The sequence below is a fragment of the Lolium rigidum genome, chromosome 3 (assembly GCF_022539505.1).
Source record: "Lolium rigidum isolate FL_2022 chromosome 3, APGP_CSIRO_Lrig_0.1, whole genome shotgun sequence".
NCBI classification, from domain to species: Eukaryota; Viridiplantae; Streptophyta; class Magnoliopsida; order Poales; family Poaceae; genus Lolium; species Lolium rigidum.
In genome coordinates this window covers 118,946,822-119,018,910 of record NC_061510.1, presented here as the reverse complement: position 1 = coordinate 119,018,910, position 72,089 = coordinate 118,946,822, and the positions used below count along the sequence as shown (strand labels likewise).

The 72,089-nt window shown below is 45.3% G+C and overlaps 2 protein-coding genes across 2 annotated transcripts; both read right to left on the bottom strand.

The window, feature by feature from the left end:
* Nucleotides 1-32,479: 32,479 nt before the first annotated feature.
* LOC124695416 lies at nucleotides 32,480-34,376 on the bottom strand. Its single transcript, XM_047228270.1, has 4 exons — nucleotides 34,135-34,376; nucleotides 33,739-34,012; nucleotides 33,416-33,626; nucleotides 32,480-32,487 (listed from the first exon to the last, which is right to left on the bottom strand). Exons 1-4 carry the CDS (start codon nucleotides 34,338-34,340, stop codon nucleotides 32,480-32,482), a joined length of 699 nt encoding a protein of 232 aa, XP_047084226.1. The 5' UTR covers nucleotides 34,341-34,376.
* A 15,573-nt stretch (nucleotides 34,377-49,949) lies between these two features.
* Nucleotides 49,950-53,276, bottom strand: LOC124698092. Its single transcript, XM_047230614.1, has 7 exons — nucleotides 53,191-53,276; nucleotides 52,973-53,053; nucleotides 50,759-50,815; nucleotides 50,574-50,621; nucleotides 50,414-50,470; nucleotides 50,269-50,330; nucleotides 49,950-50,183 (listed from the first exon to the last, which is right to left on the bottom strand). The coding sequence occupies exons 2-6, from the start codon at nucleotides 53,018-53,020 to the stop codon at nucleotides 50,277-50,279; spliced, it is 264 nt and encodes an 87-aa protein (XP_047086570.1). The 5' UTR covers nucleotides 53,021-53,053; nucleotides 53,191-53,276; the 3' UTR covers nucleotides 49,950-50,183; nucleotides 50,269-50,276.
* Between the last annotated feature and the right edge of the window lie 18,813 nt (nucleotides 53,277-72,089).

The following is a 72,089-nucleotide window of genomic DNA, read 5'->3' as shown; positions in this document are numbered from 1 at the left end:
GTCATCAATGAAAACGACGACAAACTTGTCCAGGAAGTTCATGAAGATCTTATTCATGAGATTCATGAAGTAAGCAGGGGCATTGGTCAGTCCAAACGACATGACGTTGTACTCATACAACCCATATCTGGTGGTGAATTCTGTCTTTGGGATATCTGTTGCACGGATCTTCAGTTGGTGGTAACCTGTCCTAAGATCAATCTTAGAGAACACAGTGGCACCCGTCAACTGGTCGAACAAGTCTTCTATCTTAGGCAGGGGATATTTGTTCTTGATGGTGACATCATTCAGCTTGCGGTAATTCGTACATAAACGGCTGGCACCGTCTTTCTTATCCACAAACAGAACCAGGGATCTCCAAGGCGACGCACTTGGTCGGATCAAACCCTTGGCTAAGAGTTCATCCAACTGTTTCTTGAGTTCCACTAGTTCTGCGGGGTTCATGCTGTAAGCTCTCTGGGCGATGGGTCCTGTTCTAGGGATTAACTCAATGATAAACTCGATATCCCGATCTGGGGGCATACCGGGTAGATCATCAGGAAACACATCAGGGAATCTACAGACGACCCTGATTTGATCCAAGGTAGGTTTGGCTACACCCTGGTTGCAGGTAAATTTTCTGGGCAGTCTTTCTGAGATATGTTCTACCAATATCCCGGTGCTACTTGTCATGGTGATGGCCTTCTTGGCACAATCAATCAGTCCATGATGCTTGGACATCCAGTCCATTCCCAGTACTACTTCCAAACCCTTTGTTCCCAGAACAATCAAATTTGCATAAAACTCTATTTCATGAATTCTGATGGGTACCTCTTTGCAAATTTTTCTAGCTTTAGTTGTTGATCCAGGTATTTGAACTATCATGACATGCTTCAAACTGATGGGTTGAATCTTACTAGTGCATGCAAAATCTTCGGTGACAAATGAATGCGATGCTCCAGAATCAAACAACACTCTTGCCAGTACTGAATTAACAGAGAACATACCCAGCACGACATCTGGCGCTTCCTGGGCTTCTTCCGCACTCATGTGAAAGAGGCGGCCACTGCGGTTGTTGGGGTTGTTGGGGGCGAACTTCTTGCCGTTGGTGACACGGCGTTGCTGCTGAGCAGGTGCAGCTGCGTTGGCGGCGAGCTTGGCGAGTCTCTTGGGGCACTCATTGGAATAGTGTCCCACTACACCACACTCGTAGCAGTTGATGGTGGACTTGTCCTTGGTGGCGACAGGAACAGCATTGCTCCCAGTCCTCGGAGCAGTGTTGGGGTTGGTGTGGTTGGCGGGGGCTCTCATCGGAGCGCGGTTGAAATTGTTGTTGTGGTGGACATAGTTGTTGTTGTGGTTGGGGTGGCCTCCTGGCCTGGGGTTTCCTCCACTCCGGTTCTCATAACCGGGGCGCGACATCTGGGTCGGTGGCTTGTTGTTTCTGGGGTTGAATCCTCCGCTTGAGCTAGGGCGGAACTTGGGGTTATTGCTGGGCCCACTCTGATTCATCATTCTGCGCTTGCGGTTCTCATTGGCCTGGTTCAGCTTGCCCTCCATCTGGATGGCAGAGTCCACAAGGGCTTCAAGGTCAGCAAAAGGGATGTTGATCAACACAGTCCGCATCTCGTCATGCAGTCAGTTCAGGAACCTTGCTGGCGTGTACTTGACGTGGGAGTTAGAAATCTCTGTGGTGTAGCTTTTCTTCAGTTCCCCGGCAACGGCGCCAGAAAACAGGCTTGATGCGCGTAAATGTACACGTCCGTTGGGAACCCCAAGAGGAAGATATGATGCGCACAGTGGCAAGTTTTCCCTCGTAAAGAAACCAAGGTTTATCGAACCGAGGAGGAGCCAAGAAGCACGTTGAAGGTTGATGGCGGCGGGATGTAGTGCGGCGCAACACCAGGGATTCCGGCGCCAACGTGGAACCCGCACAACACAACCAAAGTACTTTGCCCCAACGAAACAGCTGAGGTTGTCAATCTCACCGGCTTGCTGTAACAAAGGATTAACCGTATTGTGTGGAAGATGATTGTTTGCAAGAAAACGAGTAAAGAACAATTGCAGTAGATTGTATGCGATGTAAAGAATAGGACAGGGGTCCACAGTTCACTAGAGGTGTCTCTCCCATAAGATTAAAGCATGTTGGGTGAACAAATTACTGTCGGGCAATTGACAAATAGAAAAGGGCATAACAATGCATATACATGATATGATAAATATAGTGAGATTTAATTGGGCATTACGACAAACTACATAGACCGCCATCCAACTGCATCTATGCCTAAAAAGTCCACCTTCGAGGTTATCATCCGAACCCCATTCGGTATTAAGTTGCAAAGCAACAGACAATTGCATTAAGTATGGTGCGTAATGTAATCAACAACTACATCCTTAGACATAGAATCAATGTTTTATCCCTAGTGGCAACAGCACAACACAACCTTAGAACTTTCTGTCACTGTCCCAGGTGTCAATGAAGGCATGAACCCACTATCGAGTATAAATACTCCCTCTTAGAGTTAGGAGTAAAAACTTGGCCAGAGCCTCTACTAATAACGGAGAGCATGCAAGATCATAAACAACACATAAGTAATAGATTGATAATGACCATAACATAGTATTCTCTATCCATCGGATCCCGACAAACACAACATATAGTATTACAGATAGATGATCTTGATCATGTTAGGCAGCTCACAAGATCCAACAATGAAGCACAATTAGGAGAAGACGACCATCTAGCTACTGCTATGGACCCATAGTCCAGGGGTGAACTACTCACTCATCACTCCGGAGGCGATCATGGCGATGAAGAGTCCCCGGGAGATGAATCCCCTCTCCGGCAGGGTGCCGGAGGCGATCTCCCGAATCCCCCGAGATGGGATTCGCGACGGCGGCGTCTCTGGAAGGTTTTCCGTATCGTGGCTCTCGGTACTGGGGGTTTCACGACGGAGGCTTTAAGTAGGCGGAAGGGCAACGCGGGGGGCCACACGAGGGCCCCACACGCTAGGTCGGCGCGGCCAGGGCCTGGGCCGCGCCGCCCTAGTGTGGCGGCGCCTCGTGGCCCCACTTCCTTCCCTCTTCGGTCTTCTGGAAGCTTCGTGCAAAAATAGGACCCTGGGCGTTGATTTCGTCCAATTCCGAGAATATTTCCTTACTAGGATTTCTGAAACCAAAAACAGCAGAAAACAGCAACTGGCTCTTCGTCATCTTGTTAATAGGTTAGTTCCAGAAAATGCGTAAATACAACATATAATGTGCATAAAACATGTAGATATCATCAATAATGCACGGCCGGGAGGTGCCATCTGAACATTGAGATAGAGCATGAAGTTCAAGATTTAAAACCTGAGTTCTTGACATGTTAAGCTAAACATACTTTTATTTTATTCATGATGCACACATTACAAAGTAATACACCGGAGGGTTTGAAGAACCCTTTCCCAAACTACGATACAACGTGCGGGGATACAACTCACACCTACACAAGTGACTAGTGCATCTACTCCTCCTCATCTTCATTAACATCGATGGGAATGATCCCATCCTCTCCGGACTCCAGAAACTCGTAGTCCTCCTCCTCAGTGAACTCGTCCTCCTCGAAGTCGTCGTCACTCAGGAAGATCTCGCCTCCCTGGATGTCCTCTCCGTTATCCTCCATCTCCTGCAGCTGGTCCTCTTGGGACCGGACAGTGGCCTCCAAGGTGCGTATCTTCGCGCGAAGACGTGTGATGGTGGCGTCCTTCTTGGCGCGTTGCAGTCGGAGTGACCTGCGGTCCTTGGCGAGTAGCCTGATGGCATCGGCATGGTGAGCCAAAGCCATCTGAGCACGATGGGCGTGGACACGCGTATGCTCCAGATCCTTCCGGGTCTCGTGAAGCATAAAGTCCAGATGCTCCACATGATGCTTGAGCACCGGGTGCGAAGAGAGTGCCATGGGCTCTCCCATGGTGTCATGCCTCGCGAAGTGGGCGAAGCGGGTACCCTGGAGTGCGGCGATGTTCTGTCCGCACACACGAGCAAGTCCCTCCAGAAGGGCATGAGCCAGTCCATCCACCCAGTTGCTTGCCTTGAAGGAGAAAAGGATCCTCTCCGACACGGGAGGATCCATACTTCCCTTCAAGTCTGCGGTGATCATCCACTGCGGTTCCCCTCCGGGCTGGTGGTGGATCCGGACTCCGTGAAACTGGGGAGGTGGGCGTTCAAGCTTCTCGGACACCAAGTACAAGTCGCGCTCGAACACCAAACTTCCTCCATTTCCCAGCTCGTAGGACTCCGTCTGGGCGTAATGCTCCATGATACGTCTCCAACGTATCGATAATTTCTTATGTTCCATGCTACTTTATTGATGATATCTACATGTTTTATGCACATTATATGTCGTATTTACGCATTTTCTGGAACTAACCTATTAACAAGATGCCGAAGTGCCAGTTCCTGTTTTCGCTGTTTTTGGTTTCAGTAAATCCTAGTAACGAAATATTCTCGGAATTGGACGAAATCAACGCCCGGGTTCCTATTTTGCCCGGAAGCATCCGGAACACCCGAGAGCCGCGCAGGGGGCCCCGTGGGCCCGGATGACATGGTGGCGCGGCCAGGGCTGGGCCCGCGCCACCCTATGGTCTCATCGCCTCGTTGACCCTCCTGCGCCGCCTCTTCGCCTATATAAAGCCCCTGCATCGAAAACCCTTACAGAGGAAGCCACGATACGAGAAAAGTTCCAGAGCCGCCGTCATCGCGAAGCCAAGATCTGGGGGACAGGAGTCTCTGTTCCGGCACCCTGCCGGAGCGGGGAAGTGCCCCCGGAAGGCTTCTCCATCGACACCGCTGCCATCTCCACCGCCATCTTCATCACCGCTCGCTGCTCCCATGAGGAGGAGTAGTTCTCCATCGAGGCTCGGGGGCTGTACCGGTAGCTATGTGGTTCATCTCTCTCCTATGTAGTTCAATACAATAATCTCATGAGCTGCCTTACATGATTGAGATTCATATGATGATGCTTGTAATCTAGATGTCATTATGCTAGTCAAGTGGGTTTTACTTATGTGATCTCCGGAGACTCCTTGTCCCACGTGTGTAAAGGTGACGAGTGTGTGCACCGTGTGGGTCTCTTAGGCTATATTTCACGAAGTACTTATTCACTTGTTGAAGAGCGTAGTGAAGTGCTTATTTATATCTCTTGATGATTGCAATGTGTTTGTATCACAATTTATCTATGTGCTACTCTAGTGATGTGTTATTAAAGTAGTTTTATTCCTCCCGCATGTGTGCAAAGGTGACGATGCGTGCACCGTGTTAGTACTTGGTTTATGCTATGATCATGATCTCTTGTAGATTGCGAAGTTAACTATTGCTATGATAATATTGATGTGATCTATTCCTCCTACATATGCATGAAGGTGACAGTGTGCATGCTATGCTAGTACTTGGTTTAGTCGTTTTGATCTATCTTACACTAAAGGTTACTAAAATATGAGCATTATTGTGGAGCTTGTTAACTCCGGCATTGAGGGTTCGTGTAATCCTACGCAATGTGTTCATCATCCAACAAAAGTGTAGAGTATGCATTTATCTATTCTGTTATGTGATCAATGTTGAGAGTGTCCACTAGTGAAAGTGTAATCCCTAGGCCTTGTTCCTAAATACCGCTGAGTTACTACTGCTTGTTTCTTGTTTTTACCGTGTTACTACTGTCGCAATACTACCACCATCAACTACACGCCAGCAAGCTATTTTACGGCACCGTTGCTACTGCTCATATATATTCATACCACCTGTATTTCACTATCTCTTCGCCGAACTAGTGCACCTATTTGGTGTGTTGGGGACACAAGAGACTTCTTGCTTTGTGGTTGCGGGGTTGCATGAGAGGGATATCTTTGACCTCTTCCTCCCCGAGTTCGATAAACCTTGGGTGATCCACTTAAGGGAAAACTTGCTGCTGTTCTACAAACCTCTCGCACTTGGAGGCCCAACACTGTCTACAGGAAAGGAGGGGGAACGTAGACATCAAGCTATTTTCACGGCGCCGTTGCCGGGAGGAAAGGTAAAAGGTACTCACACTCCGGACCTCGGCTACTAAGCTATTTTCCGGCGCCGTTGTAAGTACTCAAAGCTATTTCCTTTAGACTCTGCAATTGCGACATTTGGTTTCTTGTTTACACTAGTTAGGCATAATGGAAAACAACAAAAATATGAGAGATCTTTATGAACTTTATCTTGAATTAGGACATGATGTGTTTGAAGAAAGAATTAAAAAACCCATGGAACTTTATATGCATGCTAATGGGAATGTTATTACTATGAATGCTTTGAACACCATTGTTGATAATGCTATGGAAAATTCTAAGCTTGGGGAGGCTGGCTTTGATGAGCATGATATTTTTAGTCCCCCAAGCATTGAGGAGAAAATTTACTTTGATGATACTTTGCCTCCCATTTATGATGATTATGATGATAGTAGTCTTTTGTTACCACCTGTTATGGAGGATAAATTTGATTATGATTACAATATACCTCCTATATTTGATAGCTACTTTGTTGAATTTGCTCCCACTACAATTAATAAGAATGACTATGCTTATGTTGGGAGTAGTAATTATTTTATGCATGAGACTCATGATAAGAATGCTTTATGTGATAGTTATATTGTTGAGTTTGCTCATGATGCTACTGAAAGTTATTATGAGAGAGGAAAATATGGTTGTAAAATTTTTTATGTTACTAAAACACCTCTCTATGTGCTGAAATTTTTGAAGCTACACTTGTTTTATCTTCCTATGCTTGTTACTTTGCTCTTCATGAACTTGTTTATTTACAAGATTCTTATGCATAGGAAGCATGTTAGACTTAAATGTGTTTTGAATTTGCCTCTTGATGCTCTCTTTTGCTTCAACTTCTATTTCTTGCGAGTGCATCATTAAAGCTGCTTGAGCCCATCTTAACGGCTATAAAGAAAGAACTTCTTGGGAGATAACCCATGTGTTATTTTGCTACAGTACTTTGTTTTATATTTGTGTTTTGGAAGTTGTTTACTACTGTAGCAACCTCTCCTTATCTTAGTTTTGTGTTTTGTTGTGCCAAGTAAAGTTTCTATGTCAAAGTTGATGTTATATTTGGGATTGCTGCGCGAGAAACAGCATTGCTTGTCTGTCACGAATCTGGGCCTATTTCTCTGTAGAAAATTCGAAAAAATCTGCCAATTTACGAGCGTGATCCTCAGATATGTACGCAACTTTCATTAGTTTTGAGTTTTTCCATTTGAGCAAGTCTGGTGCCATCTTAAAATTCGTCTTTACGGACTGTTCTGTTTTTGACAGATTCTGCCTTTTATTTCGCATTGCCTCTTTTGCTATGTTGGATTTATTTCTTTGATCCATTAATGTCCAGTAGCTTTATGCAATGTCCAGAAGTGTAAAGAATGTTTGTGTCACCTCTGAACATGTGAAGTTTTGATTATGCACTAACCCTCTAATGAGTTTGCTTGAAGTTTGGTGTGAAGGAAGTTTTCAAGGGTCAATAGAAGAGGGTGATATAATGTGATCGAGAAGAGTGAAAGGTCTAAGCTTGGGGATGCCCCGGTGGTTCATCCCTGCATATTTTAAGAAGACTCAAGCATCTAAGCTTGGGGATGCCCAAGGCATCCCCTTCTTCATCGACAACTTATCAGGTTTCTTCTAGTGAAACTATATTTTTATTCCGTCACATCCTATGTATTTTACTTGGAGCGTCTGTGTGCTTTTATTTTAGTTTTTGTTTTGTTATTTTCATTCTCTGAATAAGTTCATCCTTGTGTGGGAGAGAGACACGCTCCGCTGGTTCGTATGAACACATGTGTTCTTAGCTCATAATATTCATGGCGAAGTTTCTTCTTCGTTAAATTGTTATATGGTTGGAATTGGAAAATGCTACATGTAGTAATTCTAAACTGTCTTGGATAATGTGATACTTGGCAATTGTTGTGCTCATGTTTAAGCTCTTGCATCATATGCTTTGCACCCATTAATGAAGAAATACATAGAGCTTGCTAAAATTTGATTTGCATATTTGGTTTCTCTAGAGTCTAGATAATATCTAGTATTGAGTTTTGAACAACAAGGAAGACGGTGTAGAGTCTTATAATGTTTACAATGTGTCTTTTATGTGAGTTTTGCTGCACTTGTTCATCCTTGAGTTTGCTTCAAATAACCTTGCTAGCCTAAACCTTGTATCGAGAGGGATTACTTCTCATGCATCCAAAATCCTTGAGCCAACTACTATGCCATTTGTGTCCACCATACCTACCTACTACATGGTATTTCCCCGCCATTCCAAAGTAAATTGCTTGAGTGCTACCTTTAAAATTCCATCATCCACCTATGCAATATATAGCTCATGGGACAAAATAGCCTTAAAAACCTATCGTAGTATTGAATATGTACTTATGCACTTTATATTTTATTAAGTTGCTTGTTGTGCGATAACCATGCTTCAGGGAACGCCATCAACTATTGTTGAATATCATGTGAGTTGCTATGCATGTCCGTCTTGTACTGAAGGTCTATCATTTTAGTGGTTGGAGCATGCAAAATTGTTAGAGAAGAACATTGGGCCGCTAACTAAAGCCATGAACCATGGTTGAAGTTTCAGTTTTGGACATATATCCTCAATCTCATATGAGAATAATAATCATTGCTACATGCTTATGCATTTAAGAGGAGTCCATTATCTGTTGTCCATGTTGTCCCGGTATGGATGTCTAAGTTGAGAATAATCAAAAGCGAGAAATCCGAAATGCGAGCATTCTCCTTAGACCTTTGTACGAGGCGGCATGGAGGTACCCCTTTGTGACACTTGGTTGAAACATGGCATGCGAAGATCCGGTAGTCCAAGTTAAGTAGGACGAGGTGCGGGCACTATTAGTATACTATGCGTGAGGCTTGCAACTTGTAAGATATAATTTTCATAACTCATATGCTTTATTACTACCGTTGACAAAATTGTTTCATGTTTTCAAAATAAAAGCTCTAGCACAAATACAGCAATCGATGCTTTCCTCATTGAAGGACCATTCTTTTACTTTTATTGTTGAGTCAGTTTACCTATCTCCCTCCACCTTAAGAAGCAAACACTTGAGTGAACTGTGCATTGATTCCTACATACTTGCATATTGCACTTGTTATATTACTTTATGTTGACAATATCCATGAGATATACATGTTATAAGTTGAAAGCAACTGCTGAAACTTAATCTTCCTATGTGTTGCTTCAACGCCTTTACTATGAAATTATTGCTTTATGAGTTAACTCTTATGCAAGACTTATTGATGCTTGTCTTGAAGTACTATTCATGAAAAGTCTTTGCTTTATGATTCAGTTGTTTACTCATGTCATTACCATTGTTTTGATCGCTGCATTCATTACATATGTTTACAAATAGTATGATCAAGTTTATGATGGCATGTCACTTAAGAAATTATCTTTGTTATCGTTTTACCTGCTCGGGACGAGCAGAACTAAGCTTGGGGATGCTTGATACGTCTCCAACGTATCGATAATTTCTTATGTTCCATGCTACTTTATTGATGATATCTACATGTTTTATGCACATTATATGTCGTATTTACGCATTTTCTGGAACTAACCTATTAACAAGATGCCGAAGTGCCAGTTCCTGTTTTCTGCTGTTTTTGGTTTCAGAAATCCTAGTAACGAAATATTCTCGGAATTGGACGAAATCAACGCCCAGGTTCCTATTTTGCCCGGAAGCATCCAGAACACCCGAGAGCCGCCAGAGGGGGGCCCTGTGGGCCCCAGATGACATGGTGGCGCGGCCAGGGCTGGGCCCGCGCCACCCTATGGTCTCATCGCCTCGTTGACCCTCCTGCGCCGCCTCTTCGCCTATATAAAGCCCCTGCATCGAAAACCCTTACAGAGGAAGCCACGATACGAGAAAAGTTCCCGAGCCGCCGTCATCGCGAAGCCAAGATCCGGGGGACAGGAGTCTCCGTTCCGGCACCCTGCCGGAGCGGGGAAGTGCCCCGGAAGGCTTCTCCATCGACACCGCTGCCATCTCCACCGCCATCTTCATCACCGCTGCTGCTCCCATGAGGAGGGAGTAGTTCTCCATCGAGGCTCGGGGCTGTACCGGTAGCTATGTGGTTCATCTCTCTCCTATGTAGTTCAATACAATAATCTCATGAGCTGCCTTACATGATTGAGATTCATATGATGATGCTTGTAATCTAGATGTCATTATGCTAGTCAAGTGGGTTTTACTTATGTGATCTCCGGAGACTCCTTGTCCCACGTGTGTAAAGGTGACGAGTGTGTGCACCGTGTGGGTCTCTTAGGCTATATTTCACGAAGTACTTATTCACTCGTTGAAGAGCGTAGTGAAGTGCTTATTTATATCTCTTGATGATTGCAATGTGTTTGTATCACAATTTATCTATGTGCTACTCTAGTGATGTGTTATTAAAGTAGTTTTATTCCTCCTCGCATGTGTGCAAAGGTGACAGTGCGTGCACCGTGTTAGTACTTGGTTTATGCTATGATCATGATCTCTTGTAGATTGCGAAGTTAACTATTGCTATGATAATATTGATGTGATCTATTCCTCCTACATATGCATGAAGGTGACAAGTGTGCATGCTATGCTAGTACTTGGTTTAGTCGTTTTGATCTATCTTACACTAAAGGTTACTAAAATATGAGCATTATTGTGGAGCTTGTTAACTCCGGCATTGAGGGTTCGTGTAATCCTACGCAATGTGTTCATCATCCAACAAAAGTGTAGAGTATGCATTTATCTATTCTGTTATGTGATCAATGTTGAGAGTGTCCACTAGTGAAAGTGTAATCCCTAGGCCTTGTTCCTAAATACTGCTGAGTTACTACTGCTTGTTTACTTGTTTTACTCGTGTTACTACTCGCTGCAATACTACCACCATCAACTACACGCCAGACAAGCTATTTTCTCGGCACCGTTGCTACTTGCTCATATATATTCATACCACCTGTATTTCACTATCTCTTCGCCGAACTAGTGCACCTATTTGGTGTGTTGGGGACACAAGAGACTTCTTGCTTTGTGGTTGCGGGGTTGCATGAGAGGGATATCTTTGACCTCTTCCTCCCTGAGTTCGATAAACCTTGGGTGATCCACTTAAGGGAAAACTTGCTGCTGTTCTACAAACCTCTGCACTTGGAGGCCCAACACTGTCTACAGGAAAGGAGGGGGAACGTAGACATCACTCCATCTGAAGGTGAAATGGATAAGTAAGTTAGAGAGGTGAACAAGTGTGGCAAAATTTTAGATGGATTTATAAGGAGGAGCATGGCTTATCATTTTTTGAAAAGCTCTTATAGAGAAGATCATGAGTAAGTTTTTCACAAATATTGACTTCATTTTTTTTAGCAACTAAAGTTTTTCAGAACGTCCATTCTAAACTAGGGGCTCCTAAGGTCAAACAATGGCTCTGATACAAACTTGTCAACACCCGGATTTTTACGTCCATGTGCCTATTATGTCATACATCGCAATCCCAGGAATAATGTTGTTGCGAGACATAATAGTTGAATATCATAGAGTCATCATTTATTACAACACGGAGAGTCTTACATCCATAGATCACATGATCCAATATTACACAAATAGTTGATCTATAAGATCAACACACATAAATAAGTAGCGGAAGCGTCGTAGTAGGTGGAACTATCTATCCACAGGCCAACGCTTGACCTTAGAAGCATCCTAGTTCTGATAGACGTCCTGCTGTCCGTCATCTTCATAGTGTTGCTCCTCTTCATAGTCTGGCATTGGAATAGCCAGGGACATAGCCATGAGTACTTTAAGTACTCGCAAACTAATACTTATGTAAACATTTTCCAATTTTAATGGTTTGCTAAGCTCTAGGTTTATTTGCGGAAAGCCAAGTTTAGTTCATAAACATTTAGTAAAGATGCTTGAATCGCTAAACTAACTCAAGTGGGAACATTAGTGTCATTCCCACAACATCAGTTGTGTTTTCAAGCCACCATTCAACTTCACCATTCCTTTTTAGGACAAATCCTGACAACGGAACAGTATGGCCTTTCCAATCGTCCGTAACCGTGGACACGGCTATTCGAATAGGTTTAACACTCTGCAGAGGTTGTACTCTTGTGCCACAACTTTTGATTACATCCGTCGGGAATATCCCGAATCATCGTAACTCAGTACGCGGATCATCAACCATAACCTTTCACTTAAATAACCTAGTATAGGCACCTCTCCCCATGAGCTTGGCCTCCCGGTGAAAACCAACGGTCAACCCGGGAACTGCACAGGGCTTGGGTCGTACATTCACCTCATATTCACATCATGTCAATTGTAGCGGAGGCAGCCTCAGCATAACCCCTATGATGCTTGTTTAGAGGGAACCCATACTAAACTACATAAGTGGCTAGTTACGCTCTACCCATAATCAGGTATTGTGGGGGTACTTGTATAATTGGAAGGGTATCGCATCCGAACCCAATCATCAGTTTTCACAAAAATCTCCCAAGTCATTCAAGTCACATTCACCATCAACAATCTTTCAAAGTCATTTCATTTCACCCTATTCCCATCTATAGTATTTAGTTTTAGTTATTTAGCAATAGCAGCTAATCATGAGGGGGTGCTATCTAGCTTTATTTGCTTGGACTAACTTTGATAATCTTGTGCTATTCTATACCAAGTGAATCATAAATCAAAAAGTAAGCTTTGTAATATAAGGCAAAATAAATTGTAAGATAAAAGCATAGGATAGGATTATTTAAGCATAATTAAAATGTAAGGGTGCCTTGCTCATGAAGAGCTTTGCATTAGGGTGGCTTGCAAGAGTGTTAGCTTGCCTTGGTTGGGATAGGAATCAAAGTTTTCCTCCTCCTCTTGAGAGTAGCCTTCCTCCTCTTGATACTCCTCGTTACTAGCGTCTATACACGAATACGAGGTATACAATCACCACACAAGCTTAAGTGCTAAGCTAAACACACCCAAGATGCACACAAGCCTATGCTAGCATCACATCTTATTCACATGGTGATTTACTTTGTGTATGGTAAAATAATTTCCTCTCATTATAATTATTTAATAGTTCCTTAATGTGTTGGAGGAATTAATTTCCTCTCATTGAATCTTATTAAAATTTAATCTCTTCAAATAATAATAAGGTATGTATAGTGGTTGACCAAGGTCAACACTTCATATCTATTATTTGAGAGTGAAAATTAAATGAGGTGATATACCTCATGCATGTTAATTCTAGCATGGTAATGATTTAATATCTCTAAGTAAAAAAAAATAGGAGGTTCATTAGACTAAGGTCATTACCTCTTATTGAATTACTTAGGATCAAGATTTAAATGAGAGAGTAGCTCTCATACTATTTAAATAATCTATTTGTATGCGTGTAATGGACTATAAAAGGGTCCCATAGCCATTATTTAAGCCTAGCTCATGATCATGCAAAACAACCATTCCATATTGTTGCATAATCAATTAGAGCATGTCAAATGTGATTTATGAGAGTTGGAATCAACTCCATATCATTTGTAGATTATTTTTAATAATTATTTGAAGTTAGAAAAGGCCTTGCCTTGTTATTTTTATCATTTAAATTTAATTCCGAATTTGGGCATGAGGCCAGTGGCATTGTGTAGCTAATTTCATTAGCTTTCTGAATATATAAAATTTGCTAAATTTGGTGTAGTAGATTTCAAACTATTCAAATTTAAAGTGGGCAGCAATATTGGATTTGAACTAAATGAATTAATTCATATTTGAATTTTTGGGCCGCGCGGGAAATCGAAACGGGCCGAAACGATTTAAACGAGCACTGCGCGGCCCAGCACGCATCTGGTGCGAGTGGGCTGCCTGACGAGGTGGGGGCCACCTGTTAGCGGCTCTTAGCCACGCGAAATGGTACGCGCGAGGTGATCCGTTGGATCAGATACGCGATCGACGGCTCACGTCTGTCGTCGTCTCCGGCGAGAACCCGACGAACTCACGGCGAGCCTAGGGGGTCGGAGAGCGTACCGAGGTTCCCGCGGGGTGCTGCTGGGTGCTGGTCGACGTTGGCGAGGGTGCTGAAGCTCCTGGTAGCAGTGGCGAGGCCTGGGATGGCGTCAATCGTCGGCGGCGAGCTCCAGGTACTGGCGGCTCCGATCTTGAAATTGGGGCGGCTCCGGCGAGGTGGGGTGAAATTGATGTGTGGAGGAGAGTCAGTGGTGAGAGGGGAGCATGTTGTGTGAAGGAATGGAGCTCAGAGCTCCTCTATTTATAGCGGATGAAGGGGGTGCCGTGGTGCTGAGAAGGGGCAGCCATGGCGAGGCGCTTCTGGCGGTCGAAGGGGCAAGGCGAGGACGGCTAGGTGTAGGCGATGTCCTGGCGATGCTCAAGGTGCAGTGAGTGCAGCGAAAGGGTGACGGGAGAGCTCGGGTGCTTGCAGTGTCTGCCACGGCATGCGCGGCAGGGAGCTGATGATCACGGCGGCGACGGCGTGGGCGTGGGCATTTGAGCATGTCTAGCAGCTAGAGGGTGCTGCGGCGAGGCTCGATGCAGTGGTAGCTGGTGCAGGGGTGCGCGAGGGTGCTCGAGCATTTGACGCTCTGGCGCGTCCAGAGCGCGGTCACCGCGTGTACTGGCGTGCACTGGCACGTTCTGGGCGCGCGCGTTCTGGCCAATGCCGTGCATGGATGGGCTGGGGCTTTGTACTGGCGTCGTCCTTATGTGCTGGGGTAGCTCTGTGACATGGTGAAAGTGAGAGGGGAAGGCCAGTGAGAGGAGTGGCATGGATGGCCGGCATGGTGCACGGCATGGTTTGCTTTGGTCCTTTTTCTCACTTTAAACGAAGGTGCAAGTACTTTGCTTTGATGCAGTGGTTGCAGGGGAGTGTGATCATCACAAAGCAAAAGAGGTTTAGGCTAAAATCCAGTGTGTAATTGAGTGTAACACAATTTGAGGATGCTGCCTGCCAGGTGTTTGATGAAATGGCCGCAAGAGAAAAATATTTGAATTTTGAGTTTCTTTTTGGTGAACTTCATTCTTATATTGAATGTGATACAATGGTGGTGGTGGGGTTCATTTTAGTGATGGTTTGCAAAAAATTCAAAATGTGGTTCATCTTCTCTTTGTTTCAAAGTCTCCACTTGTCCATTCTGTTCTGGTCAACCTGGTCAAAGCTAGCCATGGTGGTCAACATCAAAGTTGTTGAATTTGACCTGGTCTTGGATGAGGTGTCAAGAGTTGACCAAGTTTTGTTTAAGAATATTGAATTGCAGGGGTGCAAAGTAGTGAAGATTTTATAAATGGTTCAAATGACCATTATCATATGTATGTTGAATTTGAATATTTCCTTGATTTGAATTTGGTTTCTTCTATGCCTTTGTGTTTGTTTTTGATATATAAGAGTTTTAGAAGCAAGGGATCAAGCAATGATGGCCTTGTGTGGTGGTTTGCATAATTGAGTAATGTTGTATGTGAGTGAATATTGAGTTCATTGCATTTTCTTTTATTCTTCTCAAATTAGGGTTAGGTGATCTTGTGTTAGGGTTTTAAGCACACTTGATCACTACTAGGCACTCATCATGGCAATTGTACAAAAGAAAATTCACTCTATGCATGAATTCTATACATAGCACTATATGCATAAGAAAAGTTTTTTTTGTTGTTGTGAAATTTGAGTAATTGAAATGTCCCTCTTCTTCCTTTATTATTGTTGGAATTTGGGATGTTACAACTACTGTGGTGTCATCCTACCCCACAACAAAATTGGGTGTCATCCTAACACCGCAAGTTCACCATCAGATGAGGGGTTAGTATATACAACCTCATCATACTTACAAAAAGGGGCCATCAAATGTTTTTCATCCTAGCTACTGCCAGAATTTACATCATCATCATCATCATCACCATCCCCATGCATGCATCCCTGAACCACCCCCTCAAGGGCACCACTACACCTTGCCGTGGTACTTGCCAAGGTAGTTCCTCAGCCAGAGGACGCGATGTGGCTCGATCATGCCGACAAAGCTGGAACCCTGGGCCTTGTGGTCGACGAGGTGGCTGAGGGCGGCCATGAGATCATCCTCGGCGAAGCCAAGCATGTCCATGACCGCATTGTACAGGTCATGGTGCATGTCCGTGGGCTTGTTGTCCCCGATGGCATGTGCGACGTCCTTCACAACAACAGTCATGTTGGTGAAGGCCAACCAGCTCGTCGTCAGCGAAGGCACCTCTCTTCCTCTTGCCGGCGGTCGCCTTCTAAGGCGCGTCGGTGGGCTTGTCAGCATCAAGTTTGACCGTGTCGGACTCCTGGGTTTTAGGATCCTCAGGTGCAGGATTTGCTGCAGCCGAGCCTAGGGGCTCACTGGATCCCATGGCGTACTTGCCGGTGGCGAGGCCGAAGGAGAAGATGGTATGCATCTCGACGTAGTTGGCAATGGGCACATTCAGGAACTCCGCGTCCTTTGGGTGATCCTACGCAAGGGAGAATGATGTTAGTTCAGCTCGTGGCTGATCAAAATAGTTAGTGAGGTGGACTCTGTTAGTGTGGTGCTCACCGCGACGTGACCGCAGTAGTTCTCACCCTCAAGGACGATGCATTTGGTATCCTTGCACCACTGTACACCGCTTAGATCGCGAAGCCTGCTAATGGTGAGCCACCTGTGCCTCCACTTCCTCAGGTGGTTGTACACCTGAGTGGAGCAGACGGACACACCACAGTGGTCAAAAATGCCCTTCGCCACAGCATTGAGATGGACTTCCTTGAATCCTTTGTCAGTTCTCACTCCGCTCTGGATCAAGCCGCACATCTTCTCCAACATTAAGCTGGACATGAACTGAAGCCATTTCATGGTGGCATTCCTTTCCGACCACGTCTTTAAGGCCCTCTCCGCTTCCCTGCGGTTCTTGTTCTTCTTCGTGGTGGCCAACCTAGCCGCAACCTCTGCCGCTACCTGAGCCACCAGGTCAGACACAGGCAGAGGGGTGACCGCCACCTTGGAGTCATAGGAGGGTTGTGAATCGGGAACTTGCGAAGGGATCTGAGAGTCCCCAACGCAGACAAGCGCCTGGCTAAAGTCATCACAAAAGGAGTCCTACACACATCGTAGTACATATAACGTGAATCTACTTGGAAACAAAGACATGTGAATAGCACAAACCATACCAACAATCATCCTAAATCAGACAAGCAGTTCATTGCAACGGTGAATAGCACAAACCCTTGCAAAATCATGGCAGGTGAGCACATTTCGGACAAAGAAGCAACCAGAAATGTCGAACCCTAGCAAGATCATGATAGCTCACCACAATCCGAACTAAACCCTGCTACAAGACCAAACCCTAGACAAGATCTGACTACTCCTAACCTAGATTTAAACATTACCGCAGTACCGAGATAAGGGATGGCTTACAGTCATCGCCGGAGGTGAAGATGTGCTGGACCAGGAAGTAGATGAAGCAACCCAGATGTACTCGCCGCCGCCGCTGCAACCGTCGCCGACCGGAGATGCGTGCGCCTCTTACCTGCTTGCCGACGGGAGGAGGAGATCGAAATTTGGGGGACAGTGGAGGAGGGGGTAGAAATAGGCCATGGGCACGGCGGGAGGTGAAGGAATCCTTCCCACCCCATTTTCACTTTATGCCGATGCGCGCCGCAGCTCGCGCCATCTCCATTCTCGTCTCCGCGCGTGCGCCGAAAATGACATTTTGCAACAGCGGGCGTGGACATTTGCCTGCATCGCTGGAAACTGCCATTCTGTGCGTTCCTCCAGGGCCTAGCCCGACACTGCTTTAAGAACCGATTCCAACAAGAACGCGGCTCGGCCCAGGCAACCAAACGGGCCGAAAACTGCTGGCCCGATACGAGCCAAGGGGCATGCAGCCTACCAAACGGACCCTTAACAATTTAGTTTCCATGTTCTCTGCTAAACGTAGCAAACAAAAAAAAGCACAAGCGTGATGGTATACTGCAACAAAAGGAGCTACCAAACAAAGACTCACAACACGATCCGTAAATAGTAAACCACCGTCACGGTGTATCTGAGTGAGTTCATTGCAGGTAAAACAAAATTCCATGTAAGAGCGCCCAATGTAAACCACCGTCACGGCGGCGTCTCCTCCCATCGGCTGACTTCCTCTGGAGCAGCCGAGCGCCATCGTGGATGAAGTTCTTCGCTTGGCTTCTTATACAGTCCAGTGTCCATACGCATGACGTGCTCCTCCGCAAGACCATTCTCTCCGTCGAAGCCGCTGGCTGCCCTCTCTGCGACGTGCCACTTGAAGCGTGAGCCATATTGATACGGGGTGACTTTTGGACACCTCCGCCTCAAGATAACCAAGCCCTCCTCGTGGCCCAATGACACGAGCTCGAGCCAAAGCCATACTCCAATAGGTCAATTCGCTCCTTTCCACGAATACATTTGATACCTCATTGGATGGCATGCTACTTCATGCGAATACCTTGTGTTTAATGAGGTACATCGAACAAGATACAAGACATGAGGACCAAGCCAATGGAGAAGGAGATGAAGAAGTCCCAGTGCTCCAGCAGGTACTACCGCCCTCCATGGCTGGTACTACCGCCCAGACGCCTCCCAGGACTGAACGAAAAGCCAATGAAGCTCCAGCGCCCTATCCGGAACTACCGCCCTCCTAGGCCGGTATTTCCGCCCAGATGCCGCCCCAGACTGTGAAGATTTGAGCCGAAGAAGCTACTGCCGGAACTTCCGCCCGCAACCGCCGGAACTTCCGCCCGCCGGTACTACCGCCTGATACGTCTCAAACGTATCTATAATTTCTTATGTTCCATGCTACTTTTATGACAATACTTGAATGTTTTATACATACTTTACAGCATTATTATACATTTTCCGGCACTAACCTAGTAACAAGATGCCGAAGCGCCAGTTGCTTGTTTTCTGCTGTTTTTGGTTTCAGAAATCCTACAAAGGAAATATTCTCGGAATTGGACGAAATCAACGCCCAGGGTCCTATTTTTCCACGAAGCTTCCAGAAGACCGAGGGGGAAAGGAAGTGGGGCAACGGGGCGCCGCCACACTAGGGCGGCGCGGCCTAGGGGGGGGCGCGGCCCTAGCGTGTGGGGCCCCCATGACCCCTCCGACTCCGCCCTTCCGCCTACTTAAAGCCTTCGTCATGAAACCCTCTGTACCGAGAGCCACGATACTGAAAACCTTCCAGAGACGCCGCCGCCGCCAATCCCATCTCGGGGGATTCAGGAGATCGCCTCCGGCACCCTGCCGGAGAGGGGAATCATCACCGGAGGGGCTCTACATCATCATGCCCGCCTCCGGATTGATGCGTGAGTAGTTCATCCTTGGACTATGGGTCCATAGCAGTAGCTAGATGGTTGTCTTCTCCGCTTGTGCTATCATTGTTTAGATCTTGTGAGCTGCCTAACATGATCAAGATCATCTATTTGTAATGCTACATGTTGTGTTTGGTGGGATCCGATGATCTGGAATACTATGTCAAGTTGATTATCAATCTATCATATATGTGTTGTTTATGTTCTTGCATGCTCTCCGTTGCTAGTAGAGGCTCTGGCCAAGTTGATACTTGTAACTCCAAGAGGGAGTATTTATGCTCGATAGTGGGTTCATGCCTCCATTTAATGCGGGACGAGTGATGAGAAAGTTCTAAGGTTGTGGATGTGTCTGTTGCTACTAGGGATAAAACATCGATGTTTTGTCTAAGGATATTTGTGTTGATTACATTACGCACCATACTTAATGCAATTATCTCGTTGTTTACAACTTAATATCGGAGGGGGTGCGGATGCTAACCCGAAGGTGGATTATTTAGGCATAGATGCATGCTGGATAGCGGTCTATGTACTTTGTCGTAATGCCCTGATTAAATCTCATAGTAATCATCAGTGATATGTATTGAATCTTTATTTGTCAATTGCCCACCTGTAATTTGTTCACTCAGCATGTTAGTTATCTTATTGGAGAGACACCACTAGTGAACTGTGGACCCCGGTCCATTCTTTTACATCTGAATACAATCTATCGCAATCATTGTTCTTACTCGTTCTTTGCAAACAAACACCATCTTCCACTCGATACGTTTAATCCTTTGTTTTCAGCAAGCCGGTGAGATTGACAACCTCACTGTTACGTTGGGGCAAAGTATCTTGATTGTGTTGTGCAGGTTCCACGTTGGCGCCGGTTTCACTGGTGTTGCGCCGCACTACACTCCTCCACCAACAACCTTCACGTGCTTCTTGGATCCTACTGGTTCGATAACCTTGGTTTCATACTGAGGGAAACTTGCTTCTATACGCATCATACCTTCCACATGGGGTTCCCAACGGACTTGTACTTCGCGCGTATCACCGCCCAAGTTCCGCCCCAGTTCCGGAAATGCACCACGGAGGAACCATGGGTCACAACAAGCGAAGCTGCCAATTTCAGAAGTAGGCCGGTAGTTCGTCGGTACTACCACCTGACCAGAACTACCGCCCCAAGTGGCAGGTACTACCGCCCTGTCGAGTTTCAGCCAGATCTGCATGTTTCAGCTTTGACTTACCCTTTCGACCCTCCTACTATAAATAGCCTTGTTGGCTCAGATCTAGGGTTAGACTTGTTTTTGAGAGTAGACATGAGCTTTGCTCCTCCCTATGGGAACACCCTCCAGATCTGAATCTATGGAGTGTGTCACGAATCTTCTGAGGAATTGGTCTCTTCCATTCTAGGGATTCTAGTGTTTTCGATCTTTTGCATCTTCCAATTCTATCTATTTGGACTCTTTTCCTCTTTGGAACTCTACCAATTGCTTGCCAATATTTTGTGAGGGATTTTACTCCTTGTGGGTCTTTGCCTTGCAATTCTATTGGGTAGGTTTATCGGGCCTACGAAGAACAACCGGTCGTGTGTGTGTTGCGTTTGCATCTCCGATTCCCCCGCTCTCCACCCGTGTTTTTGCATTCCTCATCCCCTCCACCAAATCTGTGAAGATCGGCCATCCCCTCAGGTTCAGCCCTTATCATATGGTATCATGAGCTCCTTTGTTTCCACGGATTTGACCCCCAAAAATTTTCTTCAGAAAATTTCGAAAATCCCAAAAAAATAGCCCCAAATTGGCCTTGGGTGGATCTCATGATTTTTTGAGTTTTTCCTGGTTTTCATCCGGTAGAAACTTTTCTTTGGTGTTGATCTACAACTCCACCACCTTCTCACCGCTTTTTGTGCCAAATTTTCCACGAATTCGAAGATTTTTAGACCGGATTTCCGCCAAAATTGACGAACATCTCACAGATCTAGGCGACCGGTACTACCGCCCCGCAGGACCGGAAGTTCCGCCCGGCCGGTACTACCGCCCCCAGTGACCAGAAGTTCCGCTCGTCCGAAATTTTGACAGCTAACTTCGTTTTTCGTTTTGGTACTTCCTCTTTGTGTTTGGACTTCGGTTTTGTGTGCCATTTCATCTCATCATGCCTCCAATGAAGACCCATGTCACCGTAATGTGGATGATCAAGTGCTTCAACAACAAGCTCAAGACGTGGAGCAAGTACGTGTTCAACTTGAACAAGAGAGGCTACAACAAGTAAATCTTGAAGCTCAATTCCAACAAGAACAACAACGTCTCCGCCATAATCAAGACCTCCTTCGTGCACGTGAACAAGAACGTCTTCGCCATGAACAAGAAGCACGTGAACAACAAGTGCGACTCCGTCAAGCTCAAGTGGCCAATGCTCAAAGGTAACCACAACATGACGCCAAAAAAGAAGTGAATCAAGAACGCCAAATCATCAATATTGATGCTCCTCAAGATAATGGCGCAAGAAGGAACATCATTGACAATAGAAGACACAATACTTTCAATCATCTAGCTCATCAAGCACCGGATGGCCATCAAGGTGAAGCAAGTCACCACAATGATGACGAAGCTCTCAATGGAAGAAACCATGATCTCAATGCAAATCGTCATGGCCATCATGAAGCATCAAGTGAAGCTAGTGTGATACCACACCCTCGACAACCGCATGGAAGGCGTCCTCCTCAAGCACCTCATCAACAAAACCGCCGCAATGAAGATGACAATCATCGTCAACAACCTCGCAACCACAATGAGGACCAAGAGAATGCAAGACCACTAATGTTGTGCAGAGCACGCAGTTGGGAAACCCCGAGAGGAAGGTATGATGAGCACAACATCAAATTTTCCCTCAGTAAGAAACCAAGGTTTAATCGACCAGTAGGAGAAAGAAATCACTTCTGAAAGTGTTGCTAGCTGACTTTGGCAGGGCACACTATCGGTGTCAGCAACAACGTGGAACCTGCACACAACACAAACAAAATACTTTGCCCCAACTTACAGTGAGGTTGTCAATCTCACCGGTTTTGTTGAAAACAAGGGATTAAACGTATAGTGTGGAAAGAGATGTTCGTTTGCAGTGAAATAAAAGAACAATGCTTGCAGTTGCCGTGGGAGTTGGCAATCTAAGGAAACAGAACAGGTATTTGTAGTGTAAAAGAAAGGACCGGGGTCCAAAGTTCACTAGAGGTGTCTCTCCATAAAGATAAATAACATGCTCGGTAACAAATTACAGCTGGGCAATTGACATAATAAAGACCATACATGACAAGATGATTACTATGAGATTTATTTCGGCATTACAACAAGATTCATAGACCGTAATCCAACTGCGTCTATGACTAATAATCTACCTTCCGGTTAGCATCCGCACCCATTTAAGTATTAAGTTGGAAGCAACAGATTATTGCATTAAGTAAAGTGTGTAAAGTAAACAATAGAATTATCCTTGGATAAAGCATTGTTTTTATCTCCCTAGTAGCAACAGCATATCTACAACCTTAGAAGTTATTGCCACTCTCCCAGATTACTAGAGGTATGAACCCACTATCGATCATAAATACCCCCTCTTGGAGTCACAAGCACATACTTGGCCAGAGCATCTACTAACAACGGAGGGCATGCAAGATCACAAATAACATATAACAATCTAATCAATCTCAACCATAGTATTTAATATTCATCGAATACTAGCAAACACAATATATATAGCATTACATAAAGATGATCTTGATCATGATAGGCAGCTCACAAGATCTAAACATGAAGCATAAATTGGAGAATACAATCGTCTAGGTACTGCTATGGACCCGTAGTCTAGAGATGAACTACTCACGCATCATTTCAGAAGCGTGCATGGCGATGTAGATAACTTCGGTGATGATCTCCCTCTCTAGCAGGGTGCCGGGAAGAGCTTCATAACCCTCCCGAGCTAGGGTCGACGATGGAGGCGGCGATGAAACTTTTCGTGGATGGAGGCTCTGATGTTTAGGTTTTTCCAGAACAGATGAATGTATAGGCGAAAGGGCGAGGTCGGTGGGCGCCCGAGGGGCCCACACCATACCTAGGCATGACCAGGGGTGAGCCGCGCCTAGCGGTGGTGTGGCCACCTCCTGGCTCTTCTCCGTCTCCCCTCTGGACTCCGTCTTCGTCAAAGTAAAATAGGAGCTTCGGCTTTCATTTTGTCCAATTCCGAGAATATTTTCGATACAACTTTTCTAAAATACAAAAACAACAGAAACCAGGAACTGACACTGTGTTATCTTGTCAATAGGTTAGTTCCAGAAAATGCATAAAAATGCCACAAAGTGTAAACAAAACATATAGCAATTGGTGTAAAACAAGTGTAGAGCATCAAAAATTATAGATACGTTTGCAACGTATCAACATCCCCAAGCTTAACTCCTGCTCGTCCTCGAGTCGGTAAGTGATAACAAAAATAATTTTTGAGGTGATATGCAGCCAACACAATCTTGATCAATTTATTGTAAAAATATTGTAAGCTGGGATCAAAGTACTCTAAACATAGGCATGATCGATATAATTGTAACAATAGAACTTAGCAACTATGTTACAACATGAGAAGTAACTCAAACAAAAGATCATGAATAATAGTGCACTTGAAGCAACTGTTTATTTTTTTTAGCATAGAGAAAACATAGCAAAGTGGTATTCAACCTATCCTTCATGAAATAGCAAAACATAAATTTCAAGACACTTTTAAAGTTCAAAGGGTGACTAGATGCAAACAATTTGAGAACAAGCAATAACATAATAATGAATCAATCAATAATAAAAATTTTTGGACTGTGCGCATTATACTTAGAATGACAACTACGCTCTCTTAATTGGTGCATAAAGTTAGCAGATGAAGACTCGGCATAAAAGTAAAAGAAAGGTTCTGCACAGAGGGAAGCAAGATTACTCATGTGCTATAGTTTTTTATTTTGAACAAAATAGAGGTATTGAAAATGTATTTTGAGAGGTATGTATGTCTATGTCAACGAATGGCATCAAATGATCTATCATCCTTTCATATTTAATGGCTTAAAGAGCAGCTCCCATAGAGAGAACAATAAAGTTCCTCTTCTCATTTGTTTGAACAAGCTAAGTTCATGATTTCTCAAATACATAGTGTTAGAAGATTTTGATTATTGGTTCATTTTATATTTTAGTGGGCTGGGCATCCGCTTGCCTGGTCTTTTTGAAATATTAGGGACTAGCACATTATGCATGCTAGTCAAGGTGTGAAGCCAAAATAAACATGATAGAGACAATAAAGCATTCAACACTTCCTCATGAGCTAAAACAGGAACACAAAACAGGTAATAATTTTTGAAGGTTTAAATGTAGCACACAAGCAATTTACTTTGGAGTGACGGTGAAATACCACATATAGGTATGTATGATGGACACAATTGGCGACTTTGGTTTTTTAGGAGTTGGATGCACCGAGTAGAGCTCATACTCAGTACAGACGAAGCCTAGCAAAAGACTGGTGACCAACTAAGAGAGCAATAATGGCCATAATCATGCATAGCAATAAAACATTATTAACCAAAGCATAAAGTGATATTACAAGTAAAAAACTAAACGATCATAGAGGCTTGAGGTGACTTGTTTGTAGTCATAACATGGTGTAAGCATGTGCCAAGTCAACCTAATTTCAGCATCAAAGGAGAATACCACAATATTATGCTTTTGTATGATGGAAACAACACAAGATTCTTTTAATGGCACATTAAACACTCTCAGCTATTAGAGACAAGTCATGCTACAACAAAAACTACTAAGCATATGATTAAAATAATATCTAACATGACATGCTAAAGTCTAAGCCACAGTCTAAACAAGCTTCCTTTTGCATCACTATAAGCATGAAACATTTTACTCGTCTCCCACACCAATCAATTTATTTGAAACAACCCTCATAGATAATAATCAATAAAGATCAACGAGCTAATCATACGTAACTAAAGAAAACTAACAAGCTCTGAACAAAATACAAGTGGAAAAACAAGAGCTAAACGTAGTACTAGCAAAAGAGAACACTCGGTGAACAATATGAATGAAAACTAGAGTGTTATATGCAAATGAAAACGAAGTGTGTCATTCTCCAAAACAAGTATGCTGGGATTCAACCATATGCTACAGCAAACAAAACAAAATAAAAAAAGAAAAATAAACACGCTCCAAAAACAACACATAGTATATGAAGCAATAAAAACATAGCATCTTGAAAGCAATAAAAATATAACGTCTTAAAAGATGACCTGATACTTTGTTGATGAAGAAGGAGATGCCTTGGACATCCCCAAGCTTTGACGTTTGTACCTCTTTGACATTTCTTGGGGTGACATGGGCATCCTCAAGCTTGAGCTTTTGTCCATTCTTCATCTCATCACATCATTATTCTCTCCATACAATTGAAAACTTATGGGCCGACACACATTAGGTTGGATGGCCTATAAGGTTGCCCAAAGCGATGTGTTTTACCTTATAATTTAAAATGTGGATAAAAACCTTTGTCACGACAATCAGACAATTTAAAGCATCTTTACATAAAAAAGAATTCTACTACCTACAGATACCAATATATATGCTGCAACCTGTAGCTGTTAAATTCTTAAGACACCTAAAGAAAACCATCAGACAAGAAAGCATACAATCAAACATTAACTGTTTACTAGCAAAAGTGCCCGTGCGTTGCACCGGGAGAAACTAATGCTAGAGATCGATGGAGATCCACGACGACCAACCGACACGCAAGGGGGCAACCATCGGGGAAGACATCTCCCGCATCGGTTACGAGGGGCGCATGGAGGCAGCATCCGAGAAAGGGGAAGCGCCTAGCGCGGGGATGAGAGTGCGCGGCGGTGGGAGCGTGTGGTGGATGTCAAGGCGGAAGCGTGCGGCTACGGCGGCCTGGATGGGAGCGCGTGGCTCCGTCGACAGTATCCATATGAATGATGATTCCTAAGGGCGACTTGACACGCCAATATTTTTCTTGCCAATCCCGGTCTAGCATCCCTTGGTCAACGTCAGTGTGTTCGACGATATGAATTACATTGGTACGTACACTACGATCTCATCGGGGTCGCTGTACCACGGCTTCTCTAGCGCCTCCAAGGAATGCAATATTGCACTGTCGCCGCTGGCCATGGTTATAGTAAACTTATATTAGTGAAAGGATAGAGTATATCACACATACTTTGCATAGGAAACATCCTTCTCATAATCTCGTGTCTGATTTTCATCCTCTCTACCATCACAATCTGAAAGATAACTTTATTTCTCTGATCCTTCTCATAATCTCGCGTGCCAGGTTTCCATCCTCTCTTCCCATCAAAAGAGAATTTCAGATCATGGTGCTACTTCTTTTTGATTTACCTTGCTGGTATAAAGGCAAATTCAAACCTATATAAACCAGTTGGACTTATTTTAGGGAAATGGTGTGGGACTATTCAACATGATCGATGGTTGCCTACAATTGTTTTTTGTGAAGTAACAAAGCGGCCATCCTGATGATGGTGATTGGGTTGTTCGATCAATTCCCAAGCCACACCGATCGTGTAGGGGTAGGGCGAAGCCCACACCAACCAATCGAAAGCCCGTTCGATCAGTTCCTAGGCCACACCGATCGATCCTGAGTTCTGACACAACCATGTCTCACAACATCATAACTTTATGATTGTGTTCTTAAAAAATGGAGAGGAAAGAGCAAGCATGTAGAATGGGTTGATGAGTAACCCAAACTGCCAAAGCAAGCACCAAGCACCATCTGAATGAACGTTTACTACGAAAACCGTTTCATATTCTTGTTATTGTCTCGTTGGTGAATCGGAAGCTTGCCAAGTCGCTAACACAAATGGAGTGAATTGATATACCAATGACTGAATAGGTCATTAGTTGAAAAAAAATTCAATGTACTACTGAAACAATTATAACCGAATTCACTATGCTAACCGAGATACACTACCAGTTCATTGCCCTTGCATATACACTTAGATATTTAGGTTGTCGGCAGAAACTTGTCTGTGCCCTGCTTCCCCAGGACATGGAGGTACCGTCGAGAAGGAACGAGCAGCACGACGTCTCGGGTGGCGCGCCCTCCTCAACATCTCCGCTCCACTGCGCTCCTCCCAGAGAGCTCCGCCTCCGATCCTCTTCTTTCTGTGTGACAAGGACGAAGCTGCCAACTACGGCTGAGCTAGGGCCATAGGGAATTCGACTGCATCTCAGAAAAGTCGGGCCTGAATCGTCTGCATCCGCCGCTTGGTCTCAGAAAGCATCTATCGCCTTGGCCTCAGGAACAGACGGGTGACTCGTCCTCATCCGCCTTGATGTTAGACACCCCCGCCGCACCATGAGCGGTGAGGGAAGCGCTTGGGCGCACCTTCGGGTCGATCTATCAGTCAGGGAATCTCGACTGTAAACCCTAGCTATAAATTCGGCAGGAGAAATCTCGACGGGAAGCCCTAGCTATTTATTCGGCAGGAGATTTTGGATTTGAGAATCAGGGTAGGAGGCAGTTTGATCTTATAGAGGGGGCTACGAACGGATCTATCTTGAGGTGGAAGTTGGAGGGGAACGTGTTTATCTTGAACTCCTAATCGATTGATTCGGTGGCCTCCGCCCGTGTGGAGGAGTCAGGGGAATCGATGAATTTGGTGGCCTCCGCGGCTCCGCCCCTGTTATTTAGTTTGACCGGTACGGTGGCACTGGTGCGTTATATGTAAATTGATGGGAGGATAAAACGGTTCTAAAAAATGTTGGACGAAAATTTTGGCAGAAACCTTAGCTCCTTTATTATTATTATTATTATTATTATTATTATATATAGGTATAGATTACTCCTCAGATATCTCAAACTAATCGTAGATAAAATGTCCCATATGACCGGCCTGGTAGGTGCTGCTCCCTCGAGGATGCTTCACATCATCATAACAGGCATAGCAATTCTCTGTATCCAATGCATCACCAACTAACACAATATCATCCAGACTTTAAACATGCCTCAAACCACCTGAAACAGAGCAATCATTCCTCAAATCTTTGTGAACACTAATTATACAAAATAAAATACTAACAATGAATATAAGCTCTTCCATATGCTTCTGCAGTATGCCAATTGTGTAGTAAATGGTGATACTCAACCAATTCATTGTCAACCGAAGAAGCTTAACAAAGTCGGACATCGTTATTTGCTACCAGACAACGTTGAAAGACTCTCAATACTAGTACAGTATGAGAAAAGTATCATCAGGGGTTGGAAAATGAGTCGAATTCCATTTATGGTACTTGTCAGTTCTAAGTCCTATATAGGTCGAACTACATGTTTCAGTTCATAAGGGTTATTAAAGAATGGATTTTACACAAGGGCTTTTGGTTATACCCATGAATTATCTTTTTGTAGACAGAAATATTTTTCTACAGAAAGAATGATATTTTTAGAAGATATTACTCCCTCCTTCGGATTTAATTAACACGGGGAGAGAAGATGAATGAGCTAACCATGGTGACAATTGAAGTCAATTAAATCCGAACAGAGGAAGTAGTTCTCATTTACACTAAAAGAAAAAAAAAACTGGCACAATTGTTCAGTACAATCCTTTTCAGCAATGAGTTCAGGTGTAAAAACCAACGGTGTAGATGTGTTGCACGCAAACATTCCTACAGGTGCGCATAAAAACATATCTATCTATACTATTGAATTGAAAACGGATAGCGATGGTGCATGGTGCATCATCTCTTTTGCGTTTTATGTTATCTGGAACCTCAACTCACACGCAGAATGAACACACACACAGGAAACAAAGGTTTTGCGTCCCGCACAACTTGCGACCTTTTCTGGTTTCTATTCCTCTTCTTATTCTCAGAATTACAACTGACTACTAAAACTTAGGATCAGAGACCGAGCCAACTGGGTAGTGCCATCCCACTACCGCCCAAGTCCATCACCCTTAAAACCTCGCTGCATCTTCTGGATCGTGTCCATCCCCACGAGCATCCGATGCAGTGACTAGACTATGTCTAAACACCCTAGGCTCGGGAATGATCGCGCAAAGGGGAGACACACCGTCTATATGGAGCCGGGTACTGCCTGACGCATGGCCTCAACGAAAGGGGCTTCGAGGAGGAGCTCGGATGGATCGCAAGTAACTAGGGTAGCAGACAAAACCCAGGGCCGGCAACCGGCGACAAGATGAGTGTCATGGCCACGCCCGGCTGATGCTATCTTCAAAATGTCTATCTATATGCAGAGCTGGAGGGTACTGGTCAGACTGAGGGACCGACCACTACTGGACGTGGCGCTGGACGAGGTTAGGAGGCTACACGCGAGGATCCGGGCCGAAGGACACTGACGTCATCGAAGCTTCACCTGCTTCCTGCGCGCGGCTCCACGCTAGCTCCTTGCTGTTTTCTATCTATGTGTTTCAGACTTGTGTACTTGTATGGTGGCACTAGACTTATGGAGGTTTTCGTTCTGTGGTGTGCGTTGTATCGACTCTACTGTTAGCCATGATGGCTTTATATATAAAGGCGGGCCAAGGGCCTTATGTTTAAAAAAATGTCTAAACAACGGTAAGTAACTACCTGAATCTAGCTACTGCCAGTCACCTAACTGAATATTATTTGCAACAAGGAAAAGCAACTAGACAATGTAAGCTGCATTATCTAACATTTTAGGGGAGTGGCATTTTGGCACCTGGGAGCATATGCTCCCGGTTTTTAAACTTCATTTTAAATGCACTTTTAAAGTGTTGAAAATTTGAACACAAAATTTAGTGGATACATCTCGAAATTCTACACGTTCACAAAGTGGTTCCACAGAAAACCGACATTTTGAGTGTCATCTATAAAAAAGACAAATTTTTCGGTAAAAAATGGTTGTGTACGAGACGTTTTGTTTATCTTTTTCGCACAAGTCACAAAAAATGTCGGTTTTTCGCAAGACTTGGTGTGCGCACGTAAAATGTTGATACGTAAGCAAGAAATTTTTTGTTCGAATTTTTGAACATTTCAAAATATTTTTCCGGTGGCAGGAGCATATGCTCCCATGTTCCGAATTGAATTTCCGACATTTTAGCCACTCAGAAATTTTGAAATCAACCCACAGACCTGACTTAATCCTTTCTAAGTTGTTTTGCACTCGCCACTTGGAGGTCGTTTTGCTCTCGCAATCTGGGGGCACACCGCTGAACTAAGTGTATGGCCCTTGCATTATCTAACATTTTAGCCACTCAGAAATTTTGAAATCAACCCACAGACCTGACTTAATCCTTTCTAAGTTGTTTTGCACTCGCCACTTGGAGGTCGTTTTGCTCTCGCAATCTGGGGGCACACCGCTGAACTAAGTGTATGGCCCTTGCCATTTAGGACCCGAAGCCGAAGCCGGCGAAGGGGAAGGTCAAGACAGCGCCGAACCCAGAAATGAAACCGACATGGCTGGTCTGCTGTCAGCGCACAGGGAAGCAGCCACCGCGAGGCGCGGCCTGCTGGTGACAAAGCAGCACGTGGTGTGGGGATCTCCTCGGCAGCGTCGAGCTCGAGCGGCTGCGTGGGGAAGCCGGTGGTGTGGCAGCTAGGATCCTGAGGCGGCACAGGGAGGCGGCGCGGCTTAAGTATCACTTGACAGCATCAACCCCAAGGAATCAGGCCGTGAATCCGTTCTTATCTGCGATGTCCCAAACTATATAGAAAGAAGCACAATAACAGTTGGTGTAGATCTAACTGAACTAAAGCCAAACAGCCTTTGCACTATTTAATTCTTCCTTTTCTAGACAACTACTTACACTACTGTCTGAACTACAGTTCCAGGCATGGCGATAGAGGTGACAGTCCTCAGTGAAATCTCAAATAGTATTAGGTTACAACTGCTATGCTGTACATGAGTCAACTGTACTGCACGTGGAGAAAAACTTTGGGCATTGGGGTCCAAAATGAGTTCGTGTTGAATCAGGTATTGTTATAAGACATTTTGAGATGCAACTCTACTCATTTCCCTGCACATTCGTTTTCTCAGGTATTGTTCTTGGCATGAAAGTAGATAGTGTGCAACGGATTTGGTGCACGGAAACGAGTAGAGTTGCATCTTGCATCTCAAAATTTCTGAAGTATGAACTAAAAGTTTGCATCTCCCGCATTGAAGAAAGATAAGCTTTTCCACTTTGTTGTAGCAGATAATTTAATTTCCGTTTCCACTGCATATTATTGTTGATGGATTTTTCCTATAAAAAAAATACTATTATGTTAGTAACCTGTGATCAACGGGGCAAGGAATGCATGCAGTGAACTAGTCTCCGATGCACGTGCTCTCTTGTGGTAAAAGGTTGGATGACTTGTCAGTTAAGTATATGCCTAATATGGATATTTATAGTCATTACTCTATTTGGCGAAAAATATACTTTGGCTGTGGATGCCGTGTACAATAGTACAAATGTGCTGTCCAAATATCTGTACATGTTTCAGTTTGTGAAGAATCTTAAAAATATTTGTATGCGGATGGTTGGTAGCGCATAAAGTCTACATACAAGGCATAGTCAGTGATGACTGAAAATGGTACTTTGTTGACAACATGTTCCTAACGGCAGTCACTGAACTACTGAAGACTGATGTGTGTGTACATATATTTTCCTAACTCTGAGAATAATTTTGTTGTGGGTTGGATAAAACAATTGGCTATGAATGAATGTGATACCCAAATGAACAAGTGCTTCTACCCCTTGTCAATATGGCAACTTAATGGCTCTATGCAGGGTTTGGACGGCTCTATTCATATGAGGTTAGACCTAATGGATCTGTCTGGTGTATTCAGGATGCCAATGCTGCTGAAAGTTTGATATCAGGCAACCAAACAACCGTGGAGAAATGGCACGGCCAAATATACCAGTGGTGCTGCAGTAGGAGAGGCCTGGTACTGTAGAGTAGATGTGTCTGCGTGTTTCTGTTTTACTCAATTTTGGGAGTTCAAGTTAGGTTTCATATTCTGGAGTTATAGTCTGTCAATGGCTAACCTTCAATTAGTATACATTTTCCTACCACCTTCTGCAGGATTTTCAAATTTCAGGAACTAATAGAACTAAGTTCTTTTACTGAAGCAGCACTGTTCTCTTTTAATGCCTTTATGTTAGAAGAGTATCTAACAACCTAGTAACCTACACACACACAAAAATGGCTCAACTGCAATCAACAAAAGATCATCCATCCATTTGCTAGAAAAAACAAGACATCCAATTGTTTTGGCTTCAAGTCTAAACGTACTCATTGCAACCAATAGAGAAATAGCACAAATTTGAAGATGAATATTGAGCATCAGAAACTTCTGGAAGATATTCTCCAAAATGATTAAATGTGCTAACAAAAGTATCATGAAACAAACAATTTATAGAGATGAATCATACTCCATCCGTCTAAAAATAGGTGTCTCACTTTTGTCTAGATATGAATGTATCTAAATGCATTTTAGGTAGAGATATGATCCGTATCTAGATAAAGTTGAGACACCTATGTTTAGACGGAGGGAGTATTTAATGTCATGAAGTTTAATGTAATAGAACATTCCAAGAGTGAGAATATACCAATATCTTGAACTCCAATAGAAATAAATCTGGTTACATCTTTTTTTTCATTTTTTCTCTACATGCGTTAAAAAGCATCTGAAGAAACATCAAGTACGTGCACATACCCACATGTCAGTCAGGCAACCAGTGGCCAAACAGTAAAATCATGATACACACAGTAGCATCCATAAGCTTTTTCCCAATTATAAATGTTAAAACTTGCGGTTTTCATGTTGCATACCCAGCGACCTAGCAGGTCCAATTACATATGACACAAACCAAAGAGGTGCATCAACACAAAACATAGGCACTAGCATAACTGCGCATCGATCTTAAACCCCAAGATTACAAAAAAAATAAAAATAAGAAGTGTTACATTAACAAAGTATTCCCTCCGCCCCACAATATAAGACGTTTTGGCAAGCTGGAGTACCATATAATGAAGGATAATATCATAATAGATATATAATACATAATAGCAGGTAAACAACATGCAGCAAATAGTAATGATAGTTGATCTTACCAAGAGCTTCAGGCCCAATGATATGACATGCAGTTACAATGTCACAATCAATAAGAGGATCGTAAGGAAGTAACAGCTCTGCAAAGAAGATCTCCTCAGCCTTGGTTTCCATGTTTTCTGCTTTGAAGTTCATATGGATATAGTAGCCTGCTTCGTCGATAATGTTCATGAACTGTTTGAGATTGACATCCACGGGCCTGTAATGGTCAACCTTACAAAATGGAATATATTTTTTTAATGAACAGTCAGTGAGCAGCATTAATGCTTAACCTGATCAAGTGAAATTAGTGGAAACAGCAGGAAAAAGACGAGAGCTTACGCACAGGATGTTTCTCATGGTAATACTCTAATGCCTGGCTGGCCTTGATCATGTATTCTCTACGTGCATTGTCTATCCGTTGCTGCTCAGTGGATGGTGAGATTTGTGGGGACGGTATCTCCCAATCAATATCTGGCTGATACTCTGGAGAAATGCAGCCAGAATCTTGATACCCTGGAGAAAGGTTGCCAGAAACTGGATACTGCTGACTAAGGTATCCCTTGTGGGTATTCACTTCGTCATCTTTCTGAAGTTTTCCCTTCCGGGAGGCATGTTTCCTGCGTATTCAAATAGATGTGTAATTATTCAATACAGCAAAAATTTCGCCGGAATTGATACGGTTACAGGTAGGATTAGATGGAAGGGGTAAAACAAACTAAACAGAAGAGCGTCAGCTTACGCCGTGCGATAGGTCTTCTTAGCCTTGGAGGAGATAGCGGCGGCAGCGCGCCTCTTGGCCCTCGTATGCACGGGTAGGAGCGAGAAGATGACCCTCCCTCGCAGGCGCTCGCTCCATCGTTTCTTGGGCGCCGATTTGGAACAGCCTGATCCTTCATCACATGTGGTGACCGTAACCCTCGCAACCGTCTTGGATGACCGCACCATCGCCGACGAATCGCCGGGGATGGCTGATTGGGTCGAGGGATGAGGAATTTTTTTTTTTTTTGCCTTTCCTTTTTTTTTTTTGAGGAATTTTTTTTGCCTTTCCTGAGATAGCGATATAGGGGTAGGGTAGTTCTATTTATTGGGCCTGATTGGACACAACGGGTCAAATAAATAAAAGATCGGCGCCTGGGACTGCATGGCCCAGCGGCAGCGCGAGTGCCAATATGCACGGACGGCCTGGTCTTCCACGGGCCACAGCCTACAGAATCCTTTGCCTCCGTTCGGGGATTTGCTTTTTCTTTTTTCTCGAAATAGGTTTTCGCCCCGCTTTATAAATAAAGCAACCACAACCATACAAGATTCGGATACAACACCACGATGACACCACACACAACAACAGTCTGCTGGGGCAACAGCACAACATGCCCAGAAGAACTAGAAAAGCGATACAACCCCATAGGAAAGGGCCACTCAGAGGCTGGACAACGTAGAAAGGCGACGTGCCGCCGCAAGAAGATCCTCTAAGCATGCCGTCCAGGCGCTCCCTGTCCCGCTGCCTACACAGCGGGTACCACTGCTGCAACAAAGCCAAGAAAGAGTATAAGGAGTCAGAAGCGCGTCGAGGTAAGATACGCTCGATGACCATCTTATTACGCACAGTCCACAGGGTCCAGGTCAAGGCCGCGAACACCAACCAGAAGAGGCGCCTCCTCCTACCGGTGTTGTTCGCATGGGCCTCAATGAACTCACCGAGGGCTGAGGCCTACCACTCAAGGCCCAGCGCCTCCTGGAGGAAGCTCCAGAGGAAACGGGCCGCGGGGCAAGAGAACATTATGTGGGTCGTCGTCTCCGGGATCGCACACAATGGACAAAGCCCATCGCCCGGCCCGTGTCTCTTCGCCACCTCCACCCCAGAGGGAAGGCGATCCCTAAGCAACTGCCAGAGAAAAATCTTCGTCTTAAGCGGGATAGGCGCTTTAAAAAGAGGGGCAGTCCAGAGCATCGGGGGTCCCCTAAACAAGGCCCTATAGGCCGTCCGCACGGAGATCGAACCGGAAGGCGTCAAGCGCCAAGAGGGTGAATCTAGTCCTCCCGGCAGAACGTCCGGGAGGAGGTTCCGCAGCATGGCCAGACTCAGGGCCTCTCCCTAGGTAAGACCGCGACGGAACAGGATATCCCAGCCCCCCTGGGCGGCGTCGGCGACAAGAATAGGGGGTTGGCGCAAATGGCGAAAAGGTCCGGGAAGTCAAGGCAAATGGGGCGGGCGCCCAACCACGGGTTAAGCTAGAACATGGTCCCTCTACCATCGCCTATGGAGAGGGATAGTCCTGCTCTAATCTCGTGCTTAATGTCCTGGAGGCCCCTCCAAAACTGAGATCCCTCCCGGCGGTCACAAGCAAGAAGTGGCCGGCCCCGTAGGTATTTAGCCTTAACTAACTTAAGCCATAGACCCCCATCATCAGAAAGGATCCTCCAAACCCATTTCAGCATGAGGGCCACATTCATGTGACGAGAAGAGATAATCCCTATGCCCCCAAGATCCTTGGGGGCGCACACATCGGCCCATTTGACCATGTGGTACTTTTGACGGCCCGTCCTGTCCTGCCAAAAGAAGCGGGAGAGCTCTTTATCGAAGGCCGCATGTACCCCTTCCGGAAGGATGTACAAGCCCATGATATACATGGGGAGACTAGACAGACACGAATCAATGAGAACCGTCTTGCTACCCTTGGAGGTGAACCTCCCGCACCACGGTTCAGCCTTCGCTCTAACTCGCCCCACTAAAGGGCGAGGTCTCTAATAAGGATCCTAGAATCCCTAACAGGTACTCCCAGGTAGTTCACAGGGAAGGTTGCCAACCTGCAATTGAGGTTGTCAGCGATCCGCTGTTGGGTTTCCGGAGGGTACCCCAAGACCACTACCTCACTTTTGTCAAAGTTTATTTTGAGGCCCGACATGGCCTCGAAATAGAGGAGTAGGAACTTGGTGTTCTGGATATCTAGGTCCGAACCCTCGAACGTGATCATGGTATCGTCCGCATACTGGAGGTGGGTCACCCCTCCACCAGGGATCAGGTGGCCGACCACTCCAGTAATATGGCCCGAGATCCTAGCCCTCTCCAGGATCTCGGCCAGGGAGTCAACCGCCGCGTTGAAGAGGATAGGGGAGAGGGGGTCACCCTGTCTTACTCCACACGCCGGCCTAAAATAGGGACCCACTTCCCCATTAATGTTAATGGCCGTGCTGCCCGTCATCACCGTCTGCATAATCCAGCCAATCATCCGGTCGTCAACGCCTCTCCTCTGAAGGACCTGTCTGAGGAAGGACCATCCAAACGGTCGTACGCTTTCTGGAAGTCTAGTTTTAAGAAGACACCCCTCTGTTGTCGACTCTTGACCTCATGCACAATCTCATGCAGTGCAAGAATCCCATCATGTATGTGGCGGCCCTTAAGGAAGGCAAACTGGTGTTGGTGCGTAATCCGCTCCATCACCGGAGCCAACCTCACCGCGCACACCTTGGAGAACAACCGTTGGATTACGTTGATGACAGTGATTGGCCTGAACTGGCGTATATCCGTGGCCCCCACTAACTTGGGGATCAAGGTAATAACACCGTAGTTCAGACGCCCCATATCAAGAGTTCCAACGAGAACTCTTGAAACATTGGCATGATGGTCTCCTGGAGTTTCGCCCAGAATTTCTGGAAGAAGACAACCGGGAGACCATCAGGGCCAGGGGCCGAGCTAGCCTTCATGCCCTCAAGCGCACTCCGGACCTCCGTAGAGAGGAACAGAAGGGTAAGGGCGGCATTCTCATCGTCTGCGACCCAGGCCCTAGCTGGCCATAGGTCTACCGCGAGGGCAACCCTTGTTCTGGGGCCAGCCTCAAAGAGACCTTTTTAGAAGGTATAGATATGGGTGGTGATCTCCCCGGCCTCCTCCAATAGGAGATCACCATCCCAAAGACAAGGGATGGAACACTTCCGGCGACGGCCATTCGCAATCACATGGAAGTAGGCAGTGTTCGCATCCCCTGGAGGAGCCAATTCTGGCGACTCCGTTGCCGCCAGAAGACCTCCTCCCCACGGTAGATCTCCATGAGCGAGTGTTCCAGGGCATAGCGCTGAAGCCACTCCTCAGCGGCTAAGCCCTCCTCATCTGCGGCGCGATCTAACTCCTGGATCTGGCGGAGGAGTAGGTCCTTCTTCTGGCGTACCTCCGCCCGAGGTTAGCCCCCCAGCCTCGCATAAACTGGCGAGCAAGCTTCGTGCAGTGATGCCAAACATCAACTGCGTTGAAGACTCGCGGAGGGTACTCCGCCGCCCGCTCCCACTTGTAGCCAACCGCCTCCACAAACCCTGGCTGATTGAGCCAGAATTTTTCAAAGTGGAAGCGGTTTAGCCTCGGGGGGGGGTAGAGCCCCCCGAGCACAGTAGAAGTGGGGAGTGGTCAGACCCGATCCTGGTCGCCGCCCTGAGGGTGCATAATGGGAATTCCATTTCCCATTCAACTGACACAAAGACCCGGTCCAGCACACTCCGGACCGGGTCAATGCGGTTGTTGCTCCAAGTGAACCGAGCCCCCACTCTAGTGATCTCTCTAAGGGCGAGATCCGCAAGGCAGTCATTGAACATCCGCATCCTAGGGATGTCCACGCGACTCGAGCTCTTGTCCTCCGGGGAGCGTATCAAGTTAAAATCGCCGGCCACCACCACAGGGGTGGTACACCGGTCAATCTTATCTCGCAGCTCCGCCAAGAAGGTCTGAGACCGCGAGTGGTCCGCCGGTCCATAAACAATAATAACCTCCCAGCTGAGGTTAGATCGTTTATGGGTGACGGCCATACTCACGAAGAACTCGCCGTGCTCCATATCCTCGACCTCGAAGGTATCCTCCTTCACGCCTAGGAGGATGCCTCCCGAGTGACTCGAAGCAGGACGCCAATGCCAGGCGAACTTGTGTCTGCTAAGACCCTCCAGCTCGTGGAGGAGGAAGGACTCCTTGATCGTCTCTTGGAGTCCTACAATATCCACGTTCTCGCGCCGCATATATTCCTTCAGTTGTTGTTTGCGACCCGGGGCCTCGAACCCCATGATGTTCCAGATGAGTGAGAAGAAGGGCTCAATTGGAACAGATTGGGGGGTTCCCCTACTGGGAACCGATCGAGCCCTACTACGTGTCGAGGGTCCGGACGGTGGTCTAGGAGGTCTCCCTCGCGGTCCCCCTACCCGGGGGACCGCGTCAGAGCTATCCAAAGGGATAGACCCATTGGAAGGCTCCAGACCAGACCCAGGTGCCAGCTGCACAGGGTCGGTCAGGGTAGCGGTGGTCGCCCTCACGCGCTCCAACTGAGCACGAGAGGCTGCGAGCACGCCATCGTAGACCTCCTTGGCCCGAATCGCCGCCAGCTGTTCATCCCGAGGGCCTCGTTCACCCCTGAAAATCACACCACAATCCGACGCCACCTGACCAAGGTGGTCGAGAGACGCCGTAGCAAGAACAGAGAACCGAGAGCCCGAGGGGGGAGATGGGGTAACAGAGGGGGAGGGGCGAGGAGTGGGGTGTGTACCTGAGTCGAGGTTGCGGGCTGCCGCCCGCCGCTCTGCCAACGCAGCCACAGTCGGCTCCATCGCCTTGGCCCTGGAGCAGGAACGAGCGAGCCTAGCGCTGTGGCGGGACGGCTGAGTGGACTGACGGTGACGCCGCGGGGCCCTCGCCTTGGCGGTGGATATCGAGCCAGCTCGACTCGACTCGACTCAACTCGTAAATACTCGTTAATTAACGAGCCAACTCGACTCAACTCATTAACTAAACGAGCTCTAGACCCCAACTTGGCTCGACTCAATTAAAACTCGAGCTAGCTCTATAAACTCGTGAAGCTCAGTAAAAAACATGAACAAGATTAGCATCACAGCATGCATATCGGCAAACGGCAATAGACGTTATTATCCCAGAATATAACTTGAACTTAAACATTTGGAAGTTGCTTAGCAGACCACGGTCTATAACAGATAAAATGACACCACAAATCCACGATAGAACAAGAATCACATAGTTCTTAAGTAGTACTAGTAGGTAAAAATAAAAAAGTAATGAAAGGTCTTGACGCATGATGCTTGACTGTCATCTTATTCAAGACTTTCTGAAAAGGAGTCTACTCTGTAGCTGCAGGCTGTAGCTACTTGTGCACCTCTCAACTTGTCTTCAGCAACCAAAAAAAATTTATTCCTTCTTGTGCTCCATAATGAAGCCTTCAGATCTTGATGCCTTCCTGGTAAGGGAATATGAGGATTAGCAAAAGAAGGAACACAACTACCGTAAGCATATTCTGACATATAGTCATATTGATATAAATGTGGAATACTACTTACAACTTACTGATGGTGCAAACAAAAAGCAAGATTAATGAATATTAAAATATTCAAAAGTACTTACATCTTTCTATGCTCTAGGAAATTTCCTCCACTGGGTCAGGGAATGGTACCAGTTCAACATCATCGTCGTCGTCTAGTTGCTACAATATGAGAATACAAAAGACCACTTGGTAAGAGATTCAGTCACAATGGTTTTTAAGTTAGACAGTATGAGAATACAAAAAACTGAAAGAGAACAACAGTTTGCATACCTTTATCACTAAAGGTTTATTGTCATTTTTGGATCCTCGTATGAAGCTAGAGGCACACACTAATGCCTCCACCATGGCTGGACGCAGAGCACTGCGGTAGTCATCAAGAACTCGTCCACCGGTACTAAACGTAGACTCGGATGAGACACTTGTTGCAGGGATAGTCAAGAATTTTCTCGCCATCTTTGAAACAACAGGGAACCTATGAGAATTCATCTTCCACCAGTCAAGTAACACGAAATTAGTGTCATCAGGGGGGTGGTTTGGTTCATCTAGATAGGTGAGCAATTCAGATTTTGATGGTTCTGTAGCTGTCTCTCGCAGAAATGAGCTGAACCCACTTGGCGCTGTGGCTGTTGAGGTCCTTGATTGTGTACTTGAGGATGGCTCGGCAGTGCTGTTGGCAGCCTTGTTGCGGCGATATTCAGCATCATAAGTGGAAAATAGTTCATACAACTCTTTTCTAATATCCTCTTCCTCCTCTAGGCCCTTGATTTCACCATACATCTGCTTAAAACAGTATCCAACAAATCTCATTTTCCACCTAGGATCAAGAACAGTAGCAATAACCATAACATTGTTCTTTTCCTCCCAGTATTTGTCAAACTTGGCCATCATTGCTTCTGCCATTTTCTTCATATCCCTATCTCCAGAATTACATGCCTCCACCAAGGCAATTTTGACCGACATTATGTAAGGATAGAACACATTTGAAGTGGGGTATACAGAGCCAGATAGTACCTTAGTTACATCAGCAAATGCCTTCAAGATTGGCTGCATTTTGCTATATAGAGTCCAGTCCTGATATGAAGGCTCCCACTTGTAATTATAGTCAGTTTGACCATATTCAGTGAAAGCAGCTCTATAAGGTATGCAACAATCAAACATTTTATATGTAGAACTCCACCTTGTCGACACATCTAGACACAACCCTGCTCCGATGGTCAGATTCATAGACTTACAGACTTCAAGAAATTTGTACATGCGGGAAGGAGATTTCTTCATGTACTTAACTGTTTCCCTAAGATTGCTTACCAATGGCTGCAATGGTTGGAGGCCATCATTCACGACCAGGTTAACTATGTGAGCACAACATCTGACATGAAAATAACTTGGAACAAAACCTTCTGTTTTCCTAGCAACGAACTTGGCCATTAAATTCCTAGCAGCAACATCATTCGAGGAAGCATTGTCCATAGTAATACTTATGATTTTATCTTCAATCTTCCAATCAACTATGCATTCAAACACTGCTTGAGCTATGACGTTCCCAGTGTGTGGTGGATCTAATTCAATGAAGTTCAAGACACGACATTGCATGGCCCAATCAGTGTCAATGTAGTGTGCAACCAAAGCCATATAGCAAAGATTTTGATTCGATGTCCACAGATCACATGTCAAACTAATACTTTCGACATCTTTGAGTTTTATCTTAAGAAGTTCCTTTTCAGATTCATAAACTTTCATGCATTCAGTTCGTATGGTCTTTCTACCAATGAACTTATACGAAGGATTCATATGTTTCATCAACACATTAAACCATGTGTGCTCTACCATGCGAAAAGAATAAGCATGCACAATTATCATCTTAGCAATGATCTTACGGGTTGCCTCATGATCATACTGAACAGGTGCAACGGTAAGAGATGAGCCTGGTTTCTCTGGATCATAGTGGAGCATACCTTGAGATAGCAACCTTCCCTGTGTACTGATATATGGCTTACACTTCAACAAATGCCTATTCAGACTAGAAGTTTGTCCCCCTGGAGTATAAGCAAACAGTCTCCCGCAATATTTGCACTTGGCCTTCTCAACCTTCTTCCTGTCTCTCTTTGATATTGCTTTCACCACACTATAATGCTGCCAGCACTGTGCACGTTTTGCCCTCCCTCTCTTCGTAACAGTGGCATTGGGAGACAATGCACCAGCCTTCTTCTTTTTGCCTCTTCTAGTTGTCACTCTTCTGGAATCAGGAGTTGCAGCGTCTGACACCTCCTTCTCAGCTGGCCCTTCATGGAGTTGGGACGGTTCACTCTCAGTCATATCATCGTTCATGTCGAACTCATTTTCCTCAAATATTTCATATTCTTCATTGTCCTGCACATCGAAATTAAAATACCATCACTCAAATAAAATATTCTACAAATGTATGTTACAAAACTAGAATAGCTGGATTGGCTAAATAAATATACGATCAGTTTAATGTAAGATCCATCTTGGAGTACGGGTCCAACTTCCCCCAGGAGGCGTCATCTACGAGCGTGGGGTTGGACGTGTGCCCCCCGCAGTCACCGAGGTCGCCAGGGCTGGTCTGCTACACGCGCTCCCCGGGCTCTACTCCCACCTCGCCCCTGGGCCTTGCGACCCCTGGCCCTACTGTCCTGGAGCCAGCCTTGGTCTCCCTCCACCTCAACTGTCAGGGCCCGGCCACCCTTCCCAAAGAAGACGTGTGGGAGAGTGCAGGCGAGCTTCGAGGGGTCTGGGCAGAGGGTCAGCATGCGCACCGGCCCGGCGCCTGGGAAAGAGAGGGGGTCCACGGTGACAAGCTTGCCAATGATCTGGGCAATGAGCTCAATGATATGGTCACTCCTAGCCTCCTCGGGAATGCCGTGGACCCGGACCCAAACCTCAGACAAAGTAGCCACAGTATCGGGATCCACACAAGACGGCTTGACGGAGACGTTGATGTTGTTGGCCGGAAGGATGGTCGAGTTGCTCCAAGATAGGGCGCAAAGGAGCTTAGCCGAGGGAAACTCCACTGCAAACTCAGTAGGCGAGATCTCTCTCACGTTCCACACCCAAGTCGACTCCAACTGAGCGAGCTCGGCTCGGATCGTGTTGACTGTCACCTCAATCTGCAACGAGGGGTCCTGCTCTGGGAGAACGGTGATCACTGCAAGGTGTTGAGGGGTACTGAGCTCCCCACCCCCCAGGTCAATGTAGTAGAAGCCTCCATCGATCCCATGTCCCAGGTACTCGATGACCTCCCTCCTTCTTCTGCTGTTGAAGCGCTCCTTGCATGCCGCGTCTAGGTGGGCAGGGTCACCGCAGAAGAGGCACTGCTCCGGCGCCGTGCAGTCTGACCGGAAGTGTCCCATCTCGCCACAGTTGAAGCAAATGTTGGAGGTGGGGGATTTCTCCGGCGGAGCCGACACCGCCAACTGGGTGTCGGCACGGCCGTCGAAAGCCTATCCCCGCGGAGGTGCCATAGGCGGGTGCCCAACCTGGCTCCCACCCACAGCACCACCCGTAGCACCACCTGTGCCGGCTCTCTTCTTCTTCGGATTCCTCTTCTTCTTCGCCGCGGTAGGGGCAGCGGCATGGGGCGACTGCTCCTCGCGGCGCAGCGGCGAACGGCGGTCGCTGGGCGTTGAACGACCCCGCTCGGCATGCCACGGCACCTCGTATCTGTCCCGAGAGGAGTACTGGCCGCGCGACGCCAATTCCTCCCGCAGCGCAGCCTCCCTGCGTGCGCCCCCGGGAGAAGGCGCGCGATGAGCCGGCGACCTCCGGCGCGGGGCGTGCAGCCCCTGGTCTTCTCCGCGACCCAGGGGTCCGCGCGGTTCGTCCCGGCCACTGCCCCTGGCCGAAACCGAGGCAGGCGGCCGTTCAGCCTGCCGGCGCGGGGAGGAGCGGCGCGGGGAGGAGCGGCGCGGGGAGGTACCGCGGCGAGGCGGGGACGAGCGACGCGGGGAGGGGCCGCGGCGCGACGGGGAACGGCGGGCCGGGGGTCGGTACGGGGCCTGCGGAGGAGGCTGTGGGGAGGCGACCCGCACCCGCCGGTGGTGCTGTTCCGGCGGCGAGCGGCTGGGGGAGGAGGCGCGTGGCCGCTTGAGCACCATGTCGACGAACGAAGTCGTGAGTGGCGGCGGGGGGGGGGGGAGTGGAAACGAATGGAACGGGCGCTGGCGGCATGGCGGCGGACCTGGTCGGGACGCGCTGCGCTGGCTAGGGTTAGGTCTCGTTCGCCCCGACGGACCCAGAGCCAGCGTGGCAAGTGAGAGGGCCGAGCGGGCCCGACGGGCCCAGCAGGCCCAACCTCGCGAGCATTTAGGCGCCTCCAGGCCGGCAACGGCCCAGAAGGCCCAGACGGCCCATGCCACGACGGCCCAGCCCGACGGGAAGGGACACCCGTCGGTCCCGACGCGACCCGGGGTGGTGGCAGCGGCGATTGCCGCGGGGTCACCTGCGCCGCCCCGTTCCCGACCACCGGCGCTCCGCCCAGCAAGCTGGGTCCGCCCAAGGCCGCCGCCGACGGCGAGGTGAGAGAGGGCAGCGCCGCCCCGGGCGACGGGGTCGAGGACCCGCGCCGCGCCGGCGGAGCCCGAACCACCTGCGGCTGGCAGCGCCCCCGCCCCACCGGACGCCGAACCTGGGGAGGCGAACGGCGAGGTCGACCACGACGCGCAACGGCGAGGTAGTCTCCAAGCGTCGCCACCAGTTCGTGCGCCCTGGCAACTTAAGCCCCTTTCTTTGTCGGACTCTCTTCTATCCCCCCGTTCTACAATTAGACAGAACTGTGGGCTTAGAAGGGAGGTAGACCAAAAAAAGGGGCTTAAGTTGCGAGGACGCACCAACTGGGAGGGGCGTCCCGCCTGATAACGGCTTCAATCAAGGAACGTAGCCCGCCCGGCCGCCCCTTCCTTCCTCCCCAAACCCTGCCTCCGTCCCGGACGGGCGGTGCCCTCTCAACTCGGTCACCAGTGGAGCGCTCCCATCTCTGCTTTGAAATCAGCCGGCTGTTTGTGCCCTCCTTCTCTTACACTGAATTCAACAGCAGCGCTTTCGCACTCCTGCCTTGATCTCCACCGGAGGGCCCTCCTCTCCTGCCTCGCGTGTCCCCTCCATCCTGTGGCGCGGCCACAGCAACCACGGCCGGCCTCTTGGCCGAGGAGGAAGCATGGTCTCGGCCGTCAAGCCTGATGCGTGGGCAACCGTAGAGGGACCTCAACCGCACACTGGGCGAGGAGTGCCGCCGCTGCCTGTGGTTAGCCGCACCAGGGACAGAGGTGGCTCTCCCTGATCGGTAGTAGGTTTGACTATTGCATCCATGATCAGCAGTAAGTTTGAATATTGCAGCTCGTGTGTTTGCTGATATGCCAAAACTACATGTGTATTCTAGGCATATTGATTCAATTCATATATTTAGGATATGCACAATCGAATTATTGATTTTGGTTCTTGCTCCTTCATTCTGTTCTTTTGACTCTGTTCCATTTTTCAGAGATTTGAGATCTGTACTCTTTTCACTGGAACTAAATAATGGCTGATAATACACAAAATATCATGTGCAGACGTTCAGGAAAGGTCCAAAGAGAAACCGTGTTTTAAGTTCTTCAGCCTAACATGGTTAATTCTTTTATTTGTATATACTCAGTTGATGCTACAAATATGTTATTTTTCAGGATGTCTGTAAATGCACTGGATGCACAAATGTACGACAAGCTTCATGAGACTAGACATTGCATCTTGTGTATCCACGGGGTTAGTCTATATATCCAGAGTATAGTTACCTATCTCATTGGCATAAAACAACTAAACTCTTCTTCTGTCAGAAGAAAAGAAAAGCTGGATACTTACATGAAATAGAATATCCTACCTTCATTCTATTGAACAGACGCTACAACAAATCCCATGTGCAGAAAGTTCCACATGTCCCTGCAGAATTGAATGGGCCAGAATCTAATGTTCAACATTTTAGTGCTTCTGATGCTACGGTTTGTGCTGAAATTATTCTTACTGCATTTCTACTCTTGTTTAGAGAAGATGAATGCCTAGATGAGGAGGAACATGACGATTCAGAGAAGACTCCGCCTCAAGCAGGAATCCCGGATCTAGAGCTTCCGGATGCTCCGCCACGGGTCCGTACCCGTAGGACGGATCAACCTCCTGGCCAGAGCCTGAACTTCCAGGAGGGGACAACAGCTGATAGCAGGCGAGAACGAAGAGAACATCAAGCAAAAAAAGAAATCATAACCAATCCGATCACCCCGGAGGTGGCGGCGTATCCGAAAGCCTTTGAAGCAAGACGAAAAGAACTCCTGGCAGAAGCTCAGAACTTGGTCAAGGTCAACGCAGCCATCCTAAAGGACAAGGTAGACACGGCAAAAAAGTACGAGAAAGCCCGTGAGCACAAGCAGAAGGCGGAGGAAGCCTATGAGAAAGCGGCAGAGCTCGCGGAACAATGGGCAACGCACATCAAGCAGACCCAGGAGGAAACGAAGCAAAAGAGGACGGGGCGGAGAGATGCTATTCCCCCTCGCAACATCAACTTCGACGGCGCAGCTCACTGCAAGCAACTCCAAAAGTTAACATGGAAAAGGTGGCAAAGCTCCTGGCCAACGGCGACGATAAGGTCGACCTTGAGTACCTCAGGGAAATCGTTGGCACTGCCATGAAGCAGCAGAGAAAGGCGGATACTTCGCGTAGACTAGCTTCCAACCCAGAGGCATGTGTGTCCACAGCGCAAAATCAGGCTGCCGGAAAACAACAGGGGCACCGCGACGACCAATCTCGCACCTGCTCAACGGAGCACCGGAGAAAGACCAACAAACACCCAAACCCAAATCCAATCCCCATATCTTCGGATACTCCTAAGGACAAAGCTAAGGAGAAGGATCCAATGTTCACTGACAAGGACAAGGACAAGTACCATAACGCCTCGCCGCCAAAGCACCGCTACGCGCCACCGCGCCCCCGCCCACGTAGTCCATCCGAAAACGTCAGACCCCATGGGCCTGGTGGAATGAACATCCGCGACAACGTCGAGGCCAGGAGAATCCGGAACGATGATCGCAAAGCTGAGGGCAAGCACTCCCGATACGACGGAGGCAGCTGCCAAGATAGCGGTGGAAGCCACCGCAGCCGGAGCCAGCACCACCAGGAGGGACGCGGAGAATCTCAACATTGCAGATTTGAAGCCTTACTTTGGTGAAGAAGATGAGATTGCGTCGAGGACGACTTCAATTCAAGAAGGGGAGCATGATAAGGACATCCCATCTATTGATATAACCGTTGTACCTACAGCCCCACAAATACAAGGACCAATCACTCGAGCTCGTGCCAAACAACTTAACTATCAGGTACTCTCGTTTCTTGGAACTATTTCTCACATACATGAGAATATGATGCTTCCTAAATCAGATGTGTTTGTTACTCTTAGGAATGATGGACCTCGCATCGACAAGAGGGACACGCATTAGGGCATGATCGTGCATGGAGGTGGCACCAAGCATGTGAGGATTGAAGAGCACGCCACAAGTGGATATTTCATAACTTTGAAGCCACCATAATGAAGATTGACACTTGGACGAAATACACAAGATTATACTTCATAATTTCATCCATAACATAATATGGTGTTGCGTCACCTTTAGTTTTGGGCCAGGCCCATGCTATTTTTGCAGGAATTAAGTCATCAACCGTTTAGAGTCCGTATTGGAGGGGGAAAGACTTCGTTTGGCCACCATACGTATGGCTGGGTGAAACCCATCCTTTTCCTCCTTTAAATACCCCCATAGCTGTCAAGTTTAGAGGGGGATTTTGATTAGATTAAAAGTTAGCCAATTGCTGCAACTTCGTGTACTTCTTTTGAGGCCAACGCCTAGAATAAGACCGACTATTCGGAATCCCACCTATTTCAATAAATCTTTCATCTTTATCCGCAATATTCCGATTGCATTATTATTTCTTACTTGTTCTCGATTTCAGGTAGGAATTAAGACCTTTTGGTCAGGATGATCGTGCATCCGCAAGACCAGTAACTCCCGGAGATTGGCCTAGCAATTGCATTGGCGCACGAGTTTTGCACGTGTAGTTGGATCGTCAAGCATGAACTCCACCAACAAATCGATTTATCCTCGTCTCATCGAAAGATCGGTCACCTTTGTCCTATCAGGTAGCCTTCCCCTAGGTTTAAGTAGGCGTCTTACCACTCTGACGCTTGGATTAGGTACTAAGTATTATGTTCCATGTGTATATAATTGTGTGATGTGCTTATGATCATCTTTGTGTTGTTGTGTGCCGTTATGTGATGGTAAGGTCACCATATTTGAATGTGGTGAGGAGAAGAATAACCTAGGTGTCCAAAATGGTAACCAAACACATGTGATGTGGTTGAACATAGATGAAACACTTTTTCCAGGCATCCAAACAACCTGCACTTCTGTAGTGCGTTCTTCCTACCGTGGTAGTCATGCAAAAAATCGGCCCAGCCTACCAAAGGCTCCCAAATATGTGTGCGGATCACGTTCTTCTCGCAAGGAGGAAAAACCAGATGGATTGGCTAATCCTAGTTCACGTGTACCGGCCCAGAAGCTTGGGCCTCTTGTGCAATGTACCAGGATTGATTTTGGAAATAATTGACCCTCAGGTTTTAGTCCCACCTCGCTCCCTTGCTTCCATCCCCGACGTGCTCAGTGTGTGGCATGGAAGATTCATGGAGGCACTCCCTCATTGAGTGCACCATGTCGAGGTGTATATGGGCTCTCTCCATCCCAATCATAGTGGAGCATATTAGTTTGACCACGGAACCATCAGCGCGACAATGGCTCTTCTCCATGTTCGAGGTGATGGATCATGCGGATCTTACGACGATGATTGTAACTCTCTGGTCCATATGGCATGCTAGAAGGAAGCTAATCCATGAGGACATACAACAGAGTCCGGGGGCCACACATGCGTTCATAACCAGGTTTCTCCGAGACTTGGAGATCTCTACGGCACCGAAGAAGGAAGTGAAGGGTGGAAGCTCGGCTGGGCAAGTTCGGCGCTGGCTCCTGCCGCCGGCGGGTATGTGTAAACTGAACGTGGACAGGGCTATTGCGAGGACGCTGCGACAGGGTGCGGTTGGAGCTATTTGCCGCACCCAGGATGGTGTGTTCCTGGGGGATTCGGCGGTTGTTTTTTACGGCGTCACTCACCCTGGTTGCCTCGAAGCAATGTCGCGCCAGGATGGTGTGTTCCTGGGGGATTCGGCGGTTGTTTTTTACGGCGTCACTCACCCTGGTTGCCTCGAAGCAATGTCGCGGTTGGACCTGAACATCAGACCGGTTATGATTGCCACCGATTGTTTGGAAGTTGTGTAGGGTCTACAGGGGGAAAACCTGGGGCAGTTCAGCCACATTCTCCGCGAGACGGCAAGCAGTGCCAGCAGCCACGGCTGGACGTGCTTCGGCCATGAAAGTCGTCAATCTAATGGTGAAGCTCACCATCTAGCCCGAATGGCTACTACCTTACCTGTTGGTCGCCATGTTTGGCTTTGTACTCTCCCCGAGGGGCTAAATTTCCCTGTAAACATTGTTCCAACTGTTGAATAAATGAGTTGGTGTTGACTCAAAAAAAAAATACTAAGTCACAATGTTCTGCCATGTCCATAAAAATGACACGTGCTATCGATGCTAAATTCTTCTCCGTTTTTCAGTTAAAACCGAAATATAAATTTGGCATCCATCCAAAGAAGCATGAAGAAAACTAAATGTGCATGGACGGACCGCGGCTGCTCTTCATCTCGCCTCCTACTTCGCTCGCAAAAATGCTATGCGGCGTGCCGTCCCTTTTGAACAACGGATCAAGCCGGAGGAGAGCAATGGATGTGAGGAGCTCGACGATGAAGCGAGAGGCCTCGTAGGAACCAAGCTAGTTTAGTGACCTAGGGTGATGGCCGCCGAAGGCACCAAAGCTAGATGACACAGGGTGAAGGACATCGGCCCTGATCCAGGGAAGCACGGTTGTGAATGGGAGGGAATGGTGGCAACTCAGAGCAGATTGAAGATAGAGGGTGGGCAGCGTCGTTGAGCAAGAGGAGGCGGAGCCGTAGGCCGGCGAGTAGGAATATGAGCCGAACTATGCACTTGTGGAATATGGAGGGCAAATAGTCGATGATATAGGCGGAAGTGGTGGCCGGCTTCGGAACTGTAGCAACGCACACGAGTATATGTGCTAGTAGAAATAGAAATAAAGACATCGAATGGGTTACCTACTCTAAGGTTTAAAGCGAGCCCTTTAATTCCACTATTTATTCTTACACATGATAAGGATAATCGACCACTTCTGACAGACATACAGGCACTCATGCAGCGAGTGCCAAGAAGCCAATTTGCATGCAGAGTTGTCTGACTTGTTTCCTACAAATTTAGGAGGAGCGTAACACTAATCTGATCTCTCTTGTCCCCTCCCTTGGAGCTTTTCACCTGCTGCTGCTGCTGCAACGTAGTCCCTACGTACAACGACAAAACGGAAGAACTGTCATGTAAATCTGCGACCAGACAACAAAAGCCTGCGAGTTTTCGGCTTGTTGATACCTTGCGTCTCAGCCAGATGCGCAGGCGGGCTTGCGAGGGGGAAGCTGGTGGTGCGGCGTCCTCTGAAGAAACGAAGCAAAAAAGCAGTATAAGTTTCTGCTAGAAGTGACAATATCGTTTAGCTGACCCTAAGATTTGTACTGACCTTAAGCTTGGGCTTGAGAGACTCGACTGCAGGCCTTGAGCTGCTGTTTGCAGCTTGCTGAAGAGCATGCCAGGATATCGATGAAAAAACATTGTTAGAGGCAGTTGCGAAGACATGTCATGGCTGAATAAATGACTGAGGATTTCTTCTGTTGTCTGACCTTGCCGAGGACCCAGTCTGCTGAATCGAAGTAGGCCCGCTCATGGTCCTGCAATAGCACAAAGAGGAAATGCAACCAAATCAAGGAAACGGCCAGATGTTCTTTCAGAGACATTTCAACTTCCAAGTGCCTATTTCTGTGAGCAAGAAACGGTTAGGAGGTCCCGATCTCTAGAACAGTGGTACCTTGGATATCAGAGGCTTCTTGGGCGTGATACCTCCGAACTTCTTCTCGACATAGGCCTGCGAATTAACCACGAAACTCGATCAGAAAAATATCCCAGCATGGACTGCCGATCTCGAGTAGGGAAGCGGTCTGTCCCGCATTCTAATCAAAACAGGCCAGGTACTTTAACTTTTTTTACATTTTTTTCTTTTCGAAATGGATGGTAAACCCTAGCCTCTGCAATAAAATGATGCACATAGCTACCTGCAAAAAAAATGATGCACATAGTTTTTTTTAATTAAAATCAGTCAACACAGTTTTATAAGAAAAATATAAAGATTAAACCGAAGCCGTCTCGATGAAGAGGGTGATATTGTCAGGGCCTCATACCCAGACCTCACCTACACTACACACATCATTAGAATACCAGAGGCCTCAAGAAAATGTCCAAAATCAGGAACACAAATCGATCTAGCAAATCCTCAACGCGCGCCATCGAAATTAGAGTTCTCAAGAGGGAGAGGCGGCGAGTATCTCGCTAAATTAGTCTAGCTTAAACTGGATAATGCTCTCACAAACTATTACGGGATACCGCTTGCAACCCTAATCTCGAGCACGAAAAGGTAGCTAACAAAATATCAGACTGCAACACACTCACAACTTGCTTAGGTGGAACAAAAGATGCATGCTTATCCGTCCGTTGAGGGTCCAGGACAAGGCCTGCCGGCCCTTGCATACGCAGACGCAGACAATTATCCGGCGGACCGACACGACGGCGTGCACGGCATGATCCACGCCGCCGAACCGAACGTGACACACGGCCGAAAGCGGCGGCGTTGGCGAACCACGTTTGCGCCCACGGGGGAGACGACGTGATCACCGGGGCACGACGTGGTTGCTTATGATCCACCGGAACGCGCTAACCGCATGTGAGCGATCTAGCGATGGCGATCGATCCCCTAACCAAAGGCCACGAAAACGACACTGCTCGTTGCCTACCGTGTCGACTTGGCGTCCTCATCGATCGATCGTCGACGTCGTAGCTCATGCAGCTGCAGAGCTGATGCAGGTCAGGCGGGGAGATTCTTTGGACAGCATGGCCGTCAGTGAAAGTGTGAGACAGCGGTGTGTACAAGACAAGCGCTCTACCTCGTCAGCCATCATACGTTCATATGTGGACATTTGGACAGTAGTACAAGACACATATAAGCACAGCAGGTTGCGTAAAGTTTAGCTTGCTTTCCACCGATCCTTCATTAGCTCCTTTCGGTAAATTAAATGGTGTTTGGTGTGTGTGGTGTCTGTCAGCTAGAGCAATCTGCAATGGTTGCACGTAACCTATGCTTGTACCGGCGGCAACTAGACCTACACCGCGGAGTCTTTAAATAGATTAGGACGTTGCAGGTTTGCTAGTTAAGTAGCTGTTGAGGATAAGTTCGTCTTCATTAGGGAGCACGAACGTTAGGTTGTGTTCAGTAGTAGTAGTAGCAGCTTCCTTTGAATGGCTAAAGCTGCGGTTTGCAGGTTGAAAGTGGATTCAGCCTTCAGTGTGTGTGCTAAATTTGCAATTAAGATGAACCGAAATACTAACATTTTAGTATCAGGAAACTGCCGGTTTCGCTTTTTCTCTCACAAGTTAATCGATTTAGTGTTTTGCACTACTGCCTACAGGCGAGATTCCTTTCCATCAGACCGAAAAGGAGAGATGACATAGGCAAGGCAAACACTACAAGCTAAGAGCTCCTCAATTGGCCCCATGGCTCTATGCAACACTTCACACGATATGGGGAAATAGACACAAGTTGTGGAGTTTTTATCATCCTGCATTTCCTATGTTGAGAGGCAGGGTGTACGGTTACAATCCACATGATATTTCTAAGAACAGCTTCCTATGCGAACCTCGTTTTCCAAGCTGGATTAATTTAGCAGTAACTTGCTAGCAAGTTTCTTCTTCATGTATCAATGGTTTGCATGTATATATCTGTATTTATCCCATGCCCAAGTCACGCATTGCTTCGAGAACCGTGTTACTCCACCGCTATCTCTATCTAGTACAAACTACAGGAGCTCCATACCAGTAGTTCAGAAGGGCCAAGGAAGAAACCATTGCAACCAAGTTAACGAAAACATCGGAGGCATTGTGCTGAAAGAACTTCAAAACTGTAATCACCGATCAAGCTAAGGCATGACTTTTTTCGCCGGCAGACAACTCACAGGAGCTACGGAAAATTTACCTCGTCCTCCATAGAAACCGACGACTTGGCTTCACCGCACCCTGCCATCTCCTGCCCTGCTCCTTCTGCTTCCTCCCTTCTCTGCAAGAAACAAACATGAAAGATTCAGCGCTTGACTGCGATCAAATAAGCAGCGAGATAGCGAAAATCTTCTGCAGGAAAAGGCTGTGATATATATTTTGTAAGCCTTGTTGGGTAGTTGAGAATGGAGGAACAACCTGGTGAAGTCTGTGTGAGGAGATGTAGAGGAGGAGGAGGAGATGGAAGAAGGGGGCGAAGGAGAAGCGAAGGCTACCAGAGGGGTGAGCCGATATATATAGAGGGGTGAGAACGGCACGCGTGAGTGAGAACCAGAAAGACCTGGTGCACAACGGACACCACTTACACGCCTACTGCATGTTACATCATGCATTTATCTCGTTTCACTATTCAGGTAAAGAATCATGTCTCTGCTTCTGAACACTACTGGGAGCAAATATGAAGCAATTCCCTTTGATCAGACGGTCATCTGAGGTAGACACGGCAGTGTATACCGCTCCTCTTATTTAACATATTGATATATTGATTTAAATTTTTATTTCGTGAAACCTTCCTTTTCTTCCTTTCTTTGCTTTTGGTGCATGACATGATATCGATTTTGTGCTGCTTCGGGCATGCACTGTTCATGTGATGCCTGTATCGCTCCTACTGATTTGCGCCTGTTTTCCAACCATAAAGGCGCACTTTATACTAGTTGTGTGTAGCTATGGTTTGTTAATAGGAGTGATTTGGCGAGAAACACGTGAGATCAATCCAACTTTAATCAATGGGACATGAAGATGTGAGTGGGACACACCGTCCAAAATCTTGGTGTGCCTATGGTCGGTCTAATTAGCGGACATGAGCAAGTCACACCAACGTGTCAAAAAGCTTCTAGATAGTGCACTATATATGCAACGTAGCAATTTCACAAAATGGTATGCACAAACAAAATACATGCCTCCTCTAACTCTCCTACATAACTTCATTGTTCGAAACGGGTGATGCACCGGAAAGTATCATTTGCTCCTGAGCACCAGTGCTCTCGTCGTTCAAATAAATTTAAAATCATGGTTTACAAGTTTTTAAAAAATCTGAAAATAATTCTGCACATAGTTAGTGTTGTATCCCACAAGCATGTAAAATCGTGACTTGAAATTCTTTGTATTGTGGGCTACACAAAAATGACAAATCTGATAAAGTTTGGGGATTTGAAACATACTTCTACAGATCTACATTTTTGTTATTTTTTTACAGCTCAGAATACAAAGTATTTGGAATTGATATTTTACACGTTTGTGGGATAATTCATGAACTACATCCGAATAATTTTTTTCAATTTTTTTAAGACTCACAGATATGGTTTTGAATTTTTTGAACTAACCAGGAGCACTGGAACTCGGGAGCACGAAATCTGCGTCCGTGATGCACACATATATTTCCAACACTTATAACCTGAAGGAATTATTAAATTGGATGATAGCAATAGCAGGTCCGTTTTTCTTTTTCAATTTTCAATAAGACGAGTTGACACGATAATTATTTTTAATACCAAGACGAGCTCCCTTTGCATAGCCAACAGCTCATTCTCCTAGAACAACAAACTCTTACCTTCACACTCCCACTTTCTCCCCGGTCTAGACACGGTGTGACGGTGGCTCTGTGTCTCCTCTAAGTGGCGCGGCCGACATCGCCACTGCGCCTTTCCTCCGAGCTTCACGGCCGACAACGCCGCAAGTCCTTCGAGCGGCGCGGCTAGCATTCACTGCCTCCACCTCTCCTCTAAGCGACTTTGCTTGCATCACCCCCTTGTATGGATCTATGGCACACTAACAGATCCACGAGCAGGGCCGGCTCTGGCCCAGGGCAAGAAGTGCGACGGCCCGGGGCCCAACCAAAATGGGGGCCCATTATTTCTGTCATAGTGCATATAGGAAAAGGTAGAAGAATTTTTTTAAGCCCATCTAGCATGCACGCAGCTTAAATTGGGCCCATTTATAGAATTTGCCCTAGGGCCCTCCAAATCCTAGAGCCGGCTCTGTCCACGGGTCTCTCGGTGGGACTCGCCAAAGTATTAATACACGGGATATGACATAGTTGACTTGCCTCTGTTTTAGCATACTACCTCTATTTTAAGGAATAAGGCGTTCTCGTTTTACGAGCTTTTTTTTTTTGACCAAGAATTACTTTAAATATAAGGATTATTTGTATGAAATTAGTATTATTAAAAAGTGCTTTTCAATACGAATCCAATGATACTAATTACATATAATATAATCAAGATTTTATTGTTTAATTTTTACAGTCAAAGTTTGTCTTGAAATACGCGTGCGCCTTATTCCTTGAAACGAAGGTAGTATTTAACTTGAAACCGTTTTTAGTATAGTTAACTTGTGTGTTCTTGTTAACATCCACTATTTTAACATAGCTAACTTGTTTACTATATTTAGCTTGACACTAGTTTTGCCATGGTTGACGTGTCACAGTTTTAACATAGTTAACTCCTCACTACTTTTAATATTGTTGACTTGTTTGCTATTATTAACATTCACTGTCTTTTTTTTATTATAGTTAGCATGCCACTTGTTTTAGCATTGTTGACTTGCGACTATTTTTAACATAGTTGACTTTCTACTAGTTTTAACATGTCATTGTTTTAATATACCAAACTTTCCACCCATTACTTATCCTCGTTATGGTTTTGTATAGCTAACTTGGAAGTTCGCGTGAAATAATAGTATATGTTTCGTTACATTTCATAGAAAGTGAGAATATGTTCTTTCCTCAAAATCATATTTGGGAGAGAGGCTTCTTGTAGTCTCCTAGTCCTATCTTAGGTGATTTTTCTTAACATCTAAAACTATAGTTATGTTATGAAGTATCTTCTTTGACCCTTTTCTTACTTGTTATAAACATGACAAGCAAATAACAAAGAACGAGAAACAAAACGCAGCGGAGACACAAGATTTGAACGTGGAAAACCCCTCCAACACAGAGGAAAAAAACCACAGGCGACAGCCAGCAAAACTACACTATATCGGGAGGTGTTTAGAAACGCCATGAGTTATCTTATAATCTGATTAACCCTAGCCGGTGCCTTACAAGAGGTATATATAGGCGGTGGCGATGGGCCTCGCTCCCTCGTCAGAAGTTAGCCTCCCTTTAGTATGAATTTGGATCACAATATAACATTACTACTCAAGATATATTTATGCAGAGGTTGGTGACCGTAATAATTTAAATGAGGTAAATACATGGAACTGCATCTTCGTGGAAAATGGTAAGAGTATCTTGGACAGTGTTACCGAAATGTCGGAGCAGTGACAATATTATTTTGGTGAACCGTTCAAAGAAGATAAACGTGATGACACCATGATCAGCGGCAGATGCTGCACTCAAGGCGCGTGTTATGAGTTGTCATTAGGGTTGGTCTCATATGATTGTGTTTGTGTTCTAGCTTGTGCTAAATTGATCACATTGTAAAAAAAATATGTTTTCGGTCTACTTTATGACTTATGAATATGTCACATTGTGAAAAATATATTTTGTGTCTATGTTGAGAATTGGCCACATTATTGTGTGAGGATCTAGTTGCTACTATCTACGTTTCCGCTGACATTTTAATGTAATATGACATATATATTCATGTAATGGAGGACTGAAAAATGCTCAGTGCAAACGAGTGAAACCAGAACAACCGTAACATAGATGGGCATCCTTCTTTGACCATAGACAAAAGCAAAAAGCCCTTGCTGACTTGGTACCTCGTGGGAAACCGATTTACCTCCATGGCCAAAGAGCAGCTCACACATCCGCTACAAACATCAAGCAAACGGTGCGACCACAATCAAAAGGAGTAGTAAATATAATGTTATGCGCCCCCGAGAATTAATTTGCTAAAACACACTTCAGTATATACAATTGAACATATGCGTTGCAAATATTTTAGTTTTTCTTTTAAAACATAAGGCCTAATCCCGGCTATATATATGAAACCTCATGCGGCACCAACATAGTGATACAACGAGTTTTGATACCAAGGATCTCTCTCACACACTCCAATACCACCACATCCAGGAGAACATAGGTTACACGCATACATGACAACAACCCAACGGGCGAGCATCACAAAGTCTCATGCATGATCCATATCCTTGAGCTTGGCGTGGAGTCCTCTAATCTTGTCCTACCAGGTGCCGATTAACTGTGACCAAAACTCTCAAACTCTGCATATAAAATAATATTTAGAAGAAAACATCAGCCGGATTATTCATGATTTTTCCTTCTATAGTTAGTTTGTTACGGATGTTCTAGAGCGCCCAACATTGGGTCACGAACCTGAACCAAACTAATCTAGGGAAGGTGCCGGACAGACCGGTAGAACGTGAAACAAACATCAGCCGGATATTTCAATGTCATTTGAAAAATAATTGCTTCCACGTTGACCAAACTTTTTGAAGCGCAACTACTCAGTTTCAACTCATCACTAGTATAGAACGATGTTATGGATACGGGGCAAAACTTCTTTAGCAACGAAAAAACAATGTTGTTGATCCCTCCTCCTTTCTTCCGTTTTAAACTCAACTCAAATGCTTCCTGCCTACACGTATCCACTTGGATTCTAGTCGTTGCTTCTTGCATATAGTTCCCCCATATCTAACGTGTGTGTGCATAGTTTTCCCTGCCCACGCTCCATGTATGCCGCTGTGTCTCCGGATGGTTGGCTGCTCCAGCTTTTGGTGGTTTCGCCGACCGAGTAATCATGCTGTTGCCCGGTCAAAATCCTGGAGATCGATTGGCTGTCTTGTTGTGCAACCTTTTCGTGGTGCAATCAGCATAAGCCAAGCCAATAAACTCATGCTTTCTGGAAGAGCCTTTTATGCGATCGAAAGAAATATTTCTTCGACGTTGTTCGTTTCGCGTAGAGGATAGGGGATCGATGTTTCATCTTATATTTACTAATTGGAGGCACCGTAAAAGCCTTCACATTAATCCACATCATTAAAATAATTAAGACCGTTAGATTTAAAACTTATGGTTAAGATTAGTCGAAAAAGTCGTGATTTGTAACGTACCATATGTCATGTAGACACGTTACCTATCATACGCACTGTTACCTCAGGTAGGCGGATTCTTATCCGCGCACCGATCCGATCGCTGCGCGTCTAAATAATTCCCCACGTAGTTGTATTCTTCTTGGACTCCTCTCCCTGCCTCCTTACAAATACGGCTGATCCATGCATGACAATACCAGCGGAAATCCTGATTCTAAACAAAACCATGATGTTCAATGGTGAGGATCAACACAATCCTCATAAGCTGCTTCGTGCCGATGCCGTGAGTCCGCCTTGAATCGACTTTACCGTATTTTGCAGATTGCTGGTACGGTACTAATGGCTTTGCCTACCATTGTCTAAACCTTGATTTTCTGATTGAAGGTGATTTGCTTCTTGGATTAATTATCGTCTTTAGTGGATTTGTTTCCAGATTATGCAATCGGCACATGAGATTTTCGAATGGCTTTCATACCATCATCTAACATTGATTTTCTGATTGCATGGGATTTAGTTGTTGCATTATTTATCACCTTCACTGGATTGGTTCTCGGATTATACAATCGGCACAGTGTCTTTACATCAGGCGATTACAACGTATTGACTGTCATCAGGTAAGTTTCTTTCTTCTCACTGGATTGGTTCTCTGATTGTACGATCGGCAGTGTCTTTACATCAGGCGATTAGAACGTATTGACTGTCGTCAAGTAAGCTTCTTTCTTTTTGATGGACCACATCCACGTTTTCCTTCTCCTGCTATAATGCGGCTGTGATATCCTGTAATAGTTGATTAGATGGCATTATGTTTACGATTGTTTACTCTGCTTTTTTGTTCATTAGATGCTCAATCAAATTCCTATGAATGATAAATGCTCTGAGGTGTATTGTTTATCAATCTGAGCGAGTCGTTACGAATAGTTTTCCTTCGAAAGTCCAAGCCAAAAGGAGACAAATCAAGCCGAGTGCCGATGGCGACGGGGAGGACGTACTGGCCGCATGAGCTTCTCATCGACGCCATGGTTGCATCCTGTGTCTGAAAGTGCAGGTATTAGCTACATGCAGTTTTGTTTTGTACAGATCCATGCTGAACGAAATTTGATTGTTAGCATAGATTTTTCCCGATTGCTTAGTCCCTCAGCGCATGATGCATGGATGATAAGCTATGCAGATGGTGGATTACTGATGTTTCCCTGTTTATACATACACAGGTCCCACATCGTGTATCATTTGTCTGTATGTATACATATATGGTCTATTTATTTATTTCGGCCCCAGCTAATGTGTATAAAAATAGTCCCTCTCACAAAAAGTACAAGACACATCTCATTCAGGAGTTGCCATGTAGTTACTAAAAGGGAGAAAATAAGCCATCTGTGTGAATAGAGCAATGAAAAATATATCATATGCATGATTATGTGTATTCCATAGATCTCATATACATACTTATGCATGTTATAAGTCTTGGACAAATAATTCTAATTCATCTAGACCGCATGGTTAGTGTGAAAATAAGGAATGAATTGTTTTTGCGTTATTGCTAGAACACTTCGTGTGGCCGTCATGTAATCCATATATTATTATATTTAATTCACAACACACAACTAGAATTCCATCGGTTATCACAATCTGATCCAAGATATAAATTACATTTCGATATATGGCTAACCAAGGAAAATGATTCCGTGTTCATAAAATTTTCGTTTAATATATTTTCCCTATTTTCTAAGCCAGTGCGAACTGTGCATATAATAAATGTCAGTTCACTTGGCAGAAAAGCTAGAAGTTCTAGGAAAAAATCAAGGCATTACGGACTATGATAGATGGAACTCCATAATTTTTCCAAAATTAATTCTTACCATTATAACATTTAACATAACTGAATAAATCCCGTGGGTGATACAGATACATCTAAAGTCAAGCCAAGTAGGGCAACCTGGGTGATGCATGCCTTATACATGGAGTCAGGCTACGCTTGCAGATGATTAGTTACAGTAATAACTAGCTTGATAAGAACTTCAAAATGAGGTCAATTTTTAAGTTACTTGGTTGCAATTTTTTATTCATAAGATCTTAAAAAATGTGCTCCATGCAAACAAGACAAATTTCTTATATTTTTATTTTAAGAGAACGGAATTTATTTATGTTTGTTGAGGACATAAAATGCTTATTCTCACATGCACAAACATATTTTGTTCTATTTTACTTTCCTGGATTGGTACATATACCAATGTAAATAAAATTTGTGGTGCTATCTATTGATACACAACGAATAAATTTATAGCTCTACATCCTTTATGTTCAAGATAAACTATTATTCTTTGAGGCCGTCCAGAATAATTGTATGTCGAATCGTATTAACTAAGCAAACTCTAATGACTACGGAATGGTATTGCTCTTTATTCTCAATGAATTAGGCATGTGGTTCCTTAAATAAGGACATTCTAATATAGGTTTCCGTAACTATGAAATATATTGATCAATAGGAGCGGTTCATGGTATATATTGATCAGTTGGACCTTTTCAAAAGTATGTGCCTATTCTCACATGTTTCAGGCCAACTAAATTCACGTACAAAGTTTTTCAAATACTTTTCTACTTTCATGTTTTCAAAATAACTAGCCCGTGCAAGTTTGCACAGGTTAATGACTAGTAATTCTAATTTGAATGACAAATCAAGACTACGTGCACGAGCATGATTATTAAAGTAATCAATTAACATGGACAAGTGTATCAATAACAATGTAACACGAAAAAACAACCGAACAATCTTCTAACACCACCATGATATCGGGAAGGAGATTGCGCTCGAACGAATGGTCAAAGATCACTTGTTGTATACTACTCTACTCACATCATTTTATTGCAGGATATATTATGTTTTATTAAGATAAGGTTATGATTCTGAATTACTCTATTTATATGCTTTTGATGGCATGGAACTTGTATCATGTGATTCATTTCCAAAAGTATTTGGGTGTGATAGGAATTGATGCCAGCCATTAGATCATCAGCAACTAACGGTTGAAATCATGTGGGTGCACTTTAATATTTCGCATTTTCAGAAGCTTGGCATAGCTTTGCTTACGTGCAAACATTTCCTGCCATTTGACAAATATTCAAATTCAGATTATCTGCTCTCCCTTCTGTTTATTTGCCAAAAGCGAGGAATCTTTCCGTTCTGCGCCTCCTCCTCTCCTGTCCTGGTCTGCCTCCCGGCTCACTCATCATATCTTTGCGCCGTATCCATGAACTGACCCCCAAAAGGAATTGACCGGAAAATGCTCCTGCGTGTCCGATGGGCCAAAAGGAGTCCACGCACGCTCGGTCTCAGCTTTGATCCGACAACGCATTAGACCGTACTCGGCCGCATCGCGATTTTTCGCGAGCATTCGGTGGTGATTGTGCTCGTACAGCATGGCGCCTCTTTCTCATCAGTGAGAAACGCGATTCGTTTACGCGAGATGAGGCAGATGACGACTGTACTGAACCTGTACGTACATGACGTGCTGCCGTGTTGCCGTGTTGGACGTGGATACCAAGCACGACATACCCATGATAACTTGCGTTGAGCATGTTTTCTTTTTCTTGAGAAAATATCCGTTGATATCTATTAATAATGATGACGGTATAAGTAGAGTAAAAGGTAATACAAATTAGGAATAAGTGCTTTAACCACCTAGCGATGACTATAAATATTGGCGCAAGCCAAAACCACGTCACCGTTTTTGTCACTCCATCACCGAAACCATGCCGAGTTTGTTTTAGTAGCAGGAAATGACCGGGGAACAACCATCGCCAATGATGAGACTAGTATATCAATAGAATCGGAAATGAAACCACACCAACGAAACAAAAAACCGAGTAGATGACATGTGCTTCGCCGGGCACATTACACTATATGCCCTCCGCCAGTGCTAGGCACACCACAGAAGCGAGGATAGAGCGGAGGACCTTATTTTGACTTCACGACCCCCCACCACGCCAAAGAACACAATGAAACCGCAAAAATAAATACAAGGATGAAAACCATCGCAACAATGACGCGGGGGGGGAGGGGGGTCGCAACTGGCAATAGAAGGCCACGTCCGCTCCCTATCGCCATGATGTCTACGCACGCTTCTATTTCTGTAGACAGTGTTGGGCCTCCAAGAGCAGAGGTTTGTAGAACAGCAGCAAGTTTCTCTTAAGTGAATCACCCAAGGTTTATAGAACTCAGGGAGGTAGAGGTCAAAGATATCCCTCTCAAGCAACCCTGCAATTAAGATACAAGAAGTCTCTTGTGTCCCCAACAAACCTAATACACTTGTCAGATGTATAGGTGCACTAGTTCGGCGAAGAGATAGTGAAATACAAGTAATATGGATGATTATAAGTAGCAATTGCAATCTGAAATAAAAATGGCAGCAAGCGAACATGTAGCAGAACTTGTTGGAAACGGTGTTTCAATGCTTAGAAACAAGGCATAGGGATAATACTTTCACTAGTGGACACTCTCAACAATGATCACATAATTGAATAAATAAATGCTACTCTCAAACACTCTCTTGTTGGATAACAAACACCATTCATTGTGTAGGACTACAAGAGCACCCTCAAGCCGGAGTAAACAAGCTCCACAACGTCATAAAGGAATCACACACGATGCGCACACTGTCACCATCACACCGTGGAGAGTAACTCCGGAGTTCATATTAAAGTAACCTCTAGAGTGTATAATAGACAAGAGTAACATCTACATATTCAACTATATTACAAAGCTCATGATCACATAAAGATCACACCATGGGAGAGAGAGATGAACCACATAGCTACGGTAGAGCCCTCAGCCTCGGGGGAGAACTACTCCCTCCTCATCATGGGAGACAGCAGCGGCGATGAAGATAGCGGTGGTGTCGATGGAGATGGATTCCGGGGGCACTTCCCCGTCCCGGCGGCGTGCCGGAACAGAGACTTCTGTCCCCCGAAATTGGCTTCGCGATGGCGGCGGCTACGTAACTTTTCGTCGAGGAAGACCGATTCCCCTAGGGTTTTCGCGACGGAAGGAATATATAGGAGAAATGGTAGCGTCGGGGGAGCCAGGGAGCTCCCTCCCCACATCTGGGCGCGGCCAGGGGGCCACCCGCGCCACCATATGATGTGGGGCCCCTGCTGCCCCTCCTCGACTCCTCTTCGGTGTTCTGGAAGCCTCCGTGGAAAATAGGGCCGTGGGCTTTTGTTTTGTCCAATTCCGAGAATATTCGTAAACTAACTTTTCTGAAATCAAAAACAGCAGAAAACAGGAACTGGCACTGTGTCATCTTGTTAATAGGTTAGTCCCGGAAAATGCATAAAAACATTATAAAGTATGACTAAAACATGTAGGTATTGTCATAAAACTAGCATGTAACATAAGAAATTATAGATACGTTGGAGAATATCAAGCATCCCCAAGCTTAGTTCCTACTCGCCCTCGAGTAGGTAAACGATAAAAAGAATAATTTCTGAAGTGACATGCTACCAACATAATCTTGATCAATACCATTGTAAAGCATATGAGATAAATGAAATGACTCAAAGCAATGGTCTATAGTTTTCTAACAAATAGATAATGACTAAACAACTGAATCATATAGCAAAAACTGTTCATGAATAGTACTTTCAAGACAAGCATCAAAAAGTCTTACATAAGAGTTAACTCATAAAGCAATAGATTCAAAGTAAAAGGCATTGAAGCAACACAAAGGATGATTAAGTTTCAGCAATTGCTTTCAACTTGTAACATGTATATCTCATGGATAGTTGTCAACATAAAGTAATATAACAAGTTCAATAAGTAAGCATGTAAGAATCAGTGCACACAGTTGATACAAGTGTTTGCTTCTAAGATAGAAAGAAGTAGGTAAACTGACTCAACATAAAGTAAAAGAAAGGCCCTTCGCAGAGGGAAGCAGAGATTACTCATGTGCTAGAGCTTTTTATTTTGAAAACATGGAAACAATTGTGTCAACGGTAGTAATAATTCATATGGGTTATGCATAAAACTTCCTATAAGTTGCAAGCCTCATGCATCGAATACTAATAATGCCCACACCTTGTCCTAATTAGCTCGGATTTCCATGGATTATCATGGCATTACATATGTTTCAACCAAGTGTCACAAAGGGGTACCTCTATGCCACCCGTACAAAGGTCCAAGGAGATAAATCGCATTTGATTTCTCGATTTTGATAGATCTCAACTTGAGGACATCCATACCGGGACAACATAGAGAACAGATAATGGACTCCTCTTTTATGCTTTAAGCATTCAACAACAATAATATTCTCATAAGAGATTCTGAGGATTAATGTCCAAGCTGTAACTTCCACCATGATACATGGCTTTGGTTGGCGGCCCAATGTTCTTCTCTAACAACATGCATACTCAAACCATTTCAACTCATGGCAAATCTCCCTTACTTCAGACAAGACGAACATGGATAGCAACTCACATGATATTCAACAAAAGTGTGACAGGTTGATGGCGTCCCCAGAAACATGGTTACCGCTCAACAAGCAACTTATAAGAACTAAGATACATAAGCGACATATTCATTAGCACAATAGTTTTTAGGCTACTTTCCCATGAGCTATGTATTGCAAAGAACAAGGAATGGATTTTTAAAGGTAGCACGCAAGCAATTTACTTTGAAATGGCAGAAAAATACCACATAGTAGGTAGTTATGGTGGACACAAATGGCATAGGTTTTGGCTCAAGGTTTTTGGATGCACGATAAGCATTCCGTCTCAGTACAAGGCTTTGGCTAGCAAGGTTGTTTGAAGCAAACACAAGTATTAATCGGTACAGCAAAACTTACATAAGAAAATATTGCAAGCATTATAAGACTCTACACTGTCTTCCTTGTTGTTCAAACACTTTTACCAGAAAATATCTAGACCTTAGAGAGACCAATAATGCAAACCAAATTTCAACAAGCTCTACAGTAGTTCTCCACTAATTGATTTAAACTATATGATGCAAGAGCTTAAACATGATCTACTTGAGAGCTCAAAACAATTGCCAAGTATCAAATTATTCAAGACAATATACCAACTACCAAATGAAGCATTTTCTGTTTCCAACCAAATAACAATCAATGTTGAGGCTTTCAGCTTTCGCCATGAATATTAAAGTAAAACGAAGAACACAAGTGTTCAAATGAAAAAGCGGAGCGTGTCTCTCTCCCACACAAGCATGTTAGGATCCAATTTATTCAAACATAAACAAAAATAAAAGCAAACAAACGCTCCAAGTAAAGCACATAAGATGTGATGGAATTAAAATATAGTTTCACTAGAGGTGACTGATGACCCACAAGTATAGGGGATCGCAACAGTCTTCGAGGAAAGTATTACCCAATTTATTGATTCGACACAAGGGGAGACAAAGAATACTTGTAAGCTTTAACAGCGGAGTTGTCAATTCAGCTGCACCTGGAAACAGACTTGCTCGCAAGAGTTTATCAGTAGCAATAGTTTTATAGCAAGTAGGAATAGTGAAATAACAAGCAGTAGATGAAATAAAGACAGCAATAGTGATTATAGTAAACGAGCAGGATTAAAATACTGTAGGCACAGGGACGGATGAACGGGCGTTGCATGGATGAGAGAATTCATATAACAATCATGATAGGGCATTTGCAGGTAATAATAAAGCGGTATCCAAGTACTAATCAATCAATAGGCATGTGTTCCATATATAGTCGTACGTGCTCGCAATGAGAAATTTGCACAACATCTTTTGTCCTACCAGCCGGTGGCAGCCGGGCCTCTAGGGAAACTATCGGAAATTAAGGTACTCCTTTTAATAGAGTACCGGAGCAAAGCATTAACACTCCGTGAACACATGTGATCCTCACATCACTACCATCCCTCCGGTTGTCCCGATTTCGTCACTTCGGGGCCATTGGTTCCGGACAGCGACATGTGTATACAACTTGCGGGTAAGACCATAAACAATGAATATCATGATGAAACAATAACATGTTCAGATCTGAGATCATGGCACTCGGGCCCTAGTGACAAGCATTAAGCATAACAAGTTGCAACAATATCATAAAAGTAACATCTACGGATACTAGGCACCATGCCCTAACAATCTTGTGACTATTACATGATCAATCTCATCCAATCCCTACCATCCCCTTCAGCCTACAGCGGGGGAATTACTCACACATGGATGGGGGAAACATGGCTGGCCGATGGAGAGACGTCGGTGGTGATGGTCGGTGAAGATCTCCAATTCCCCGTCCCGGCGGAGTGCCAGAACGGAGACTTCTGGCTCCCGAGACGGAGTTTCGCGATGTGGCGGCTCTCGGAGGGTTTCGGCGACTTCGACTTCTCCCGTGCGTTTTTAGGTCGAGGGCGATAAGTAGTCCGAAGGAGGGCGTGCGGAGGCTCGCCGAGGGGGCCACACACTAGGGCCGCGCGCCCTCCCCGGGCCGCGCCGCCCTAGGGTGTGGGGCCCTCGGGCCTCCACCCGACTTGCCCTTTCCGGCTCCGTGAGTCTTCCGGGAAAATAGGGCCTTCTGTATAAATTCCGAGGTTTTTCCTCGAAAGTTGAATTTCTGCACAAAAATGAGACACCGAGGGCAATTCTGCTGAAAAACAGCGTTAGTCCGTGTTAGTTGTATCCAAAATACACAAATTAGAGGCAAAACAATAGCAAAAGTGTTCGGGAAAGTAGATACGTTTTGGACATATCAACTCCCCCCAAGCTTAGCTTATTGCTTGTCCTCAAGCAATTCAGTTAACAACTGAGTGCGATAAAAGAACTTTCACGAACACATTTGTTCACATGATGTAAATATTCTCATGATATGGCAAGTGCTTAAGCAATTCATAATAAGGTACATGCAAATAAAGTCATCTAGTAACTGTGTCAATCATAAAAGAGATACCAACAAACTAATAACAAGCATCATGAAACACTTCAATAAGCAAGATTGCAATGTTCATAGAAAGATATGATAGAGTGGTATCTCGCTTGCCTGTATTTGTAGCAAAACATAAATTTCCAGGCATCTCTGAAGTTCATAGAAAGACTAGAAGTAAATTTGTCAAAGATAAAAGCATCAAAGTTATACCACAGCTGATCATATTTTGGGACAAGCATATTATACTAAGAATGACAGTCATGCTCTCAAGAAAGTGCTCAAAGAAAGGATGATGACTCAACATAAAAGTAAAATATTGACCCTTCGCAGAGGGAAGCAGGGATTAACATGTGCTAGAGCTTTTCATTTTTCAAAGACAGAAATATAATTATTTTGAGAGGTGTTTGTTGTTGTCAACGAATGATAGTGGGTACTCTAACCACCTCGCCAACCAGACTCTCAAGAGCGGCTCCCATGAAGGACGTTATTTCCACCAGCAAGGTAGATCATCCCTCTTCTCTTTTGTTTACACATGTATTTTAGTTTCATTATGGATGACACTCCCCCCAACCTTTGCTTTCACAAGCCATGGCTAACAGAATCCTCGGGTGCCTTCCAACATTCACATACCATGGGGAAGTGTCTATTTGCAGGTTAAGTTGCTTACTGATGAATCAGAGCAAAACACGTGAAGAGAATTATTAATGAAGGTTGATTAATTGGGGCTGGGAACCCCATTGCCAGCTCTTTTTGCAAAATTATTGGATAAACGGATGTGCCACTAGTCCATTGGTGAGAGTCTGTCCGGAGTAAATGACAAGGTTGAAAGATAAAACACCACATATTTCCTCATGAGCTATAAAACATTAACACAAATTGAGAAGTAGTTTGAAGGTTTAAAGGTAGCACATGAGAATTTACTTGGAATGGTTTGAAATGCCATGCATAGGTATTTATGGTGGACACTTTGGAATAACTTGGTTTTCAGGTGTTTGGAAGCACGAGCAGCGTTCCCGCTCAGTACAAGTGGAGGCTAGCAAAAGACTAGGGAGCGACAATCAAGAGAGCAATAACTGTCATAATCATGCTTGCGACAAAATAAAATTAACAGAGGCATAAAAGTGATACAAGAACTCTGAAGCAAAGTAGATCAGCGAGGCTTAATTGACTTTTGTTTTGTCATATGCATGCGTGAGCATGTGCCAAGTCGATTCAAGTGAATTATTCAGAGGAGGATACCACAATATCATACCGATCTATGAATAAAACAATGCAAGCAAATATTCATGACATGCTACTCATTATTAATAGATTGGAACTAATCATGAGAGATCATAAACTACTAGACTTTCATTAAATGACATATACCTCACATGAACCAACTAAGCATGCTCACATGGATGAGTATATGTACAAAAATGAAAACAAATAGAGTTCATACCAGCCTCTCACCACGAGTCAAATTGCCGTAGATCGTCATTATTGCCTTTCACTTGTGCAGACTTGAATAATAATATGGAATGAAACCAAGCTCCAACCACCGGAGACCTCTCGAACTCCCTAATGAACTTTACAAAACCAAAGAAGAACAACAAATATTTTTGGTGTTTTCGGGTTAGAAACAAGAACAAAAGGAAACAAGAAAACAAAGCAAAATCTTTTTGGATTTTCTCATAGCAAACTAACGATAGCAAATAAAGTAAAATAAGAGCAAAGAACCAAATAAACAAATGGTGAAGAGAAACAACAGAAATATTTTTGGTATTTTTGTGTTTTAGGAAAGAAACAAAGCGAAAACAAGAGAATGCAAGCTAACAGAAACACAGAAAAGCAGGATGACAGAAATCTGCCAAAACCTGACAGCAGTACAGAAATAGAAATTAACAAAAATCTTCCATTGCTCAGCTCAAAAAGTGTTCAACTAATGAAAGTTAGATAACAACCTGGGGCACATGCTCAAAAATTGGCAACTCAAAATAACGTTCTGGATGTGCGTACGAATGTTTTTGGTAACAGCCCAGAATCTGTTTTTGGACAGCACTTCCCCAAATATCATCTCCCTCTCATTAGAAAACCACTCTAAGAAACTAAACAAGTATGTACAAGTATCCAGCAACCATAATATGTAAAGAATGAGTGATGCCGGTATACCTCCCCCCAAGCTTAGGCTTTTGGCCTAAGTGGAGTTCATTCCCAACGAGGGTCGGAGTTCCATGCCGGTGGATCGTACATGGAGTGATAATAAGGTCCCTGCGCGGAAGAATGTCGTGGAGGCTCCACATGACCATAATGTTGATATGAAGAGCTTGCTGCATCGGATGAAGAGTCGAGGTGCTCCTCGGCATCCTCCGTGCCTTCCCTTGCACGATGGCCTTCTCTTTCTATGTATGCATTTAGCTCATTTTCTGTGATCGACCACCCTTTCCTGGCATCAAGGTTAAGCAGAGCAGGTGCAGGCAATCGTACTAGTTTTTCAATTTTCTTAGTTATTCTCCAATTTTTCTTATACAAAGTTATCCTATAATACAGAGTTGTTCAAATTAGATGCATCTGAAATAAACTCATGTTTAATCATGGAAACAACATCAAGTTTCTCTATGGAAAGCGGAATATCTAGATGGTGAGGTTCTACACCATGCATAGCTAATAAGCGAGAGGCGATAAGACCTCCACAAATTCCTCCTTTCTCACGGTTAGTAGCAAGTCTACAAGCTATTAAAGCACCCAAATTATAGGTCCTATCCTGTTGCAAAGCGGCAGCTAAGAAAGCCATATCTTGAACAGACAACTTACTCGCATACCTTCTAGCAAGAACGCACTTTGTAACGAAATAAGCAAAGTAGCGGATAGCTGGGAGTTGAATGCTACTAATCTTACCACCATCATCGGAGAAGCTCCTTGACAAAGGATTAACTTGTCAATGCCTACAGATTGTAGACTAGGGTTTTGTTAGAAGTAGAGGGCAAGTAGATCTCGAAGGTTCAGACGAAAAGTACTCGACGATTATGAAAACTAGGGTTATGTTGACGATAGATTCGATCCTTTCTTTGTCCCTCGACTCCCCTTATATAGGAGGCGGAGCCGAGGGTTTCGTGATACACAAGTTACAGAGTTCGGGAGGGTTTTGTATCCAACCCGTAAGATTACAAATCTCTATCTTTCCTAATACAAACTATCTTTCCTAATCAATAAATGGGCTTCCGAATCTTCTTATCTTTCGAGTTCTGGGCCTTCAATAAACCCGGGTACCATCTTCGGCAGGCCCATTGGGGATGCCTATGTCACTCCTCCCATTACAAATCATTGTATAAAGATTCGAGAGCTCCCGCGGCGTTCCCCTGACCTTCTCGCAGGATCCCCACCGCGGCACTCTAATTGCTGCACAAAAATCACTGAAAGGCAAGTTGATAGTTTTGTTATAAATCTTGTACCGGACCATGGGGTTAGTTGGAGACCGATGAAATTCGAAATCCTGCACAACCGACACTGTTAGTTTAGCATATTGGTAAGGTTCACCAACAGTAAAACCTTCCAACCCTGCATTGGAAATCGGTGTTTGAACATCTTGCGAGATTCCCGCATTCCGCATAAAATCCGTGCATGGGTAATAAGAGGGGTATACTCCCTCTTCGCGGTGAACTCTCATGACTTGCTGCACCTCCAATTCTTGTTGGTTTAGTTGGTGCCTACTTCCTTCCATTTTCTGAAATTTTTCAACAATCATTATAAAATTTGATTTCAAGGTATATAATTGAGGGGAACTACTATAGGAACTTGCTAGAGTACTAAACATGCATCAAAACTAGTTTCGACCACTTAGAACAAGCATGCAAGCTCACTAAACATGTTATCTACAGCAGCAAAATATTCAAGATATACTCAACCAAACAAAATTCTAATTGGACAATCAAAGGAGTCACATACCAAGGAGCAAATGTGCCAAATTTCGGACAGATATCCGGTCCGAGCAAAGAGATCGAGAAATCGCGAGTTCTTGAGCGTAAACGCGAGTGAGAGAAAGTGAGTACGAGTTTTTTCGGGAGAGAGAGTGCACTGAGTGAAAGAGATGATGAAGTGGGGCAAGGAGGGGCCCACACACCAGGGTGGCGCGCCCCCCTTGCTGGCCGCGCCGGCCTGTGGGGTGCTGAAAGAACATTTCCCGCCCTTTCGGGTTTTGTGTGTTTGATGTCAACACTAGGTATATATTTATGTGTGTTGATGTAGACAGGTACAAGTTTTCGGTAAACATATTCGATCAGTAAAATGGTATGGCAATTCTGAAGCTCTGAAGGCTTTTTTAGTTCTGGCGGAAGTTCCGGCCCCAGCAGGCGGAAGTTCCGCCCTGGCCCTTCCCGCAGCAGCCCTTCAGCACTGGTCTGTATACAGGTTTTCATCTCTGGGCGGAAGTTCCGGTGAAGCTGGCCGGAAGTTCCGGTCAGCGGAACTTCCGCCCAACTTCCGGATAAGTTCCGAAAGTCCGCGTTAGTGGCTCAGTATCTTCCAGTAAGGTTTTCGCGTTATTTCGGAACTTGGCCGGAACTTCCGGTCACCGGAAGTTCCGCCCTAGTTCCGCCCTCACCTTTTTCTGACAGGTTGCCTGACGAAGATTGTTCCTGGCGGAAGTTCCGGCTCTCTTTGCCGGTACTTCCGGTGCCAGCCGGAACTTCCGGCCCTCCTGGCCGGAACTTCCGGTGTTACGAGAAATGGTCCAAACGGTCAGATCCGAGAGCTCCAATCATATAAATATCTCTCTTCTCCAAAGGGACAAGTTGCTCAATCATTGCACAAGAAATCTGCCAAGCTTCACCACCATTAGAGCCACCTCAAGAAACACAAGATTTGCAAGATCTCCTTCCTCCCCCAACCAAAGTTCTTGATCTTTGGGGATTCGAAGGAGAAGCCACCGATCTACATCCTCACCGAAGCGTTTTTCATTTCCCCCTCATTTGTTTGAGGGATCTCATGCTAGTGTTCCTATTTGGTTCCCTAGTTGATTTGTATTGATGTGTTGTTGTTGATTGTTGTATTGTTACAGATTTGGGAGCCTCCAACTCAGTTGTGGATGTGTGCCCCAAGAACCTTGTAAAGGCCCGGTTTCCGCCTCGAGGAAATCCCTTAGTGGAAGTGGGCTAGGCCTTCGTGGCGTTGCTC

Bases quoted from the DNA above. Each gene is read 5' to 3' on its own strand.
- LOC124695416 (XM_047228270.1), bottom strand. From the start codon at position 34,340: ATGGTGCGGTCATCCAAGACGGTTGCGAGGGTTACGGTCACCACATGT. The intron at 34,013-34,134 runs GTAAGCTGACGC...TTGAATACGCAG, and splicing joins AAGAAGACCTATCGCACGGC to GAAACATGCCTCCCGGAAGG. The intron at 33,627-33,738 runs GTGCGTAAGCTC...CCATTTTGTAAG, and splicing joins ATTACCATGAGAAACATCCT to GTTGACCATTACAGGCCCGT.
- LOC124698092 (XM_047230614.1), bottom strand. From the start codon at position 53,020: ATGGCAGGGTGCGGTGAAGCCAAGTCGTCGGTTTCTATGGAGGACGAG. The intron at 50,816-52,972 runs GTAAATTTTCCG...GTTAATTCGCAG, and splicing joins CGGTTTCTATGGAGGACGAG to GCCTATGTCGAGAAGAAGTT. The intron at 50,471-50,573 runs GTCAGACAACAG...CATGCTCTTCAG, and splicing joins CAGACTGGGTCCTCGGCAAG to CAAGCTGCAAACAGCAGCTC.